We start from the raw sequence: 71480 nt of genomic DNA, 5'->3' as shown, positions 1-71480 counted from the left end.
GTACAAGATGGGACAGGTATGGAGGGCTGTGGTCCCGGTGCAGGTCGAGGGGAGTAGGCAGTTTAAATGGTTTAGCACCGACTAGATGGGCCAAAGGGTCTGTTTCTGTGCTGTACTTTTCTACGGCTCATCCGGGAGAAGCCTGTACGGTAACAGAGAGAACATCCACACAGGCAGAAAGGGCAGCACCGTAGTGTAGCTAGTGGTCTGCATGATTCCATTGCAGCGCCGGTGACCTGGGCTAAATTCCTCCGCTGCCCGTAAGGAGTTGGCACGTTCTCCCTGCAGGCTTCCTCCGGGTGCTCCGGTTCCCTCCCACATCCCAGAAGACAGCCGGAAGAAGGTCGTAGGTCGGACGGGGAGTAACTGGGCGGCGCGGGCTCATTGGGCCGGAGGTGCCCGCGACCACGCTGTCTCTCAAAATAAATAAAAGGCAGCATCCGAGGCTGGAATCGAACCGGCTTCACCTGGGACGTAGTTAACACTGCTAACAGCTGCATGGTAGTGTCAACGGAGTTTCAAAGTAAGAAGTTTACCAAAGGCCTTTTCAGATTCATCCTAACAAGCTGCATCACTGCATGGTACGAAAACCGCACTAAGGCAGACAGGACAGATCTACAGTGAGTAGTCCAAGCTGCCCCAGGACATCACCAGCACCAGCCTATCCACCATCACAGACATATCTTCAGGAAGATATTGGAAAAGGGCCAGGAACACCATGAAAGGTCCCACCCACCCTGCTCATGGACTAATTGTCCCATCCCATCAGTTATGTAGCATCCACCCCAGGACCACCAGACTCAAAGACAGTTCCTTTCCCCAAGCAGTGAGGCTGATCAACGCCTCCCCCACTGACCCACCCCTCCACACTCCCCACCGTCACTACTTTTATCATTTCCTGTCAGAGTCACCTTATGTACAGACCCTCCTGTGCCCAGCGTCACTTTATGGACGTATGATCAAGCTAACTACTTTATGGTTTTAATATTCTGTTTGTTATCTTACTGAGTTTTTCTTTGTGCAGAACATCGGATATTGGGTAACAGTTATTTTGTTCTCCTTTGCACTTCCCTGAGCGGTGTCACAACTCTCAGCAACCTCTCGCTTAACATCAGCAAGAACAAGGAACTGATGATAGACTCCAGGAGGGAGCGACCCAGGGGGCCTCAGTGGGTGATCACGGGCAGAGAGGGTCGGTAACTTTAAATTCCTGGGTGTCGCTGCCTCGGAGGACCCATCGGTTACATGTAGCTCCACCAAAGTGCTTTGCCATTGGCTTCTTCTAGGCAGTGTCTTTACAAGACGGGTGACCCCCCCCCCCCCGCCAATCATTATCAATACTCTCCAGAGATTGACTCCCTGGCGTCAATGGTCGCAGAACCTGGACTTGCGATCTGCACCGGCTGCTCGTACGACTGGCCACCCCTGTTCCCCTGGCTTCCCATGACTCTGATCTGGGGGGCAGGGGGGTTGGTGGCACTAAGCAGGTGCTAGACCTTGCCCAAGGGTGACCTGCAGACTAGCGGAGGGAAGGAGCGCCTTACCCCTCCTTTGGTAGAGACATATCTCTACCATCTCCCTATTTTGAAAATATATGAAGTAAAAATTTAGGCTAACTACTCTATATCGACAATGATGCCAATCTATGCTAGAGAGATCAGCTTTATTCAGAGAAACATAGAAAACCTACAGCACAATTCGGGCCCTTCGGCCCACAAAGTTGTGCTGAACATGTTCCTACCACAGAAATTACCAGGCTTACCTATAGCCCTCTATTTTACTAAGCTCCACGTACCTATCTAAAAGCCTCTTAAAAGACCCTATCGTATCCGCCTCCACCACCATTGCTGGCAGCCCATTCCACACACTCACCACTCTCTGAGTAAAAAACTTACCCCTAACATCTCTTCTGTGCCTACTGCCCAGCACCTTAAACCTCTGTTATCTTGTGGCAACTATTTCAGCCCTGGGAAAAAGCCTCTGACTATCCACACGATCAATGCCTCTCATCATCTTATACACCTCTATCAGGTCACCTCTCATCCTCTGTTGCTCTGAGAAAAGGCCGAGTTCACTCAACCTATTCTCAAAAGGCAGGCTCCCCAATCCAGGCAACATCCTTGTAAATCTCCTCTGCACCCTTTCTATGGGTTCCACATCCTTCCTGTAGTGAGGTGACCAGATCTGAGCACAGTACTCCAAGTGGGTTCTGACCAGGGTCCTACACAGCTGCAACATTACCTCTTGGCTTCTAAATTCAATTCCACGATTGATGAAGGCCAATATACCATACGCCTTCTTAACCACAGAGTCAACCTGCGGAGCTGCTTTGAGTGTCCTATGGACTCGGACCCCAAGATCCCTCTGATCCTCCACACTGCCAAGAGTCTTACCATTAATACTATATTCTGCCATCATATTTGACCTACCAAAATGAACCACTTCACACTTATCTTGCTTGAACTCCATCTGCCACTTCTCAGCCCAGTTTTGCATCCTATCAATGTCCCACTGTAACCTTTGACAGCCCTCCACTCTATCCACAACACCTCCAACCTTTGTGTCATCAGCAAACTTACTAACCCATCCCTCCACTTCCTCATCCAGGTCATTAATTAAAATCACAAAGAGTATGGGTCCCAGAACAGATCCCTGAGGTACACCACTGGTCACCAACCTCCATGCAGAATATGACCCATCTACAACCACTCTTTGCCTTCTATGGGCAAGGTAAGCCTTGCATGGGGTACCTTATCAAATGCCTTGCTGAAATCCATATACACTACATCTACTGCTCTTCCTTCATCAATGTGTTTAGCCACATCCTCAAAAAATTCAATCAGGCTCATAAGGCACGACCTGCCCTTTACAAAGCCATGCTGACTACTCCTAATCATATTATACCTCTCCAAATATTCATAAATTCTGCCTCTCAGGATCTTCTCCATCAACTTACCAACCACTGTAGTAAGACTCACTGGTCTATAATTTCCCAGGCTATGTCTACTCCCTTTCTTGAATAAGGGAACAACATCCTCAATCCTCCAATCCTCCGGAACCTCTCCCATCCTCATTGATGATGCAAAGATCATCGCCAGAGGCTCAGCAATCTTCTCCCTCACCTCCCACAGTAGCCTGGAGTACATCTCATCCAGTCCCAGCAACTTATCCAACTTGATGCTTTCCAAAAGCTCCAGCACATCCTCTCTTAATATCTACATGCTCAAGTTTATCAGTCTGCTGCAAGTCATCACTACAATCACCAAGATCCTTTTCCATAGTGAATACTGAAATAGAATATTCATTAAGTACCTCTGCTATTTCCTCCGGTTCCATACACACTTTCCCACTGTCACACTTGATAGGTCCTATTCTTTCACGTCTTATCCTCTTGCTCTTCACATACTTGTAGAATGCCTTGGGGTTTTCCTTAATTCTGCCCGCCAAGGCCTTCTCATGGCCCCTTCTGGCTCTCCTAATTTCATTCTGAAGCTCCTTCCTACTAGCCTTATCTCAAACATTACCTAGCTCTCTGAACCTTTTGTAAGCTTTTCTTCTTGACTAGATTTATTAGCCTTTGTACACCATGGTTCCTGTACCTTACCATAACTTCCCTGTCTCATTGGAATGTACCTATGCAGAACTTCTACACAAGTATCCCCTGAATATTTGCCACATTTCTTCCGTACTTTTCCCTGAGAACATCCGTTCCCAATTTAAGCCTCCAATTTCCTGCCTGATAGTCTCATAATTCCCCTTACTCCAATTAAACGCTTTTCTAACTTGTCTGTTCCTATCTCTCTCCAATGCCATTGTAAAGGAGATAGAATTATGATCACTATCTCCAAAATGCTCTCCCACTGAGAGATCTGACACCTGACCAGGTTCATTTCCCAATACCAAATCAAGTACAGCCTCTCCACTTGTAGGCTTATCTACACATTGTGTTATGAAACCTTCCTGAACACACCTAACAAACTCCACCCCATCTAAACCCCTTGCTCTAGGGAGATGCCAATTGATATTTGGGAAATTAAAATCTCCCATCATGACGACTCTATTATTCTTACACCTTTCCCTATCTGCTCCTCAATATCCCTGTTACTATTAGGCAGCCTATAAAATACACCCAGTAAAGTTATTGACCCCTTCCTGTTCCTAACCTCCACCCACAGAGACTCCGTAGACAATCCCTCCATGGCGTCCACCTTTTCTGCAGCTGTGACACTATCTCTGATCAACAGTGCCACGCTCCCACCTCTTTTGCCTCCCCCCCTGCCCTTTCTGAAACATCTAAAACCTGGTACTTGAAGTAACCAATCCTATCTCTGAGCCATCTAAATCTCTGTAGTGGCCACCACATCATATCTCCAAGAACGTATCCACGCTGTAAGCTCATCCGCTTTGTTCACAACACTCCTTGCGTTAAAATAGACCCATCTCAAGCCTTCATTATGAGCGCGTCCCTTCTCTATCACCGGCCTATCCTCCCTCTCGCACTGTCTACAAGCTTTCTCTATTTGTGAGCTAACCTCCTCTTCCCCAGTCTCTTCAGTTCAGTTCCCACCCCTCAACAATTCTAGTTTAAACTCTCCCCAGTAGCCTGAGCAGACCTCCCCGCAGACCTGGGTGATATTGGTCCCCCTCAGATTCAAGTGCAGCCTGTCATTTTTGTACAGATCACACCTACCCCAAGAGAGGTCCCAATGATCCAGAAATCTGAACTCCTGTCCCCTGCTCCAATCCCTCAGCCACACATTTATCTCCACCTCATTCTATTCATTTTTCTCACTGTCGCGTGGCAGAGGCAGTAATTTCGAGATTACTATCTTTCTGGTCCTGCTTCCTTCCTAATTCCCTGCAGTCTCTTTCCTGTTCCTATTTATGTCAGTGGTACCAATATGTACCATGACCTCCAGCTGTTCTCCCTCCCACCGCAGGATATCTTGGACGCGATCCGAAACATCCAGGACCCTGGCACCTGGGAGGCAAACTACCATCCGAGTTTCTTTCCTGGGCCCGCAGAACCGCCTGTCTGACCTCCTAACTATAGACTCCCCTATCACTACTGCCTTCCTCTTCCCTTCCCTACAACTTCTGAGCCCCAGGGCCAGACTCTGTGCCGGAGGCATGGCCACTGTTGCTTCCCCCAGGTAGGCTGTTCCCTCCTCCCAACAGTACTCAAACAGGAGTACTTATTGTCAAGGGGTACAGCCACAGGGGTACTCTCTAGTACCTGACTCTTCCCCTTCCCCCTCCTGACTGTAACCCACTTGTCTGTCTCCCGTCACCCCGGTGTGACTACCTGCCTGTAACTCCTCTCTATCACCTCCTCACTCTCCCTGACCAGGCGGAGGTCATCGAGCTGCATCTCCAGTTCGACGCACCTGGTGCAGATATGATCGCACCTGGAGGCTGGGAGACCCCAGGACACCCCACATCTGACACTGAGAAGAAACTGGCCTCACACACATACCTCCTACCTCTCCTCGTCTTGTTGCCGCCTGAGCCCGTTGACCAGAGCCCTGTCACTCTGCTGCCCACTGGATCTGGCTGCCTCCTTTTTAAATCTTTCGCACTCTACTGACTGACGTCACGCGTCTGCACGGTCTCACCTCCCTTTAACCCGCCGCTCCGAGAAACCAGGGGTTCACTCGCAGCCTTCTTGCTCCATCACATGTGCGCTGAAACGTACGGAGAAATGTGTTGTTCGCGTGAACAACCAGCGCAGTCCAAATATATGCTGGGGTGGGGAGGGGCCACACTTCTGGCACCAACATGGCACACCCACAACTTACTAACCCTAATCTGTATATATTTTTGGACAGTGGGAGGAAACCAGAGCACCTGGAGGAAACCTACACGGTCACAGACAGAACGTACAAACTCCTCACAGACAGTGACGGGAATTGAACCCCGGTCGCTGCTAATCCCATTTCCCTACATTAGGCCCATATTCCCACCCCCCACCCATTTCCTGTCCATCAAAATCTTTATCATTATTACCTCATCCATCATCTCGCTCTAGGTAGCCACCAAACTCCACAATTCCACCCCTCCATAGAACCATAGAACACTACAGCACAGTACAGGCCCTTCAGCCCTCCATGTTGTGCTGACCCATATAATCCTTTTTAAAAAAAGTACTAAACCCACGCTACCCCATAACCCTCCAGTTTTCTTTCATCCATGTGCCTGTCCAAGAGGCTCTTAAATACCCCTAATGTTTTAGCCCCCACCACCATCCCTGGCAAGTCATTCCAGGCACTCACAACCCTCTGTGTAAAAAAACTTACCCCTGATGTCTCCCCTAAACTTCCCTCCCTTAATTTTGTACCTATGCCCTCTATTTGCTATTGGTGCCCCGGGAAACAGGTACTGACTATCCACCCTCCCATCTTAAACCAGTACACCCCCAAGGACACTCGCAAGTTTCTACAGATGTACTGTGGAGAGTGTTCTGACAGGCTGCATCACCGTCTGGTATTGGGGAGGGGGGGGGGCCTCCGCGCAGTTTTGAAGAAAGCTACAGAGTGGCAAACTCAGTCAGCTCCATCACGGGCACCGGCCTCCCCAGCATCCAGGGCATCTTCAAGGAGCGATGCCTCAAAAAGGCAGCGTCCTTCATTAGGGACCCCCACTGCCCAGGACGTGCCCTCTTCTCATTGCTACCATCAGGGAGGAGGTACAGGAGCCTGAAGACACACGCTCAGCGATTCAGGAACGGCTTCTTCCCCTCTGCCATCAGGGAGGAGGTACAGGAGCCTGAAGACACACACTCAACGATTCAGGAGCAGCTTCTTCCCCTCTGCCATCAGGGAGGAGGTACAGGAGCCTGAAGACACACACTCAACGATTCAGGAACAGCTTCTTCCCCTCTGCCATCAGGGAGGAGGTACAGGAGCCTGAAGACACACACTCAGCGATTCAGGAACAGCTTCTTCCCCTCTGCCATCAGGGAGGAGGTACAGGAGCCTGAAGGCACACACTCAATGATCAGGAACAGCTTCTTCCCCTCTGCCATCAGGGAGGAGGTACAGGAGCCTGAAGGCACACACTCGGCGATTCAGGAGCAGCTTCTTCCCCTCTGCCATCAGGGAGGAGGTACAGGAGCCTGAAGACACACACTCGGCGATTCAGGAGCAGCTTCTTCCCCTCTGCCATCAGGGAGGAGGTACAGGAGCCTGAAGACACACACTCAATGATTCAGGAACAGCTTCTTCCCCTCTGCCATCAGGGAGGAGGTACAGGAGCCTGAAGACACACACTCAGTGATTCAGGAACAGCTTCTTCCCCTCTGCCGACAGGGAGGAGGTACAGGAGCCTGAAGACACACACTCGGCGATTCAGGAGCAGCTTCTTCCCCTCTGCCATCAGGGAGGAGGTACAGGAGCCTGAAGACACACACTTGGCGATTCAGGAGCAGCTTCTTCCCCTCTGCCATCAGGGAGGAGGTACAGGAGCCTTAAGACACACACTCAATGATTCAGGAACAGCTTCTTCCCCTCTGCCATCAGGGAGGAGGTACAGGAGCCTGAAGGCACACACTCAGCGATTCAGGAACAGCTTCTTCCCCTCTGCCATCAGGGAGGAGGTACAGGAGCCTGAAGGCACACACTCAGCGATTCAGAAACAGCTTCTTCCCCTCTGCAGTCCGACTTCTGAACAAATTTCACGACCTATGCCACCTCTAAGTTTAGCGTCGATCCTGCTGCTGACCTAAGAGCGCAGTTGGAGGTGTGACAGAGAAATGCCAAGCAGGAAACAACATCTTTCTGTAAATCTCATTCAGACTCCTCCACTTGAGAAAATAAAAGACTGTTCTATCTATACCTCTCATGATTTTATAGATGTCTATAAAGTCAGCCCTCAGCCTCCTCCATCTCAGTGAGAATAACCTCTATCATAACCATTAAGGCATTAGTGTGGGAGCAGTAAAAAGTCATCCAGCCCTTTGAGCTTAATTTGCCATTCAGAAAGATCATGACTAAAGTTCTGTCTCAGTAACACACACACAAGACGCTGGAGGAACTCAGCAGGTCAGGCAACATCGATGGAAATGGATAAACAGTCGACACTTTGGATTGAGAAGGAAGCGGGGGGGGGGGTGGAGATGCCAGAATAAAAAAAGGTGGGGTGGGAAAGGTCGCGGGCTGGAGAGGAAGGAATTGGGTTCAAGAGGAGAGTGGACCATAGGGGACAGGGAAGGAGGAAGGAAGTGATAGGCAGGTGAGGAGAGGTAGGAGGCCAGAGTTGGGGATAGAAGAAGTGGGGGGGGGGGAGGGAAAATGTTGTTTTTTTACTGAAAGATATAATCAATATTCATGCCACCGGGTTGGAGGCTATCCAGATGGAATATAAGGTGTTGCTCCTCCACCCTGAGGGTGGCCTCATCTTGGCATAAGAGGAGGCCATGGGCCAACATTTTGGAACTGTAATGGGAATAGATTCCGACTGGGTGACCTCCAACCTGATGTCAAGAGTATCAACTTCTCCCAGTAAAACAAATCTTCCCCCCCCCACCCTTCCGCTATTCCCATCTCTGACTTTTTTACCCCTATTAATTCCCCCTGGGGTGCATTTTCCTCTCCTATCAGATCCCTTCCTCTCCAGCCCTTGACCTTTCCCACCTATCACCTTCCATCCAGCCTCCTCCCCCTCCCCCTGCACCTTTTTACCCTGGCGTCTTCCTTCTTCCTCCTCAGTCCCGAAGAAGGGCAGCGGCCCGAAACGCTGACTGTCTGTTCGTTTCCGCAGGTGCTGCCCGACTTGTTGAGTTCCTCTGGCGTCTCTTGTGTGTGCCTGTTGTTCCAGCATCGGCACCTTTTGGGGTATTAAAATGTTCGGCTGCCGGGGAAGTTCGGTGAATGGCGCAGAAGTGCCCAGCGAAGCGGTCCCCCAACTTATGGCGGGTCCCGCCAACTTAGAGTGTAGCCTCCCTGCACTCTCCTAAGAGCCCCCGAATATCCCAGCTTTTATTGAGCTGCATTATGAATGAACAGAGACTGACATTCCGGAGTAGAGAATTCCCAAGGCTCACCGACCCTCCAGGTTTCAAGCTTCCTCACCCTCAGCCATTAACTCCGACCCCCTAGATTCCTCAGCCAACGGGAACATCTTCCCTCCATCTCGTCTGTTGTGTACATTTCGATGAGTTCTCTCATTCTAACACTTTATCCTCTGCAGTTGTTTTTCCCTTGTGCTACCCCGATGTACTGATGTGATGAAATGAACTGTGTGGACAGTTTGCAAAACAACGCTTTCTACCTGTGACAATAGTAAACCGATCGTACTGGACAACAAATTTCTTCCAAAAAAAAACTTCCTCAGGGTTTCTTTTTGTTGATGTTAGATGGCATGAAGCTAAACAGAAATATAGATTCAGGCTACAGGAATTAGGAGAAGCAAGAAATGAAACTTTTATTGAATACAATGCAATGTGCTGACACTTCCCAATAGTTCAACCAAGGAATCTCCAATGCCTCTGAGTGAAAAATCCTACAAAGGATAGTGGTTTGGGCCCAAGACATCACGGGTCAAGCCCTTCCAACCATTGGGCGCATCTTCATGAAACGCTGTTGTAGGAAAGCAGCGTCCATCGTCAGAGATCCCCACCACCCAGGCCGTGCTCTCTTCTCACTGCTGCCATCAGGTAGAAGGTACAGGAGCCTCAGGTCCCACACCACCAGGTTCAGGAACAGTTACCAGCCCTCAACCATCAGGAAGGAGGTACAGGAGCCTCAGGACCCGCACCACCAGGTTCAGGAACAGTTACTACCCCTCAACCATCAGGAAGGAGGTACAGGACCCTCAGGACCCGCACCACCAGGTTCAGGAACAGTTACCACCCCTCAACCGTCAGGTAGAAGGTACAGGAGCCTCAGGACCCTCACCACCAGGTTCAGGAACAGTTACTACCCCTCAACCATCAGGCTCCTGAACGAAAGGGGATAACCACACTCACTTGCCCGTCCACTGAGATGTTCCCACAACGAATGATCTCACTTTAAGGACTCTCTATCTCATGTTCTCGTTATTTATTGCTATTTATTTATATTTGCACAGTTTGTTTGTCTTCTGCACTCTGGTTGATCTTCCGCTGATCCCGTTTACAGTTACGATTCTATAGATTTGCTGAGGAAACGAATCTCAGGGTTGTACGTGGTGACAAGTGCAGTAAGATAGATAAGGTTCCTAAGGCTGTCATAGCCAGGGTAGTAGTGCGGATAAGCTCCCACTACCTATAAAGTGTGACTCTAACAGCCTCTGACAACCAAGTCCAATTCTTGGCCTTCACGCATGGCTTAGCTACTAAGCCCCGGCGGAACTGTTTCCACTGACAAGAGAAGGGGCAAAGGTGGGCCACTGGTGCCTCGAAACCGGTTGGGGCTCGTCAGCCTTGGATGGCAGTCCGCTTGGGAGAAGGATTTTAAACCCCCGCTGCCTCGCGGCCAGACCCACCCGCGGGAAAGGCTTCGGGAGTAAACCCCGAAGAAGAAATCCGGAGCCAGGGTCCCTGAAGCAGTTCCATGTTGTTTACAACTTTACTCCGGCAACCTCTGCGATGACGCCGGTGCCAAGCTGTATTGGCGCTTGCCCTTTCCTTGGACTACGTCTGGGATGTGGAGAGGGGAGCCCAGTGCATGGGCAACAGTTGATTCTTCAAAACAGTCCACCAGAGGCACAAACCCATGATCCCCAGGGATCAACGTATGCCTGCTATACAGTATGTGCTCTGATAATGAACTTTACTCTCAACTTTAAAGCTAAAAATGTTATGATGATAATTTTCATTTGTCCTCAGTGTCTGAGGCTTCTCACTCTAGGGTCCAACAATAAGCAGCCAGCCTTGATGGATTCCAGTTGCCCTGATACCGTTCCTCCATGACCGTAATGTCCGGGTGAAACCTTTCACCGTGCTCGTCGCTGACAGCGCCAAGATTTGCAGGGAAGGAGTCTAAATGGGAATGCAGGAAATGAGTCTTTAGTGACATGTTGCACTTTGTGGTTTTGTGTGCTTGAAGCATGTTGTCAACCAGCTGCACGCAGTTTGGTGTTCTGTAGTTGCCAAGAAAACTTTCAACAGCGTCTTCAAATGCCTTCCATGTGATTTTTTTTCTGGTCCCACTGGACTTCTTCAAGTCGCCCGTCGTCGATGACCTGTTTGATTTGTGGAACCAACAAGACTGCCTTCCTTAATCTTATCATCAGTTATTCTGACTTGAAAAATAACAAATATAAGCAATCTCAAAAAAAAAGGTGCGTGATCTGGAAGTTTCGTGGTGATTTTCATGATCAGCAGCCCAAAATCCATAAAGGACACACAGAAGTACTCAGGAAGTAAAATCTTTGTTGTCCAGTGTTACCAATTAAATTTGGTCTACTGAAAAAACATAACGTCCCAAAAAAGTAATCTGGCAAAATTCTGCTGTACTCCCTCCATGGTTGATAACATATTGCAAGATGGCGCCGAGCCAGGACCTCCCTTGAGTTTCAGTTGGTTTCTTTTAGGTTCATAAGGATGGTTTTGGGAGTTAGGTGTCAGGTCAGGATTTAGGGACAGGGACGTGGGGGGAATTAGAGTCAAAGTTTCCATTCAGTATTCAGCGCGGTCATGGGACGTCCGCGGTCAGGTATTGGACCGGTAGAGAGTGGACGAGGGCCTTCCTAGGTCAGCAAGTTGTTGGCAGTTTCCAGAGTCACAGTTCCTTGCGGGCAGGAAGTACGCCTTCCCGTAAACAATAGACAATAGGTGCAGAAGTAGACCATTCGGCCCCTCGAGTCTGCACCGCAACCTCCGGAGGTTGCAGGTTGGTGAGACTGGAGATCGAGGGTCCTGCCATCTGCGAGTGCGGAGTTCGAGGCCTAGTGTTGGGTGACTGGCGTGCCCTGCGATCGATGCCGAGGGTGGATTCGGAAGTCAGGAAGTGGAGGCCCGTTGTCCGTATCTGAGCCTGTGAGTCCATTGCAGGCGTCAAAGCCCAGTGTCCGCTGGCCTAAGCCTGGGTCCTTTGGAAGCCTGTCCCGAGCTTGGAGGAGTGTGGATGTGGGTGGGGCAGGAGGCAGGAAGGGGGCTTGTTTTGCTGCTGTTGTTCTGTTATTTGTTGTGTTCTGTGTTGCTCTGCTGAGCACAATAGGCATCATGTCTTGGCGCTGGGATGTTTAGCGACTCCCTGCCAGCACGCACTCGGGTGGGCTACTCGTCAGCACAAACAACACATCCTGCCGTACGTCTCGATCTGCAGCTCGTTACGTGCCATGTCGCATGACGTGGGCGATCGCTCTTGGCAAGTTTTTCTACAGAAGTGCTTTGCCATCGTCTTCTTCTGGGCCAGCGTGTCGTGACAAGACGGGTGAACCCCAGTCGTAATGAGTACTCTTCGGAGATTGTCAGCCTGCTGTCAGTGGTCGCATAACCAGGACTTGTGATGTGCACTGGCTGCTCGTACGACCACCCACCACCTGCCCCCGTGGGTTCACATGACCCTGACTGGGGGTGGGGGGGGGGGCTAAGCAGGGTGACCAAGGGTGACCTGCAGGCTGGCAGAGGGAAGAGGAGCACCTTACACCTCCTTTGGTAGAGACGCATCTCCACCTCGACACGCCGTGACAAATAAACTTGAATCTTGAATCCTTTCCTAAATAAAGACACCAAAACTGCACAGAGTATTCAGGCTCACAGTTGCAATTGGCCTTCCTGGCTCAAATTATCTCCGAATAAAAGTCTATCTTCTCTGAAAATCAAAGACCCCAACTCCGAGCAGGCCAGGGCGGCATCTCAAAATTCAAAGTTCGAAGAAAAATTTATTATCAAAATACATACACGTCACCACATACAACCCTTGAGATGCTTTCTCCTGTAGGCATACTCAGCAAATCTATAGAATAATAACTGTAAACAGGATTACTGAACAACAAACTATGTGATGCACTCTCGGAGACGTGAGGCGAGATATAGGCTTTTATTGGCTGGAAGAAAGAACAAGCAGCAATTGACCACCACACTGCATCCTGGAGACTGCCAGGGCTGTGTCTCCACTCGCCTTTATACCGGGGTCCGTGGGGGGAGCCACAGGAGCAGTCAGCGGGGGTGGGGGGGAGGTGTCCAGACAGGTATATGTAGTTCACCACTCTATGCAAATATAAATAAATAGCGAAAAAGAAATGACAAAATAGAGTCCTTAAAGTGAGACCATCAGTTGTGGGGACACCAGAAACAGAATGAGTGAAGTTATCCCCTTTTGTTCAGGAGCCTGATGGTTGAGGGGTAGTAACTGTTCCTGAACCTGGTGGTGCGAGTCCTGAGGCTCCTGTACCTTCTACCTGATGGTTGAGGGGTAGTAACTGTTCCTGAACCTGGTGGTGCGAGTCCTGAGGCTCCTGTACCTTCTACCTGATGGCAGCAGCGAGGAGAGAGCACGGCCAGGGTGGTGAGGGTCCCAAATAATGGACGCTACTTTCCTGTGACAACGTTTCATGCAGATGTGCTCAATGGTTGGGACTTGACCCGTGATAGACTCAGCTGAACACCCCCCCCCACAACGTTTTTTTAGGATTTTCCATTCAAAGGCGTTGGTGTTTCCGTACCAGGCCAAATAGACAAGGTTTTTTTTTACAAGGCATATGGTGCGTTGGCCTTCAGGGAATTGAATTTGAGAACTGCGAGATAATGATGCAGCTCTATAAAACCCTAGTCAGACTATGCTTGGAGTACTGTGTTCAGTTCTGGTTCCCTCATCAAAGGAAGGATGTGGAAGCTTTAGAGAGGGTGCAGGGGAGATTGACCAGGATTGCTGCCTAGGTTAGAGAGCACATCTTACGAGGATCCTCCAAGAGGACCACAATCTTGTTGTAGTGTTTGGAGGCTTGCGTACCTCAATGACCCGGAGAGCAACGCTGGCTGGAGTCAGGGCTTTATGCTTTGACCCATGCCAAACAGGTCAAAGGGTAAAGGTCAGACTAAGAGTGGTCCACCGGTCCTCCAGGTTCAGGGCCAACAATCCTGACTGGTTGAAAAAACTGTTACGGAAACGGGAACGAAGGATCCTTATACATCCGAGTGTGACGGTATTCCCGAGCCTGCGCCCGGGACTTGCGTGACTGACAGTGGTGAAAACCGAGAGAAAGTTATTGACACGATGAAGCCCTGAACACGCCCAGAGATGGAGGACCTTCATTGCTGCTCCAGACACCAGCGGCGTAGCAAGATGAGGTATAGATCAGGTGGACAGCCAGGGACTTTTTCCCAGGGCAGAAATGGCTAATATGAGGGGGCGTAACTTTAAGGTGATGAAAGGTAGGTTCTTTACACAGAGAATGGAGTGATGGGTGTGTGGAACACCCTGCTAGGGGTGTTGATAGAGGCAGATACATTTAATAGACTCTTAGATGGGCACATGGATGGTAGAAAAATGGAGGGCTCTGTGGGAAGGTAGGGTTAGACTGACATTAGAGTAAATTAAAAGGCTGGCATGGCATTGTGGGCCAAAAGGCCTGTACTGTACTAATACAGTCAGGGACCCTTAGTCAGTATGGGGAAAGAGTGAAAAAAAATATTATCACCAAAGTCCAGCTCTATAAAACCCTGGTCAGACCATACAAGGAATATTATGTTTACTTCTGATTCCCTCATTATAGGAAGGATGTTGAAGCTTTAGAGAGGGTGCAGAGGAGATTTACCGGGGTTGCTGCCTGGGTTAGAGAGCACGTCTTATGAACTATTTGGCTGGCAGAGGGAACAAGGTTACGGGAGTTCCCCCGCTGCGTGAGGGGTAGGACTTGAGGGACCACAGTAACAGTTTGAGCTGATGGGACAGGACTATGTGTGAGCCAGCCTGATTTACAGCTCTGACTTCCAAAGTAGGCCTCCTCCATCATATGACCCAGCGTCCTACAGGCAAGAGTATTGGCCGAGGAACAACGCCCCCTCTAACTCGTGCGCAAAAATCTTGTGCCGTGCAATTCTTTTGCCCAGTGACAACAACATGTGCTCACTGAATTTTTCAGTGGGAGTAAACCTGAAGCTGTTCTCAGGATAATAAACTAGCAGGTCCAGTTTGTTCTTCATCGTTAAAAAAAATTAAATAACTCTCAGGAAGAACATTGATCTCCTCTGCGTTTGATCGTTTTCACGTTCATCTGCACTCTCACAAAACATACGCAGCAGGCCTGTAGCGGGTAACAAAGGAATTTTTCCACTGGAGGCTTGGCACAACGTCCACATGTGATTTGTTTGTTAAGTGACACTTTTAAAAGTCAAGTTTCTAAATATTGCTCCACTTTTCTGGCTTGCAAAATCTCCAGTAACTTTTGCATTGTGACAATATGCACAGGGAACACCAGTTTCTGTATTGTACATAAATGTTTCTCGTAACCGCATGTTCCTGACCTCATGAGCTTTCAGTGTAGCAGTTTCTACCGTTTCATTAAGTCATTCCTCTTTAAATTAACAAGCAGTTCCTTTGCGCTTTGGAATTTGACCGCAGTGGATCAATAATTTCCTCAATGAAAACAGTATAAATAAGCCATTTCTAAAATCTGCAGACGGATCTTCGCAAACTCTACATAGTCAGCACCCTTTGCATCAGAAACCGGAAAAGGAAATGCAACGGTGTAGGATTGTGAAATGTGCTGAACGGGCCGGCAAGGGAGAGGGTGACAACCTTCTGGGTGCAGTTTAAATTCCTCTGTGTACCAGTGGAAAAAGATGACTGCGTGAGCACACGTGCACACTCTCCATCTGGTATCGGGTTATGCTCACGGGTTAAAGTGCCGTGAGTAAGCAGTAACACATTAACTGACTTCATAGTTGTCGCACCTGATAAGGTACAAGCCTGCGATTGTGCCCAATTAACTCTATTGAAAGGGCAGTGCAGATTCAGAGAAGGCTGCAAATAAAGGTGATAAATAAATTCCGTCGCTTCCCCGCCTGCCTATTTCAGGATGAACAATAGCAGAGACTGAATGGAGTGATCCATTTGTGGGTTCTGTGACTCACAGTCCCACCTCTGCAGTCATAATAAAAATAATACATTTTACTCCACCTACTGAGGTGAAAACCTACACGGAAGCGAGGCTACTTAGCCCACCGTATATCTTCAAAGAGCCCTCCAATTAGTTCCCACTCTCCCTGTCTCCCCGCTGGAGCTATTTGTCCAATTCCCAAGGCCCTTCCTAAATTCCAAGGTGAACAACGTAATTGCAGAGAAGATGAAGAATTAGCTCTCTTTAATGGCTTCTGGTTTAAGATGGCACTGGTGAATTCCAGTGCCTTCCGGCCAGAGGCCAAGCCTTTCACGGCTCTGTTGTTTGGTCAATTTAAAGGCCGGCTCAGACATCTGGTCTGATCGAAAAGGTCGGGGTGGGGGGTCACTGCACTGAAGTAAACGTTTGTGGACAAATGCAGTTCAGAACGCTGTTTGCTTGCGGTAATTGTTTGGATGATTTGTTTTTTTTCCCTCTTTTTGCACATTGGGTCTTTTTTAAAATTTGTTTTAAGGGTTTCCTTGTTTCCTGGTTGTATAACATACACGTACTTCGAAGTTTGCGATGAACGGTGAAGTGCGTCATTTGCAGCAGAGGCCAAGGCAGTCCGGGGATCGGGCTGGGGGTGGGGGGCAGCCCGCAAGGGTCACCGCGATTCCGGCGCCAACGTAGCACGCCTGCTTCTCGTTATCCCTTACCCGTACACCTTTGGACTGTGGGAGGAAACTGGAGCACCCAGAGGAAATCCACGGGGTCATGGGGAGAACGCACAAACTCCTTACAGGCAGTGGCGGGAATCGAACCTGGATTGCTGGTGCTCTGCAGAAGCAGGCAAAACCATGGAGAGGTTAGAATTAGTCTCAGAAAGTATCTAAAGACAGATAAGAAATGTTGTTTTAGCTGAGGACAAAGACGTTGGAACCACATCCTATAATTGAATTGAATTGACTTTGTTACTTACACCCTTCATATACATGCGGAATAAAAATCTTTACGTTACGTCTCCGTCTAAACGTGCAATGTGCAATTTATAGTGGTTTATAATAAATAGTATGCAAAACAGGATAGTCAATATAACATGGAAATACAGTTGTGTCAGTGTGAGTTCATCAGTCTGATGGCCTGGTGGGAGAGGCTGTCCCGGAGTCTGTTGGTCCTGGCTTTTATGCTGCGGTACCGCTTCCCGGATGGTAGCAGCTGGAACAGTTTCTGGTTGGGGTGACTCGGGTCCCCCAGTGATCCGCCGGGACCTTTTTACACACCTGTCTTTGTAAATGTCCTGAATGGTGGGAAGTTCACACCTGCAGATGCGCTGGGCTGCCCGCACCACTCTCTGCAGAGTCCTGTGATTGAAGGAGGTACAGTTCCCGTACCAGGCAGTGATGCAGCCAGTCAGGATGCTCTCAACTGTGCCCCTGTAGAAAGTTCTTCGAACTTGGGGGGGCTCATACCAAACTTCCTCAACCGTCTGAGGTGAAAGAGGCGCTGTTGTGCCTTTTTCACCACACAGCTGGTGTGTACAGACCACGTGAGGTAGAAGGAACTTAAAGTGGGTCACCCTCTCAACCCCACATCCATTATAGGGGGTAACCTACCAACCGGTATGGTGGGAACGCACAAACTCCTTACGGGCAGTTACAGGCAGCAACGGGAATCGAACCCAGGTCACCTGCACTGTAAACCGTTATGCTAACCCGCTGCACCACGTGGGTTCCCTCCGGGTGCTCAGGTTTCCTCCCACACAGTCCAGAGACGTATGACCAGGGCTTGTGAGCCACGGGCGTGCCAAGTCGGCATCGCGCGCCGCACTCATGGGCTGTCCTCCAGCACCTCCCAGACGGACTGTGTTGGTCGTTGATGCCAAACGAGGCCTCTCACCGCATGTTTCAACGTCTTGCCGTTGGCCCGTTCGCTGTGACATGGGCGACCGGGGCCTTTTCATGACCGTGATTGTTCTTGACCCATTTTTCTACGCAAGCAACTTGCCATCGCCTCCTTCTGGGCAGTGTATCTGCACAAGACGTGCGACCACCGCCCCCCAGCCATCATCAATACTCTTCCGAGATTGTCTGCCTGGCGTCAGTGGTTGCATAACCAGGACTTGTGATCTGCACCGACTCCTTGTGCCCCCTGTTTCCAGGGCTTCACGTTACCCTGATCGGGGGGCTAAGCAGGAGCCCAAGGGTGACCTGCAGGCTCGTGGAGGGAAGGAGCACCTTACACATCCTTTGGTAGAGATGTATCCCTGTCCTGCTATTTGTCTTGGATGTTTATGTGACAAATAGAGCTCATCTTTATCGAGGTAGACAAGGGAAAAGCAATTATAGAATGCAGAATAAAGTGTTAGAATTACAGGGCGGGCAGACAATAAGATGGAAGGGCCATGATGAAGTCGATCGTGAGGTCAAGGATCTACTTTTAACATGCAATAAATCCATCCCGGAGGCTTTTTACAGCGGCACAGAAGCTGCTCTTGAATCTGGTGGGACGAGCTTTCAGGCTTCTGTATCTTCTGCCCGATGGGAGAGGGAAGGAGAGGGAACGTCCGGGGCGAGTGGGAGTCTTTGATTACGAGTGTAGGCAGAGTCCACCAAGGGGAGGCTGAGTTATGACCAAACGGAAAAATGGCCAGATTTGCTTAACACTGTCAGGCAAAGGTGCTCATTAGGTGCGACAATAATAAAAATTATAATAATTAGCGAAAATAGTGAAAAGAAAACTGCCAATATTTAGATAAATATATTTATTGATTGATTGAGATACAGTGTGAAACAGGCCCTGCCAGCCCCTTCGAGCCCAACAAACCTCGATTTAACCCCGGCCTAATCGCAGGACAATTTACAATGGCCAATTAACCTACCTACCCATAAGTCTTTGGACTGTGGGAGGAAACCGGAGCTGCCGGAGAAACGGGGAGAACGAACAACAGGAAGCGGTGGGAATTGAACCCAGGCCGCCAGTTGCTGTGTAAAGTGTTGTGCTCACCAGTATGCTACTGTGCTGCCCCCTACCAGAAAGCACAGTAACAGCTCCAGCTTCGCCCGGTGTGAACTTCTGGCAGCCCCGATCTCTCTTCCCCTACCGAGAGCGACGAGCCCTGTTTATTAGGCACCAGGAAGCTCCATCTTTAATTACCAACCAAGCTAACTTCAAACTACACATGAATCAGAATATGATGCACCCCACAATGTAGTTAAAATCATATTAGAAAAGAAACAGGATTATCTATTTTAAACACAGTATGCAATCAACATTTACACGTTCCCATCACTAAAGAAATGTAATATTCCACCGTGTGTGGCGGGAAAGGCGACATACAGCCAACACAAACACATCAGCTCAGTTCAGAGCCCATTATTGGGATACACCAGGGGAAGACATTTAAGTGCGCGCACACCCAGCACGATGGCAGCGGAGTGACAAGGCAGCACGTGTAAGGGGAGCGTTTCCCGAGCACGCTCCCTCACGCAGAGTCCACGGAGGGGAGGCTGGCCGCGTCTCCCCTCGGTTTCTTGCGGTCCGGACGTCTCCCGGCAGAATGCATCTGTAAAAACTGGTGAGGGTCAGTAAGGAGAAACTGAATTTGCACAACTCATTCAAAATGGTGGGAGAATCCAGAGCAGGTCGGGCAACGTCTATGGAGGAGAATAGACAGCAGACATCCCACCTCTCCTGGAAGTTCTGGGAGTCCCCCGCAAATTGATAGCGGCTTCCTGACACCCGCAAATTATATACAATATCCCGGAAATCGATTTTTTTGAGAGCGAGCGAGGTGGAGGAGAGAGGGAGAGAGAGAGATATCAAAAATAATGACAGTGTTGCTCGCTGCACTGTTTGCAACAGTGACTTTTCTATTGCCCGTGGTGGGTTAAATCACTGCTGAGGTGAGTTTAACAAGTGTCATTCGTTCATTAGCATAGTTAACTTTATTTTGGCTAGCTGCTAAGGAACTGCTCCACTGCAGAAATCCCACCCCTCCCGGAAGTTCTGGGAGTCTCAACGACTCCGGGAATTGATGGTGCTACCTCCCTGAAATGAGTTTTTTTGCAGGATGGGATGTCCAAAAGAGTGAAATGTTACAGGCCAGGAACCTTCCCAAAATATTGGTTGTTTACTTCCCAGCTGCTGGGCTTGCAAAGATTTAAAGTATATTTATCATCAAAGTTTGGATAAGTTATACAAACTTGAGATTTGGCTGCTGGCAGGCGGCTGCGAAGCAAGAAACCCGAAGGAAGCCGATTTAAAAAAGACCAACCTTCCGAAGGGCAGATGGAGGGTAAAACACCAACCCTGACCCGTAAATCATGCCAACAATAGGAACAGAACAGCACTCTGAACCAAATTGAGCCCCCAGACCTGGATCCCCGGAGCAGCCGGTGTAGGCGCAAAGCCTCGGCCTCAGTTCCACATTTAGTAGGGCAAGTTGCCGCCAAGCTTGCCGACGGGAATCACCGCGGAGAGAGGAGTGAGCGTTGTAGGACAGTGCATTGAATGTGGCCCAACCCTCGCCCCTGACACCCTGCCCTCCCAGCCTATCCGGGCCAGCGTTTAAATTGTCCGACGCGCTCTGGGCCTCGGCCTCTCCAAATCGGCTCGGCGCCTGGGCTGATCCCACCTCGCTCCCGAGTTCTGTGCACACTGCTCCAACGTTCCCAACCTCCGCAGAATCTCCTCAGTATCATGTCATTTGGGCGTCGGCCGCCACCGGGGAGGGAGGCTGCACTCGAGTTTCAGGCTGTTTTTGGACCTGGCCTTCTTCAGAATGACTTGCTTTTTTTCCTCTTCGTTAACCACACACACACAACCCCACCCACACTCCAATCAGTAAAAAGAAAGATTGTAAATACTGTTTATTCCCTTCCCCTACCTTGCCTCATGATATGACCACACCTAAGTTTAAATTGGCCAAGAACAGTGGTAACCTCACAGTCTGAAAATCTGGGCACCAAATTCCCCAGTGTTGCTCTTGGAGCCGAACAGGCCACACAGTTCCATCTGGATCCCAACCCGGTTGGCCTTGAGGAAATGGCCAGGGAATGAGCAAGCTGTCTCCAACAACAGAACAATCTTAAACACAAGAGATTCTGCAGACGCTGGAAATCCAGAGCCACAAACACACACACACACACACACACACACACAACGCTGGTGGAACTCAGCAAGTCAGGCAGCGTCTACGGAGGGGAATAAACAGCCAATGTTTCGGGCCGGGAAGTTTCGGGCCTGGAGAGGAAGGGGGAAGAGGCCAGGGTAAGAAGGTGGGGGAAGTGGGGGAGGGAAGTACGAGATAGAAGGAGATAGGTGTGGGGGAGAAAAATGAAATGAGAAGCTGGGAAGTGATAGGTGGAAAAGGTAAAGGACTGAAGAAGGAGGAATCTGATTGGAGGGGAGAAACGAATCAGAATCAGGTTTATTATCACCGACGTGTGACGTGGAATTTGCAGTTCAATAATCTAGCAGAGAGTGAAAAAAAATAATAATAAATAAAATAAAACATAAGAAATAAACAAGTAAATCAATTACTTATATTGAATAAATTTGGAAAAAGAAGTGCAAAAACAGAAATACTGTGTATTAAAATAAGTGAGGTAGTGTTCATGGGTTCAGTGTCCATTTAGGAATCGGATGGCAGAGGGGAAGAAGCTGTTCCTGAATTGTTGAGTGTGTGTCTTCAGGCTCCTGTACCTCCTCCCTGATGGCAGAGAGGAAGAAGCTGTTCCTGAATCGTTGAGTGTGTGTCTTCAGGCTCCTGTACCTCCTCCCTGATGGCAGAGGGGAAGAAGCTGTTCCTGAATCGTTGAGTGTGTGTCTTCAGGCTCCTGTACCTCCTCCCTGATGGCAGAGGGGAAGAAGCTGTTCCTGAATCGCTGAGTGTGTGCCTTCAGGCTCCTGTACCTCCTCCCTGATGGCAGAGGAGAAGAAGCTGTTCCTGAATCGCTGAGTGTGTGTCTTCAGGCTCCTGTACCTCCTCCCTGATGGCAGAGGGGAAGAAGCTGTTCCTGAATCGCTGAGTGTGTGTCTTCAGGCTCCTGTACCTCCTCCCTGATGGCAGAGGGGAAGAAGCTGTTCCTGAATCGTTGAGTGTGTGTCTTCAGGCCCCTGTACCCCCTCCCTGATGGCAGAGGGGAAGAAGCTGTTCCTGAATCGTTGAGTGTGTGTCTTCAGGCCCCTGTACCTCCTCCCTGATGGTAACAGTGAGAAGAGGACATGTCCTGGGTGCTGGGGGTCCTTAATAATGGATGTTTAAGAACGGGCACCAGAGGGAGGGGGAGGTGAGGAGAAGAGGGAAGCCAGAGTGGGGAATGGAAGAGGATGCAATTGCGAGAGGGAGAAAAAGACAGGAAATGAGAGACATCAATGTTTTCCTGTCACTTCCCGGTTCCCCGTAATACTGCCTATTGTTGATGCAACAACTCCACCAACTGGCCTTGTTATATGCTTTGCCATTCCTGTCTATCTGATGCTAGTAGTCCCGAATGCCTGACATATCGTGAAATGTGTGGCCTTGTGGCAGCAGTACTGTGCGTGACATCAAACGAGCTATCAATTACGGCGAGATGCCCATACACCTAACCCGGGTGCGAGGTGGGATCGCTTGAAGCACCGAGCTGACTTGGAGAGGTTGAGAACGGCTTCGGGCTTGGCAGCAAGGTCTAGGCCCAGAGCATATGACTGCGGCCTAGAGCGAGGCACTACCCGGTGTTTGGAGAGTTTAAACCGAAAAGGCAGGGTGCCGGGACCGGAGGCAAGTGTTGGGCCGATTCTTCTCGCTCTCTTGTGATGTTCACTCTCTCTCCGCAGTGCTGAAGCTGAGAGACTGCACCCCCCGCTGCTGTGCTTGGTGGCGATTTGCCCCACTCTATGATAAACTGAGACCAAGGCTTTGGGCCTACTCCGGGGCCTGCTGTGCTTTGTGTCTGCGAGCTTTGAGGTGATTTGCCCTGCTGTATGAAACCAAACTCAATTTGGTTCAGAATTTGTTTCTGTTATTCCCATGGTTTGTGTTTGTGACAGGATTTCTCTTTCTCTGCGCATTGGCATCGTTCGGGTATTTTGCTTTGTGGCTGCCCGTAAGCAGGTGAACCTCAAGGTTGTATCATTCACACATTCTTTTATAATAAATGTTGTAGCCCATGGAAAAGTACACACTCAGGACAACAGCTGCTTTTTCGTGCTTTAATTCCTTCATTGGCTTCAGATGTTTAAGTGCCAGAAGAGGGTCTTAAAACAAAACAAACGACTTTACAATCAGGACCTGCCATTACAACCTCCGTTTAACCTTCGGTCCTCACACTTGTGTCTTGACCAATTGCATATGCAGTATAAAAATACAAAGAAAATCGCACAAAACTGATATAGTACTAATACGGTAATGGCCATTCTGAAAGAGCACAATACAAACAACATTAGAATCCCCCCAACCCTGTATCTTATACATAGCAGCGAAAAATGTAAGCGAATACATCTCATCCAAGTCAAGTCAAGTCAAGTGACTTTTATTGTCATTTCGACCATAACTGCTGGTACAGTACACAGTAAAAATGAGACAACATTTTTCAGGACCATGGTGCTACATGACACAGTACAAAAACTAGACTGAACTACTTAAAAACAACACAGAGAAAGCTACACTAGACTAAAGACCTACACAGGACTACATAAAGTGCACAAAAACAGTGCAGGCATTACAATAAATAATAAACAGGACAATAGGGCAGTAAGGTGTCAGTCCAGACTCTGGGTATTGAGGAGTCTGATGGCTTGGGGGAAGAAACTGTTACACAGTCTGTTCGTGAGAGCCCGAATGATTCAGTGCCTTTTCCCAGACGGCGGGAGGGAGAAGAGTTTGTATGAGGGGTGCGTGGGGTCCTTCATAATGCTGTTTGCTTTGCGGATGCAGCGTGTGGTGTAAATGTCCGTGATGGCAGGAAGAGAGACCCCGATGATCTTCTCAGCTGACCTCACTATCTGCTGTAGGGCCTTGCGATCCGAGATGGTGCAATTTCCGAACCAGGCAGTGATGCAGCTGCTCAGGATGCTCTCAATACAACCCCCGTAGAATGTGATGAGGATGGGGGGTGGGAAATGGACTTTCCTCAGCCTTTGCAGAAAGTAGAGACGCTGCTGGGCTTTCTTTGCTATGGAGCTGGTGTTGAGGGACCAGGTGAGATTCTCCGCCAGGTGAACACCGAGAAATTTGGTGCTCTTAATGATCTCTGCCGAGGAGCCGTCGATGTTCAGCGGGGAGTGGTCGCTCTTTGCCCTCCTGGTTGCTCATCTGCCTACCCACCCTGACAGTCTGACTGCACGCTATCTTTGCTTTTTTACCATCTGCCCTATCCTGTTCCCAGCCCCCTGCCAAATTAGCTTAAACCCTCCCCAACAGCTCTAACAAACCTGCCCGCAAGAATATTGGTCCCCCTCGGGTACAGGTGCAACCCGTCACTTTTGAACAGGTCATACCCCCCCCCCCCCCAGAAGAGATCCCAGTGATACAAGGACTTGAAGCCCCGCCCCCTGCACCAGCTTCTCAGCCTCGCATTTATCTGCCAAATCATCCTGTTTCTGCCCTCACTGGCACGTGGCACAGGCAGCAATCCAGAAATTACAACCCGGGACGGCTTTCTACCTAGCTCTCTACATTCTCTTTTCAGGACCTCTTTGCTTTTCCTTCCTATGTCATTGGTATCAATACGTACCAAGACACCTGGCTGCTCACCCTCCCTCTCCAGAACGTTGCGGACACGATCCAGATGCGATCTGGGAGTTAACAGACGATTCACGTTCGCAGACTCCCGTCTGTTCCCCTGGCTATTGAGTCCCCTATCACTACTGCTCCCCTCTTCTCCCTTCTGCACAACGGACCTGTGCTCGGTGCCAGTAACCCGGTCCGTGCCAATCCCCTGGGAGGTCATTTCCCCCACAGCGGTATCCAAAACAAATAGGTTTTTGGGCCGTGCAGCTCAATGGGCTGGAAGGGCCTGTTCTGCATGGATGGATGGATAGATAGAATTTGAAATAGAACCATAGAACACTACAGGCCCTTCAGCCCTCCATGTTGTGCCAACCCATATAATCCTTAAAAAAAGTACTAAACCCACACTACCCCATTACCCTCCATTTTTCTTTCATCCATGTGCCTGTCCAAGAGGTTCTTAAATACCCCTAATGTTTTAGCCTCCACCACCATCCCTGGCAAGTCATTCCAGGCACTCACAACCCTCTGTGTAAAAAAACTTACCCCGATGTCTCCCCTAAACTTCCCTCCCTTAATTTTGTACCCATGCCCTCTTGTGTTTGCTATTGGTTCCCTGGGAAACAGGTACTGACTATCCACCCTATCTATGCCTCTCATAATCTTGTAGACCTCTATCAAGTCCCCTCTCATTCTTCTACGCTCCAAAGAGAAAAGTCCCAGCTCTGCTAACCTTGCTTCATGTGACTTGTTCTCCAAACCAGGCAACATCCTGGTAAATCTCCTCTGCACCCTCTCTATAGCTTCCACATCCTTCCTTTAATGAGGGGACCAGAATTGAACACGATACTCGTGCGGTCTCACCAGAGATTTGTAGAGTCGCAGCATAACCTCTCTACTCTTGAACTCAGTCCCCCTGTTAATGAAGCCTAGCATCCCATAGGCCTTCTTAACTACCCTATCAACCTGAGCAGCGACTTTGAGGGATGAATGCATTTGAACCCCAAGGTCCCTTTGTTCATCCACACTCTTAAGTAACTGACCATTAATCCTGTACTCAGTCTTCTGGTTTGTCCTTCCAAATGAATGAATTTACTACTAGTCCAAATGGGTAGTCAATAGTTGCTAGATCAACACACCTGTTTCCTGCTGTACTTACAGATCATTCTACAAAAATTGCAGGAAAGAGTTCGAATCTGTTTTAAATTGTTGAGAAACAGGGGAGGGGGAGGAACACACATCGATCTGATTGAATATCTGACTGTACATTGATCTAATTGTGTATCTGACTGTACATTGATCTAATTGTGTATCTGACTGTACATCAATCTGATTGAGTATCTGACTGTACATTGATCTAGTTGTGTATCTGACTGTACATCAATCTGATTGAGTATCTGACTGTACATTGATTTAATTGTGTATCTGACTGTACATTGATTTAATTGTGTATCTGACTGTACATCGATCTGATTGAATATCTGACTGTACATTGATCTAATTGTGTATCTGACTGTACATCAATCTGATTGAATATCTGACTGTACATTGATCTAATTGTGTATTTGACTGTACATCAATCTGATTGAATATCTGACTGTACATTGATCTAATTTTGCATCCGACTGTGCAATTATGTTTACAACTTTAGCGTTTGGGCACTATCCTCCACCCTTCCCATCTTTATTGCTTGTAAATAGCGACGGAGGCGCAACATAAAGATTTTTGCTCCCTTGGATGTAAGGACTGAAATAAACACAAATGCAAATAACAAACAAACAAGCAACAGTATGTAAGACAAGTTTTTTGCTGTTTCCTAGTACATGTGCCAGCCAAATATAAGGTGATTATATTTTTTTTAATCTGCCGGGAGCAAAGGATGGTGGGAATGACAAGTGTGGAGACGACGGGAGGGGTGTGGGACCGATGACAGGGAAGAGTGCCAGGGGTCATGTGGGTGTGCAGACACACCCAGACCTGAGACACCAGGCAAGGAAGGCCATTTGATTCCAAACAATTGGTTTATTGATCATTACAGAATGTCTCTCTGATGCCTCTTTCCCTTTCCCCTTCCCACTCTCAATCAACAATAGTCTTCCATAAATGTGTTTAGCTATATACAATACCCATTATTATGTGGCTAGGCATAGCCCAAATGCCATTTATGGCGATTCAACCATTGTTGGCAGAATCTCAGATGCAGGAGTGAGATATACCAGCTGGTGGGGTGGGTGTCGCAGCAACAACCTGGTGCTCAACGTCAATAAGACCAAAGAGCTGATTGTGGACTTCAGGAAGGGTAAGACGAGGGAACACACACCAATCCTCACAGAGGGATCAGAGGTGGAGAGAGTGAGCAGTTTCAAGTTCCTGGGTGTCAAGATCTCTGAAGATCTAACCTGGTCCCAACATGTTGATGCAGCTACAAAGAAGGCAAGACAGCGGCTATATTTCATCCGGAGTTTGACAAGATTTGGTCTGTCAACTAAAACACACTACAAAGTTCTGCCAATGTACCATAAGAGAGCATTCTGATTGGCTGGAGCGCTGGTACGGTGGGAGGGGCTTTGCACTGCTGATTTTAACTATTTAAGACACCTAAACAATTACTGCAACAATTTTCCCTTTCTACATTTATCACGTATTGCATTCTACTGCTGCCGGCGATATTAAAGCCAAAATCAGATCCCTTAACACAAAGGGCGCCGCGTGTGCGCGCCAAAAATAAACAAGTAACCGGAAGTGATCGCCTTCTGAAGATTTTAAAAATCGCCCTCAAAGATTTTTCGGGGTGGTGGTGGTGGTGGTGGTGGGGGGGGGAAAGGAGTATTAATCGTTTGCGAAATAAGTTTATAAAGGTGCGCTATTTAAAGAAGAGATGCATCCACCCCTCCCCCCTGCGCGGGAAGGGCGGTTACCCGGAATGCACCGCGGCGGGGCTATAAAAGGCCCGGCCGGCGGCCGCGCGGCCATTTTGTTGCGGTCGGTGGAGGTGAGTGGAGGTCGGGGCCTAGAGGGGGCAATCCGCCGCCATCCGCCCCTCTCGGGCGATCTGCCCCCGGACGGCCTGCTGCCCTGTGCCCTCCGATGGGTTTTAAATCCCCTCCTCTCTCTCTCTCCATGATGAGCTTTTTCACAGACCTGTACTGATGTCCGTGATTACGATCTTAACGGTTCTGAGACGAGAGTTTTAAAAGTCGGGGGGGGTAAAGTTTTACTTGCTTTTTTGGGGGAGGGGTGGTGGTTGGAAAGCTATTTAAAGTGGAAACTGCCCCTGAGGGTGGCTTGACTTGCACCCACTTAAAAGTCTTAATTTTGCAGTTAAAGCTCAGTTGGCACTTTTTTCTTTAAAAAGTCCCGAGAAATTGGTGCCGAGACACGTGACTAAAACTTTCTCCTGCTCTGACAAATTGCCTATAATCCTGGAAAAGACTTGAAAATCGTTTTTCTTCCTTATGTATAATGTGTACTTTTATTTTTGTTTGGATATCATCCCTGCAGTATGAATTGACTTCTGATTTGTTTTCAATTTTAGGTGCGGCCTGAGAGGGGAATGTTGAAGCAGGTAAGACCTTTTACCAAGTAATCCAAGGTTACTTGGATAATCGAATTAAAATTCCAGTGGGAGGTTATTGGGTTGATATGGGTATCCCCACTCTCTGTCAGGCTATGGAGCATTAAATAAAACCATAGCTCTTAATATACGCCTCAAATGCTAATTACATTTCGCTAAGAGGACAGGAGGGTCTCGGCCCAAAACATCGACAGTGCTTCTCCTTACAGATGCTGTCTGGCCTGCTCTGTTCCACCAGCATTTTGTGTGTGTGTGTTGTTTGGTCTGATGGGGGTGGGCAGACTCCTCTCCTGGTATTTAATAGGGGGCTCTCATCGGTTCTGCCATGAGCTTATGCCCCTACAGTAAGTTTATCCCTGCACCCCAGGGTGGGGAGTCCCTACTCCTGTACGTTCATCTGCACGTCAAACTGGTGATTGGATTTAGTGGGGTACAGGGCATGGAGAAGTTGGGACTTCATAAATCATTAACTATTGATGACAGGAGTTACATTGGAGTGCTGTGGGTGCAGGGCTGGCCATCTGCAGGAAAAGTATACTGTGGAATTGTATGTTTTCAACCTTTAGAGAAATTTGGACCATTATGTGGAAGTGATGAGGACTATGCAGTAAGGGACCAGACCTACCCTGTGGTCACTGACCCCTCGGTTAAACGATAGAGGTCTGTGGCGTTAAAAAAAACCCTGGACTAGTAAATAGTCTGGAGTAGACTGGATACAAGTTCCAGTACACAAGGCTCACGATTGGGGGGAGGCAGGAACGGGGTACTGATTGTGGATGATCACAGTGAATGGCGATGTTTGCTCAAAGGGCTGAATGGCCGACTCCTGCATGTATGGTCTATTGAAATTGGTTTGATACAGCAGCTGTACAGTACACAAGGCTACTCTGGATTTGAGAAAGCACAAAAATGCACAACAGGATGAACACATTTATACAGACATTACTTTTATTAGTACTTCAATGCGGTGACAAGATACTCTATGAATAATTTGATTTATTTCCCCCCCAGCCCCAGTCTCCTGCCTTCTCCCTGTATCCTTTCCTGCCTTGGTCAAGGATCAAAGTGCAGAAACAGACCCTTTGGCCCATCCAATTTGTGCTAAAACATATTGACCACCTGGACCATCAACAAACCTATCCGAACTTGAAATCGAGTCTGTATGCACCACTTGCACTGAAGCTCGTTCCACACTCCCACCTCCTGTGAAGAAATCCCCCCCTCCCGTGTTCTCCTTAAACTTCTCACCTCTCACCTTTAACCCGTGACCTCGCAACCCACGTCCCACGCAACCTAAATGGAAAAAGCCTGCTTGCATTTGCCCATATTAGTTTATATATCTCCCAAACTTCCCCGTAATCTTCCATATACCAAGGAATAAATTCATAACCTAATCAATTATTCCTTATAACTCAGGTGCTCCACAGCCGGCAGCATCCTTGTAAATTTCAACCTTACTTGCACCTTTCCTTTAGGTAGGTAACCAACACCGAATTAGGCCTCAACAACGTCTTGTAGAATTCCAACATAACGTTCCTCAGTTTGTAGTTATTAATGTGGGAATAGGGACTGTATTCAGCTGACCAGTGCTACAAAGATGACCAGCATGAATTCTCTCTTGCTGCAACACTTGCAGAAACCTTCTTACTGAGTAGCACTAAATGAGGAAAGTTAACAGGAGAAAAACAGTGCCTGCTCTTTATTTTTCCCAATGGTGTTGAGCATTATTTTATTTATTTACAGGTCTGTTTGCTCCATTCCTGTTTTGTAGAGGTGAGTACTGTCTAGTAAATTCCAAAACAGTGTCTTAATTTGAACTAATTCTTCTCTGCCTTATGAATCTGCTCACCCCTGCCCTTGTGAGGGGAAGGGACATGTGGGCCCCTTGGGTTCTGGCCTCTTGTCCTTGTGCTTTGCTGCACTGGTCTCCCTGCTCGCTGTTCACATGATGATCAAACATAGACAAGCATAAGTCTGAATCGATTTGATTGATAACCGGTGCTGAGAACAGCAGTGGACTCTGGGTTTTGCAGTTTGATTGCTGGCCGCCTCGGGCTTTAACGCTTCCATTTCTCCCCCGTCAGGTTCTGTACCCAGACGTGGCCTCTATGCTCCAATTCTTACAAGGTAGGATATTGTCAAAGATGGGTGGGGTTAAATGCTATTTTGCGATACGATCTTTGCTAGAAATCCGTGTAGGAGTGGAGAGCATCACTATAAGGCCACAGGTCTGAAAGACCGGAAGGGCTATTCTGTGTGGCAGTTGCACAGTGGTGCCTGGCTTGGCTCTGCAAAGCAACCCAGTGCATCCCTATGCAGAAAGACAACATCGTGAAGGATCCCACCCACCGTTCATGGACTGTTTGTCCCATTCCCATCAGGGAGGAGGCTGTAGCAACCACAACAGCACCACCAGATTCAACAACACAAGCAGCAACGCCTTCACCCACTCAACCCACAACCTCCACCCTGTGTGCAGACACTCCTATGCCTTGTGTCTCTTTACGGACACGCATTCAGTCACCGTATATAATTGTCAGTAACAAATGAAGATTTTAGACTAGCACTAATTACTTGAGTCAACCAAATCTCCCCCGCCCCATTCTAACATAACACTGAGCGTCATAGGAAGTTGTTCCTACCTGTGGCCATCAAACTTTACAACTCCCTCGGAGTGTCAGACACCCTGTGCCAATAGGCTGGTCCCAGACTTATTTCCACTTGGCATGATTAACTCATTATTAATTATGGTTTTATATTGCTATATTTCTTCACTATTCTTGGTTGGTGAGGCTGTAATGAAACCCAATTTCCCTCGGGATAAATGAAGTGTCTGTCTGTAATAACTGCAACCACTCGAATACACACACTGAGCAATTAGGTGTAGTTATGTAAAGACAAGCATTTCAAATTACATTATGTCCCGGTGCTTAGTACTGAAGTGCTCTTTATTGCCTCAGATGATTCCGGAATAGTCTAGTTTGTACGACTGCCGGTGCTGAAGAAATCAGGATGTTTGTTACGGAGCTACTAATTGACCTTCAAATGCTCTTGTACGCTCATTCACTTGGTACTAAGTGTCTTATCTTATGTAGGGTGCCTTGCCTGCAGGAGCTCGTGATGAAGCTGGAAATACCAGTGAGTAAACACCTCATTTTCTGCCTGTCTTCAGAATTGTAGAATAACTCTTGGGGGGCGGGGCCACTGTAAAATTGTTTTGAGATTTTTAGTGAATACAATGTCCATTTGGCCACTTGCTCTTCACTACTCTCAAAAGCAATCCGCGCCATTTGTTTCAAGGGAGTACCTTGAGCTGAGGGAGTGGGTCAGAATAAACCCGGTTGTTTTATTGTCGAATGAATGCTGAATCAGAGCCAGCGGTGTAAGTCTGCCGCCACGATGAGGCCACTCTCAGGTTGAAGGAACAGCACCTCACATTCCGTCTGGCTTGCCTCCACTTTGATGGGCATGAGCGTCACTTTCTCTCCACCTTCCCTCCCTCTGCTCTTCTAGTACCTCAAGTTGCCCTCTTACCGTTTCTCATATGGCTATCGCCTCCCCTTCTTGGTGCCGTTCTTCTTTCCCTTTCTCAGCTCTACTATCACATTCCTTTTTCAGCCCCTTCACCTTTTCCACCCAATGCCTTCGCTCCCCCCTCCCCACCTTGCTTTCCCCATCACCTGACTTGCACTCCTCTCCTACCTGCACCTCAGTCTGGCTTCTACCCATTCATTGAAGGGCATCGTCCTCAAAGGTCAACTCCCCGTCCTTCCAGCGTTTTGTGTGTCTGTGATGCGACTACTCCAGCTGACCAGCACTTGTTCCCTTTCGCTATGATTGTGCCTGAACCGTGCTGGTCTCAGTCCCAAACCACCCAGCTCCTTGTGCCCTTAATCACTTGGTACTAGAGTGAATCCCCATTGTAAACCCAATTTTCTAGCCTCCAGCATTCTCACTCTGAATTGGAGAGATTACTAATTAGAAGGAATTTCTACGTGGCTTGGCTGGGCCTCCCTTGTCCTCAAGTTGCCTGGCAGAAAGCCATCCCAATGAACAAAATGCTGGAGGAACTCGCAGCCCCTTCATCGTGTTCTGGCCAAAAAATTGTCAACTCTTTATTCCCCTTGGCCACCTGACCTGAGTTCCTCCAGGATTTTGTGTGCGGCTATGAATCTGCAGCATTAGCACAATCTTTCTTAGGGATTCTTTCTTCCCTTCCTCGATCAAGAATTTCTTGCTGCTATTTTAGTGGCCAAATCTGGAGATCTATTATTCCCACCGCTGCCTGTAAAGAGTTTGCACGTTCTCCATGTTTCCTCCAGGCGCTCCAGTCTCTGACCGTCCAAACACATGCCAGCCAGCACGGGTTAATTGGACATTGTAAATTGTATTGGGCTTGGGTTAAATTGGGTACCTGCTGGGCTCATTGTGTGCATAATAAATAATCTGGGTTTGGGAGATAATTGTTAACTTGTCCGCTCTGCCTCTATGGTTTGAAAGGATGACAATTAATCAGCAGACGACAGCTCTGTCGGGTGAAGCTGTTTGTTACCAAAGCCCTGATCAAACCAGCTGCCCTGGAGCGCCTAGGTTGGTGACGCTACCTTTCCAGAACTCAATGTAATATCTCCTCTTTTCAGATCCTATTTGATATGCAGGACAGTTGCCTTGACGGTGAGTAGACCTGCTCCCCGACCACCACAAACAATAGGCCCCTTCGTTCTCCATTGGCTTGCTTTGACAGGCTTGAGGGACTAGCCTCAGTATCGTAGGTAGTGCCTCGAGAAGAAAGGCCCCTCCACTACCACCTCTGGGAGCCTGAAATCTCCCTCTCAAATGTTCCGATCTATCAGATTTCTGAACAGTCCATGAACAATGCCTCTACTTCGCACTTACAGTAATCTTTATTGTACTGCCACAGAACACATTTCACGACATGTCAGTGATAATATTTTGGGTTCTGGCACGTTTGCACAACTTGGTTTGATCCGAGTTGTGTGGTACTTTGGAAGGAAACTGCTCTCGGTGTGATGCTGTTGCCCCATTCCCAACCACTCCAGTGGTTCTTTTCCCTCTTAATTTTGGATAGGCCATGGCCAATCACATTAAATTCTCAAGTCCATGTCAAAAAAGACTAATCCATGGGTGCAACCTGTTTCACTTACCTGCTGGCTGGTTTGGACAGCAGAGATGATAATTAACCAAGTCTTCTGTGTTCTTTTTAGGTAATGAAACTGATGCATTCCTGACGTGAGAGATGGGTAAGTATCTTTTAAAACTTGGGGGCTGCATTGTTTGTTGGAAGCATATTACTTTTATTTCTCCTTCCTGATTTCAATCCTCTCAACTTCGACGAGCAATATACCCCAGGGCACTAAGGATAAGGAAATCTGGAAAATTAATCCTTGAATGAAGGTTAGCTTCACAGTCAAGTCCAAGGGTTTGTGCTCACGGGTGTCGTCTCATTTCTGGCGCTGGTACAGCATGCTCACAAATCGGTGACCCTAACCCGTATGTCTTTGGAATACGGGAGGGGATGGGAGCACCAGTGGAAAGTACAACCTCATTGCCAACTAAAACCCTCAGAGATCGCCAGTGCTGTAAAGTGAATGCCTATTGCGCCACTTCACTTCCGTATGTCTTTCAGTGTGACAAAATACTAGGTAGGTTGGCCTGAATCAAGGGGTTGCTTCAAGCTGGATGCTTCCATCATTGTTCAATCGCCCTTAGTAACGTCTCTGCTCTAGATAGTTGAGCTGCCCTTAATGTGCCGTTGGGATGGTTGGTATGATCTCTGTACGGGTTCTTGCGGCTGGTGTTGACGGGTCTGGTCTCCGCAGTGACACCACTCGCTTTCCAAAATGCTGGAGTCTTGGTGATGATCAACCTTAGCTCACTTTGACCCCGTGTGAAAAGATTGAACACCCTGAACGACTCTCGGCTTTGCTGCGGGCTTTCACAACCCCCAGTAGATCAAGTTGATGACCTCTTTTCCTCCTTTTTATTTGAGAGGATGCCCAGGAGTCTAGAAGCTGCAGCGGATCTGCCTTGGATGTGGTGAGTGGGACGTTAATCTCCGTCTTTGCCTCTGCCGTAGACCGGGTGTGGGAGTGGAGTTGAGCTCATTGTGGAAACCTACATGGGGTAGTGAGGGACAGTGGTTAACGTGCATGAGTATAGCTGCTTTGCATTGTATATAGATCACCTCTTATAAGAACGTTAAACACTGCAGCAGCGTGGGCCCTGTAGTCCAGTGTTTTGCTGACCTTTTTGGTATTCAGTCTAACCCTTGCTTGGTACATAACCCTCAATTTTTCTACCATACCAAATGCTTCTCCAGTCACCCTGACAATGTTACATAAACACACCATTCTCTGGAAAACTAAAGTTCCACTACTATCCTTCATCCACTGTACAAATTATTCACTCATTGGCCTGGGGAGAAGTGTCTGCCTTACCCAGTTTATCCTCATAAGACATGTCTGTTCATGTAAATCTACACCCTCTAAAATTAGTCTAAAGCTTCCTCATCCTCCTCGTAATGAGGTGACCAGAACTGGACACATACTGGAATGTGGTCTAACCGGAGGCCTATAGAGTTGCTCTTGAACCAAGTCCGCTAACACATCCCATGCCACCTTCACCACCCTGCCAACTCTTGATCTCCACTTCGCTTCCCAGGTTTGAATGTAATACTCCTCTCTAGAAGCTGTACTGCAGGGGCCTCTGGTTAATGACATAAAAAGGGTTGGGAGCCCCTGGGATATTTCAAAGTTAGAGTGGAATTACATCTGGGATTGTTCAATGTCTATAGATATAGAGCCAGGGAAAGTGAGATGCTAAAGGTGGTAAATAATTATCCATCCCGGCTGCTCTAACATGATGATTTCTACTAATGGGATCTCGTTCGGCTGAATATCCTGATGTGTAATAAAAATCTGATGCAGCACAAACTGAGTGCTTCTCCAGGGGAGTTTAAAGCTGCCTGCTGACTGCTTGCTGTCTATTGACAGGTGTGACTGATGCTGGCATCTTCTGGGTCGATCAGGTAGGTGCAGTACCTGTTGTAGACATTTTATGTGGGAGGTCGGGTATAGAATAGTGGCTGCTATTTAGTGTTCGCGAGCCATTTGCTTCAGTTATTTCTTCCACGTTTAACCTTGCTACCAGTCCCAATGGCTGTCAGAATAAGGACTTAAGTCTGAAATGCTGGCGAGCTTATGCTTTCATGTATTTTACGCCACAAAAGAACATTTCATGGAAATTTGTAGATAGACAATGAGCAAAGAGCAGATGGCCGTTGGAATCACTGAACAACTGCAAATACACAATGTAACCACTAGGGGGCACTGAACAGCTGTATATATAGATTTCAATACCTAACTTAAAAAATTGTGTGTGTATATATAGAGAATTATATAAAACTAAAGCGAGCTTTCAAGTTAGAAAGTAAAAAAACAATTCAACATACAAGGAAAGATCTATATATCCTATGATGTTTTGAAACAATATATCTTAGTGCTTAAAGACTTGAGGAAATCTGGGTGTAAATAAATGAAAGCTTTGGTGTATAAACCTTACATATTGTAATCATGTTACAATTACAGCACGGAAACAGGCCATCGCGGCCCTTCTAATCCATGCCGAACGTTTACTCACCTAGTCACACCGACCTGCACTCAGCCCATAATCCACCATTCCTTTCCTGTCCATATCCCTATCCAATTTTTTAAAAATGACAATACCGAACCTGCCTCTACCACTTCTACCGGAAGCTCTCAACTCATGTCCTCTTGTTTGAATCTTCCCTACTCTCAATGGAAAAAGCCTATCCACGTCAACTCTATCTATCCCCCTCATAATTTTAAATATCTCTATCAAGTCCCCCCTCAACCTTCTACACTCCAAAGAATAAAGACCTAACTTGTTCAACCTTTCTCTGTAACTTAGGTGCTGAAACCCAGCTAACATTCTAGTAAATTTCCTCTGTACTCGCTCTATTTTGTTGACATGTTTCCTATAATTGGGTATACCTTGATCAAATCTGTGTAATGCTAGTTGTCTTATTTAGGTAATGTTTAATTTAGAGAAACAGGCCCCAAAGAACCTTTGAGATGGTGTTCGGTCATCTTAATGGCTGGTTTCAGTGTGTTGAACTGTGCCAGTTCACCATAGGTGTCGCTTTGCTTTGAAGATAGTTTGTTGCTGGGTAAAGCAATCACTGGTCTTGTTTGCCTTCAACTTGCTTGGAAATGCAGCGTCAACTGACTGTTCTTGCAGGGAGAGGTGGACGGCCAGTGAGAGGATCTGCAACGCTGGGCTGGTGGCCCCTGGGCCAGGCAGGCAGGCTGTGTGTTTATTGTACATTGGTGTGAAAACCAGTGACGCATTGTCACTGCTGTGAAGGGAAGGGAGGGAGAAGCAAAGCTGGCAGAGTGCCTTTAAACCCAATGATAAACATCACATTCAAGTTTATAGTTGGTCAACCAATCAGATAACCCCATTAAAATAAAGGTGGTTAACCGAAACATCAAAATCCAAAATATTTTTTAAGCACCGACCTGACATCACAAATGGGAAATTACACAAGGTTCTCTGGCGATGGAGTTGAAAGACACAGGCATAAAGTGAAAAACTGATCTGAATCGTCTATTGGAAGAATGGTTAGAGGAAACAGTTTACTTAGTGTTAAGCAGTTTCCAGGATTAGAGGCACTAAAAATCACAGCAGTTGTTTATGTAGAAGTATTTTTGACACGAGCAATTAATTGTTGAGCTGCAGAAGTGAGAAAGTTGAAATTGAACGGTTGGATGCAACAGCGTTATAAAATGGCATTCCATGAAATCAGTGAGGTGAAGTCTGCTAGGCTTCAGACTCAGCGTGTGTTTGGGGAGGGTTGTGGCATACTGGAACACCTGGAGGGGAGATTACATAAGGAAGACGCTATCAAGTGCAGAGCAGCGTAGCAAACACCAGAGGGTTCAAGGGTCTCGGCACAAAGTTGTGCCCACAGGATTCCTCTAACCCCTTAGTAACAAAGGCCCCTAATGCGGGTCAGGGTTCCAGTTGAGGAATAGCGAGGGCCTGTGACTGGCTCAGTCCGGATGATGAAACGCTGTCTCCGATGTGCTGCACGGAGCCAGAGCCTGCAAAGGCGAACCCACTGGTGACTGCAGTATTGGCAAGAGGAGAGAGAGTTCGTGTCGAACTGTCTGATGGGACCGAGCCAGGCGAGGTAGCATGGGCTCTCCCAGTTGCTCCAGTGTGGTGACCCGCTTTTGCTTTCTCATTCTCCGCAGGGACTTATGCGCTGGGATGGCAAACTGGAGTAGGTGAGTTGGTTCTAAAGATTACCTTTAAACATCAAGTCCCCACACTTCCAGAACAACACAGAGTTGTTGTCCACAACTCACTGGCCCAAACCTGGATTCCTGTAAAGTGGGAGGGAACCGGAGCACCCCGAGCAAACCAGGATAATGTAGTCTGTGGTGGGAATTCAGCCTGGATCTTGAGGACCAGCCTATGTCGAAGACTGCCTTTTTATCTGTAGCTTACTCACAGAGGCAGGAATTGGACCCTGGTTACTTTGAGCTCTGTGCCTCACCCCCATGCACATAACGTCCTGTGTCCTTTAACTTTCCCTGTTTGTCTCTGACCGTGGGTTTGGCTTGACAACTGCCTGGGGAGCAGGACGTGGGGAGCTGACTCCCCTCTCAGAGCAGCTACTGAACTCAGACTGCAGACTCCGATACCAGTGGTGTCACAGGAGTTGACAGTCACCACTGAAGTCAACCTGGGGCCCCAGCCAGCGCCATTCCCCTCGGCATTTACTCCCGATGTCTTCCCAATGAGGGCAGAGGGTGGAGATGAGCTGCGACTGGTTTTAAGGTGCTAATAACCTGCAACCTGCCTTTCCCTTCAGTCAGTAGAAGCGGTTCTGCCAGCTTTAGTACACGAAGGACAGGAGCTAACCCTAACCCTTGGTTAAAACCACCTTGAATGTTTATAATTTGGTGATGAGAACTGGAAAAGCTGGCGTTACGTATCAGCACCTCTGGTCAAACGGCTTCAAGTCAAAGACGCCTCAGTGAAATCGTTTCTGTGGAATCTGCCCAACCCTGCTGTGAGCTTTTAGTGCTGTAGTTTTTCTACTTACTTGCCCCCTCGTTCTGCAGCATGGAAGTGCGTATTAAAGAGGTGAACAAGGTGTCTGCATGTGATGACATACATACCGCCCCAGTCTGATTACTGATGGATTGGTATTGCTGATGCACTCCCTTCACCCACTGCTTCCTTCCCGTTCATGCAATGGAAACTACTGAGCTGGCCAATTAAACTTTTGTCATCCAACATCAAACATTACAAGCCCTTCACCTCAAACGTCGTGCAGTTGGATAAAGGGTATTAGGGTTGGCGTACACCTCAGCATTTTACGTTATTGAGGCCACCCGAATACCACGTGATCAATTAGCCTAGTATGGTTGAAAGCTTGAGATTTATCTGTTACCAAGACACAGGAGAAAGTTCAGGCTCTTTCTCATTGCCTCTTGCTTCTCTCTGGGTTGTAGGATCCTTGGCCATGAGTGACTTCGTGCTGAGTGATGGAGTTCCTACCTGAGAAACGGTGCTGAGGCAGGTGAGTGACGCCATTTGAAATGTACCCAATGTTCGTGGCACTAAAGTAACATCAGGCGCGGCCACATTTCCCGCTGTCTCGAGCAAACTGCGGCCCAGATCCTGAAAGGTGAGCGCTTACGGCGGGTGCCCAGTGGCGAGCAGCCCACGTTGGTGACGCACTGAAGGTAGCTGGTGGGGAGCGGAGGATGTTGGCACAAAGGGGATGGGCGGGGGGAGATAGCAGTTGATCTGCAGTACAGATTTTATTTTGACTTGTCCTCAATGGTGTACCCACCACTCTGGTAAACGCAGGATTCTACAAATGTAACAATAAAATGCTGGATAGAGTCCGGGCAGCATCCACAGAGAGGAATAGTGAACGTCCCAGGGGTCACAATGAGGGGTTTTGTTTTCGGAACATTGACTAGTTATTTCCTCGTGAAGGTGCTGAGTTCCCTGAGTAATTTCTTTGGGCCACTTGCCAGCCTGCTGTCACTGGGACAGGTTCTGGGTGCCAAGTTGCTGAGCCACCGGGTTTAGTGCCAAGTGGCTGACAGCCTGGTGAGTCTGTGCCATCCTACGCCTGACGTGTTGCCGTGCGGTGGTCCTGAGGATGAAAGACCGTGTCCGATGTGCTGAAAGGTGCCAGAACCTGCAAAGGGTGAACCCTCTGGTTCCTTCAGCATGACAGGAGGAGAGGGAGTTCGTGTAGAACCGTCTGATGGGACTGCGGTGGGCAGCGGCTTGTCCCGGTGGTGGCCCTTTTCAGCCGTAGTAATGTGTTCTTGTACCTTGCAGGGTTCTCCAGGCCAGAATGAAGATGGGTGACTTTCAGGTGAGCTGGTTCTCCCTAATGCACTGTATTGTGTGTGAGTGTTGAACTGATAGCCCACCCTCCCCCCAGTATGGCTGCCTTCTTGGGTCATTGGCGTTTGGACTGGTGAAAGGCCTGATGGGAAATGATGAGCCTACCGCCCCAGACTGATTTAGTGCTGATTGGTATTTCTGATTCTCAACCTTCACCTCCACTGCAAAAGAAAACGCCTGATACGATGTGCTAGATACACAGTGGTGTGTGTTCTTTTGTCCTCAGTGTTGAGCTGTCCTCATTCAATGCCAGCGTCATTCTGACCCTTGTCGGGACTCGACATTCTCAGTCTATGTAGAGAGACATTTGCTGCTTCACAATTGTTAGTTGTTAGGAAAATGAAATTGGAAATGGACAGTAACCAGAATGGAAAAAGCTTAGAGATAATTGATGGTTTCAGTACGGAGCAGTTGCTATAGCGTGTAGATAATTCACAGGTCTCAGCCGATGAGAAAGCCCCTGTTCGAATAATGTAGCACAAAGACAAACTGACTGTTTCCCAGACTGAGGCTGTGGGAGTAAACCAGAGCACCTGACTGTATCACATACAGACTTCCTCAGTGCGCTCCAGCATCCCAGGCCAGTTCTCGCCCCGAACACTGTCCTCTCAGAAAACACCTTAAAGCATTCAGCTGAACAGTATAATCAGTGTTTATAGTTCAAACTGTTCACACCTCTTCTGACTTAACTATTTCGTGCTAATGTTAGTGTCCCAGGCGAGCAGCCCTTTTGAATGGAGGTTTGCTTCTGAACAAATGCCTGTGCCTTTGACCATTTTGCAGTTGCTAAATGATTAAATAGTACTTTCTTTCTCCAACAGGCACAAATTTCAATTTTCCATCCTTGTTGGACTCCTGCTTCAAAATACTGTACCCTGTTTCTGCAGGTTGTTCCTGCAGTGAAGTGTATTTGGCTTCTGTTAAAGTGTTTAAACTGAAATAAATTTGACTTCATTTTCAAAACATTGGGCCCTGTATTGTCTTCATTGAAACTGAATAACTGGGCAGTGGATTTCGGTCATGGCCTGAGCTGCTGATCTGAAGGGGGAGAGGAGGCTGAAGTTTCAACAACACGTTTGGGTTTAGGGCAAACACAGCCTTCAGCCCCTGATAAAATGCTCCCCTTTTGACCTTCAAGATCAACCTAACACTTCCGTTCTGTTTTGGCCCCATTTCGTTTAATTGGTGTATACGAAAGTTTTGTGTGCCAAGTCACAGGGAGGTGTCAAAAGTGGAGCAGAACAGGCTAGAGGCGAGGGAGTCGCCTCTTCTGGAATCTTCTGGATTCCAGGAATCCAGCAGTGCAAAACTCAGGATTACTTAATGCATTGTGTCATAATATGTTATTCCTGTTGAACATCATGCCTGAACCACAGCTTGTTGGCAGAAGATAACAGCACTCGTTTGTTGGTGGGGAGAATGGGGGGAGATTTTCCGATTACAGTACAGTACATGCCTATGGGCTGTCATTCCACTGACTGACTTAACCTTTCCCTCTTGACAAAACCCTCCCACTTTCCTATGCATATGGGAAGGGTTTCAGCTTGAAATATCAGCTACTCTACCATGGATGCTTTTCCTCCTGCATTCCATATGTGCGGTCTGATATATTGGTATGAATTGTTCCTTATTGGCAGCCTATTAAACCGTACTCAACAGGAGGAAATCTACAGATGCTGGAAATCCAAACACACAAAAAATGCTGGTGGAACACAGCAGGCCAAGGCAGCATCTAAGGAGAAGCACTGTTGACGATTCAGGCCAAGACCCTTCACCAGGACTTAATCATACTGACTTGATTCTGAGGGATTCGAGAGGTGTGCTTGGGGAAAAGGGAATTGGGTGCCAATGGTCAGTTCAGCCTCTGAAGGGCCTGAGCTGTGTGGCTAATTGGGGAAAGGTTTGGTGTGTTGACTTGGATCATAACTCCTTTGCCAGCCAGTTGCAGACTGACTCAGCTACGGTGGGCAGGAGGCATGAGGGCTAGTTGGAAGGAGATGTCAATAGAGTTTGGAGCTCATGGTCCTGGGGTCAATAGTGGTGAAGCAGAAAATTGGGCCAGGTGGCAGAGCCTCAAGCTGTATCTACTGGGAAAGTTGGGACCAATGTTTGCAAGTCCAGTGGAGGCTGGTGGTGTCTGTTTTGAAAATGGTTTGCATTGCTAATGTGGGTCTAGATTGATTTAGGATTAATGCCTTTCCAGCCTTGAAACCACAACCCCAATTAACTAACTTAATAACAGGACAATTTACAATGAGCAGTTAAACTCCCCGGCAGGTCTTTCATCTGCGGGAGGAAATGTGTATTCCACTGAGAAGATGTGCGTTCATTACCAAAAGTACGTATATGGAACACAACCTTGAGATTAGGCTTACTGGCACCCACAAAACAAGATGCACCCTAGAACCCTCCAAAGGAGAAATCCCACACAAGACCATGGGGAGAAAAAACTGCCAAAAGAAAAATAATGGAAAAATGGGGCTGGAATTCAACACCACATACCGTCTGGGTAGTCTTGGTATGAACATCGAATTCTCCAAATTCCAGTAATTCCCTCCCTCCCCCCATCCCACTTTCACTGCAGATGCTGTAAATTGCACATGCCAATTCAGGCAGGATCCTTACATCCCAGTCCTACACTCGTTCCGTGGCCTGCTCTGCTTCCCCCAGCGAGGTTAACGCTTCATAATACATCTGGTGGAATGAACAATGATTTCTCTTCCCCCAACCTGCCCCATCTCTCGTTTCCATTCCCCTCTAGTGCCCCTCCTCCTGCCCTTTCCCCTCTATCAGCTTCCTCCTCCTTCAGCCCTTTACCTCTTCCGCCTATCACTTCGCAGCTTCTTACTTCACCCCACCCTTCCACCTTTCTCGATGGAGGGCCTCGGCCTGAGACTCTCGGTTTATTCCCCTCCAGAAATGCTACCCATCAAATCAGGAGCTTAATTCTATTTTCCTGAAACCTCTGCATTATAGCCCTAAATGTTTACTTTTCACAGACCAGGGGCAGATGATCAAATATCCTGTTTATGGTGTTGGATTAGATAAGTGAGATCTCTGTAGTTTTAATGTCAGCTTCTATGTTATGTAACTACACGTGAGTACAGGGTGTCAAGGGAGGGCTAAGTACCTACAGTGGCCACACCACTTCGACAGGTGGGCTAAACCGGGTGAGGGTAGTTGGCAGCCTTGTACCCCGATGAGATGGGGACATGCCTGCCCTAGCATAGGTGGGGGGGGGGGTCAGTCAGCTCTGGAGGAATCTACACTGGCCAACAGGAATAAACTCTTTAGTGCGGGAGGGAAAACAAACCCCTACAAAGTGATTTGAATTATTTACAAATATAAAACACAACTTCGAGGTCTGACACACTACAAAATAAGAACAGATACATAACACAGATGAAATCCTGCCCGATGACGTGTTTATCCGTTTTCGTAATTCCAGTGTTCCACATAGTTTGTAACCAAAACAATACTGGCAAGCCCGAGGAAATTTCTAGTCTTACAGAACAAATATTGACAGCTTGAAATTCAGAGAGCTAGACACACATGTTGAGACTGATAGAATCTGCTTTTCCCCTTGGCAGCAGTTTGCAAGTTTGGCGTATGCTTAGCCGGTGTGATGTTTTAACCGGGACTACTGTGTTCCCTTTGATTTGTCCCACGGCAGATTAGTTCTCACTGGAAATGCAGACCAGTCCCCAGATTTACAGTGACGGACCAGTATCTCAGTGTTATACAGTGTCAGACCCGTTCCCAGCGGTCCCGTACCCCGGTGTTATACCATGAAAGACCCATCCCCACCGGTACCGTACTCCAGTGTTATACAGTGACGGACCTGTCCCCACTAGTACTGTACCCCAGTGTCACAGTGACGGACCTGTCCCCACCAGTACCGTACCCCGGTGTCACACAGTGACGGACCCATCCCCACCGGTACCGTACTCCAGTGTTATACAGTGACAGACCCAACCCCACCGGTACCGTACCCCAGTGTCACAGTGACGGACCTGTCCCCACTAGTACTGTACCCCGGTGTTAAACAGCGACGGACCCATCCCCACCGGTACTGTACCCCAATTCTCAATTGGATTGAGGTCGGGACTCAGAATTGGCCACTCCAGGACATTAACTTAGTTGTTGTTTAGCCATTCCTGTGTAACTTTGGCTTTACGCTTGGGGGTCATTGTATTGCTGGAAAATAAATCTTTCAAGTCCCAGTTCTCTTGTAGACTGCATCAGGTTTTCTTCCCGGATCTCCCTGTATTTTCCGGCATTCATTTTACCCTCTACCTTCACAAACCTTCCAGGGCCTGCTACACTGTGATGCAGCCGCCACCGTGCTTCACGGTAGGGATGGTGTGTTTTTGGTGATGTGTGGAGTTTGGCTTACGCCAAACTCAGCATTTAGTCCGATAGCCAAAAAGCTCAGCTATGGTTTCTTCAGACCGTAGAACCTTTCAGTTGACTTCAGAGTCTCCCACATGCCTTCTGGCAAACTCTCGCTGAGATATCATGTGAGTTTTTTCCAACAGTGGCTTTCTCTTTGCCACCCTCCCATAGAGCTGTGACTGTTGAAGCACCCGGGCAGCAGTTGTTGTATGCGCAGAGTCTCCCATCTCAGCCACTGAGGCTTGTAACTCTCTCTAGAGTTGTCATAGGTCTCTCGGTGGCCTCCTTCACTCATCCCCTTCTTGCACGATCACTCAGTTTTTGAGGGCATCCTGCTCTCGGCAGATTTACAGCTGTGCCATATTCTTTCCATTTCTCAATGATTGACTTAACTGTTCTCCAAGGGATATTCAGTGACTTGGAAACGTTCTTGTATCAATCTCCTATCTTGTGCTTTTCAATAACCTTTTCACAAAGTTGCTTGGAGTTGTCTTTTGTCTTCATGGTGTAGTTTTTCCCAGGATACTGACTCACAAGCAGTTGGACCTTCCAGGTACGGGTGTACTTTTACTATAATCAATTGAAACACATCAACTGCACACAGGTCCCCAAAAACAGATCTCTATTTAACTAATGTGATGTGAATTCTAAAACCAATTGGTTACACGAGCAACGATTTGGTGTGTCATATTGGGGGGGGGGGGGGTGAATACTTATGCGATCAATTATTTGTGTTTTATATCTGAAATTAATTTAGAACACTTTGTAGAGATCTGCTTTCACTTTGACACGAAAGAGTAATTTCTCCTGATCAGTGCCAAGCCAAATTAAATCTATTGCGATTCAATAAAACATGAAAACTTTCAATAGGGATGAATACTTTTTATAGGCACAATATACATGTAACTGTTTGGTATGTTTCCTAGCATTATTTGAATAATGGCTATCCGATTGGCTGACTCTTATTTACAAATTGGCCTGCCATGGTATGTTTCCTAGCATTATTTGAATAATGGCTATCCGATTGGCTGACTCTTATCTACAAATTGGCCTGCCATCTTTAGTCTTTGCTGCTTCTTTCCCTACCATTCCTCTGCTTCTCCGTTTCCAATTCTTTGTTCTATTAGTGTTTATTAAAACATGCCCTAACACAAGCTTTATGTTTCTTGACTTCCGAAACAATCTTGAATTAAAAACACTGGAATCCATCCTGCGTCACGTGCTAGCTCTGATGAAGGGTCCAGATCTGATTTGTTAGCGTTTTTGTATGGTCGCTACACAACCTGAGATTTTAGAACTTTGTCGGACTTCTGACATCTGCAGTTCGTTCCAATCCCATCTTAATTACATGGCTGGTCCTGTAATTGAGGACGAATTCAGTGCTGGCGCAGTAGTGTAGCAGTTAGCGTAACGATTTACAGTACGAGTGACCCAGGTTCAATTCCCGCCACTGCCTGGAAGGAGTTTTTGTATGTTCTCCCTGTGACTGCGTGGGTTTCCTCCGGGTGCTCTGGTTTCCGCAGGTTGTGTTGGTCGTTGAATCAATCAGCACATTGCATGTTACTGGTGACAAATTGTTTGAGCCCCGACACCATTTCATATCTCCTCCGGATAGTTACAAACTCACCGTATACAAGTTCACTTAGGACACCACTGTTGTGGGCCGAATCAAAAAAGTGGGAGGAGGGGGTGTGGAATGATTTATCAACAAACAGGAGGAAGATTGGAAATCTGGCTGAGAGATGTCATAACAACCGTCTTCTCACTCAACGTCAGCAAGAGCAAGGAGCTGACTGTGGACGTCAGGAGAGGGAAACCAGAGGTCCTCGAGCCAGTCCTCATTGGAGGATCAGAGGTGGAGAGGGTCAGTGACTTTAAGTTCCTGGGTGTCGCTATCTCAGAGGACCTGTCCTGGACCCAGAGTCAGCTCTATTTTCTCAGGAGTTTGCAGAGATTCGGCATATCATCAGAAAGTTTGAAAAACCCCTATAGATGTGTAGTGGAGAATATATTGACTGGTTGCATCATGGCCTGGTAGGGCTTTGAACAGAAAATCCTACACAAAATAGTGTATTCTGCCCAGTATATCATGGGTAAAGCCCTCCCAACAATTGAGCACATCTACATGAAACGCTGTCGCAGGAAAACAGCGTCCATCATCAGGGACCCCCACCACCCAGGCCGTGCTCTCTTCTCACTGCGGCCATCAGGTAGAAGGTACAGGAGCCTCAGGACTCGCACCACCAGGTTCAAGAAAAGTTTCTACCCCTCTGAAAATAAAATTTACTTTGAAGTTTGATCACATGAGAGAACATGCCAGCCAGCTCATAGCAAAAGGCCACAGTATTCTTGGGAGAGAGCTCAAATTTACTTGTAAACAAACCTCGGCCCCAGGTTAATCCATAAATTAATTTATTGCATTGATGTCTGACACACTACAAAATAAGAACAGATACATAATACAGATGAAATCCTGCCCGGCGACAGCAGGTTTAGTGTCAACGAAACGTGTTTATCCGGTTTCATAATTCCAGTGTTCCACTTAGTTCGTAACTAAAACAATACTGGCAAGCCCGAGGAAATTTCCAGTCTTACAGAACAAATACTGACAGCTTGAAATTCAGAGAGCTAGACACACATGTTGAGACTGATAGAACCTGCTTTTCCCCTGGGCAGCAGTTTGCAAGTTTGGCGTATGCTTAGCCGGTGTGATGTTTTAACCGGGACTACTGTGTTCCCTTTGATTTGTCCCACGGCAGATTAGTTCTCATTGGAAATGCAGACCAGTCCCCAGATTTACAGTGACGGACCAGTATCTCAGTGTTATACAGTGTCAGACCCGTTCCCAGCGGTCCCGTACCCCGGTGTTATACCATGAAAGACCCATCCCCACCGGTACCGTACCCCAGTGTTACACAGCAACAGACCCGTCCCCACCAGTACCGTACCCCGGTGTTACACAGTGACAGACCCGTCCCCACCGGTACCATACCCCAGTGTCACACAGTGACAGACCCATCCCCACTGGTCCCGTACCCCGGTGTTATACCATGAAAGACCCATCCCCACCGGTACCGTACTCCAGTGTTATACAGTGACGGACCCATCCCCACTGGTACCGTACTCCAGTGTTATACAGTGACAGACCCATCTCCACCGGTACCGTACCCCGGTGTCACACAGTGATGGACCCGTCCCCACCAGTACTGTACCCCGGTGTTATACAGTGACGGACATGTCCCCACCGGTACCATACCCTGGTGTTACACAGTGACAGACCTGACCCCACCGGTACCATACCCCAGTGTTGCACAGTGACAGACCTGTCCCCACCGGTACTGTATCCGATGGACACAAGATCCCTGGGACAGGAGTTTCGATCCCCTGCCGATACAAGTTTAATGCCCCCGAAAAGCCTCAAGGTCTCTTTCTCCTATGGCAGGCCACTCCCGACTCTGCCGAGTCTCGGGAGTGAGCCTGTCTATCAGCCGCTGAGGAAGTGCACGGTGGGCGGGGGTCGATCAGCACCGGCGTGGCGACTCGGGGTACTTCTGCTTCAGCTCCTGCTTGAACTGGCGGAAGAGGACGCGGTTGTGGCGGTTCTCGTTGTCCTTCTGGGGGTGGAATTCTCCGGCGACCTTGAAGCCTTTGTGGATGAGGAAGGCGTTGTCGAGGACCGCGAAGGAGTAACCGGCCACGTGGAGCTCACAGGCCTGCGCAGGAGAATGATGGTTTGGAAATTAACAAAACTCACGGTAAATTATCAACGTACTTTATGAGTTAGACCTGCTCGTTAAGGCAAATATCTAATCGGCGACTCAGTGCATAAAAGCATGTCGACATGGGCAAGAGGCTCAGGACCAAACACTGGAATGGGGAAGAAATGCATTTCTTTGGAAGAATCAGGGGGTGACCTAACTGAAACCTATCGAATGGTGAAAGGCCTCGGTAGAGTGGAAGTTTCCTACAGTGGGGGAGTCTAAGGCCAGAGGACACAGATAGAGTGGATGTGGAGAGGATGTTTCCTGTAGTGGGGGAGTCTAGGACCAGAGGACACAGATAGAGTGGATGTGGACAGGATGTTTCCTACAGTGGGGGAGTCTAGGACCAGAGGACACAGATAGAGTGGATGTGGAGAGGATGTTTCCTATAGTGGGGGAGTCTAGGACCAGAGGACACAGATAGAGTGGATGTGGAGAGGATGTTTCCTATAGTGGGAGAGTCTAGGACCAGAGGGAACAGATAGAGTGGATGTGGAGAGGATGTTTCCTATAGTGGGGGGAATCTAGGACCAGAGGATACAGATAGAGTGGATGTGGACAGGATGTTTCCTATAGTGGGGGAGTCTAGGACCAGAGGACACAGATAGAGTGGATGTGGAGAGGATGTTTCCTATAGTGGGGGAGTCTAGGACCAGAGGACACAGATAGAGTGGATGTGGACAGGATGTTTCCTACAGTGGGGGAGTCTAGGACCAGAGGACACAGACAGAGTGGATGTGGAGAGGATGTTTCCCGTAGTGGGGGAATCTAGGACCAGAGGATACAGATAGAGTGGATGTGGAGAGGATGTTTCCTACAGTGGGGGAGTCTAGGAACAGAGGACACAGCCTCAGGGCATCCTTTTAGAATGGAGATGAGAAGGAACTCGTTGCCACAGGCAGATGTGGCAGTCAAGTGTTTGTGAATATTTGGACCATGAGACATAGGAGAGTAATCAGGCCATTTGGCCCATCGAGTCTGCTCCACCATTCATTCAGGTCTGATTCTCCCCCCACTCAGCCCCAACTCCCAGCCTTCTCCTCTTTACCTTTGATGGCATGTCCAATCAATCCCTGCCTTAAATAAGCCCAACAACCTGGCCTCTACTGCTGCCTGTGGTAACAAATCCCTCAAATTCACCACCCACTGGCTAAAGGAATTTCTCTGCATCTCTGTTTTAAATGGATGCCTCTCTATCCTGAGGCTGTGCCCTCTTGTCCTAAATTCCCCCACCATGGGAGACATCCTTTCCACATTGCTCTTCTAGGCCTTTCAACATTTGAAAGGTTTCAATGAGATCCCTCTTTGTCCTTCTAAGTCCTAGCGAGTACAGACCCAGAGCCATCGAATGTTCCTCGTATGATAACCCTTTCATTCCCGGAATCATCCTGTGAACCCTCTCTAAACCCTCTCCAACGCCAGCACGTTTTTTCTTAGATAAGGGGCACAAAACTGTTCACAATACTCAGGGCGAGGCCTAACCGGTGCCTTATAAAGCCTCAGCATCACATCCTTGCTCTTGTTGCATTTCCCTCCTCATCAATTACTCTACCTGCAAGTTAACCGTCAGGATGTGCTGCACAAGGACTCCCACGACAGAGGATGACAGATACTAGATTAGTCATGTTACCGTATAACAATTACAGCACGGAAACAGGCCATCTCAGCCCTCCTAGTCCGTGCCGAATGCTTACTCTCACCTAGTCCCACTGACCCATATAACCATGTAACGATTACAGCACGGAAACAGGCCATCTCGGCCCTTCTAGTCCGTGCCGAACATTTACTCTCACCTAGTCCCACCGACCTGCACTCAGCCCATAACCCTCCATTCCTTTCCTGTTCATATACCTATTCATTTTTTTTTAAATGACAATATCAAACCTGCCTCTACCAGTTCTACTGGAAGCTCATTCCACACAGCTACCACTCTCTGAGTAGAGAAGTTCCCCCTCGTGTTACCCCTAAACTTTTGCCCCCTAACTCTCAACTCATGTCCTCTTTTTTGAATCTCCCCTACTCACAATGGAAAAAGCCTATCCACATCAACTCTATCTATCCCCCTCATAATCATAAATACCTCTATCAAGTCCCCCCTCAACCTTCTACGCGCCAAAGAATAAAGACACAACTTGTTCAATCTTTCCCTGTAACTTAGGTGCTGAAACCCAGGGAACATTGTAGTAAATCTTCTCTCTACTTTCTCTATTTTGTTGACATTTTTCCTATAATTCGGTGACCAGAACTGTACACAATACTCCAAGTTTGACCTCACCAATGCCTTGTACAATTTTAACATTACGTCCCAACTCCTATACTCAATGCTCTGATCTATAAAGGCCAGCGTACCAAAAGCTTTCTTCACCACCATATCCACAAGAGATTCCACCTTGGGAATTATGCACCATTATTCCTAGTCGGGGCATGGAGAGATACGGGAAGAGGGAAATTAAATCAGCCATGATGTTGTAGACTTGACGGGCCTAATTCTCCTCCTATATCTTATAGTTTAGGTCTAAGTGACTTTGACCGTGGAACGATTGCTGGTGCTAGGTCACACCGAAACTCCTGATCCCCTGGGATTTTCACACACAACCGTCTCCAGAGTGTGACACACGCCAGCAGAACGCTACAGGAACTCGGCAGGTCAGGCAGCATCCACGGAAATGAATGAGGCCAGGCTGGTGGGAACGGTCAGCGGCTGGAGAAGAAGGAATCTGATAGGAGAGGAGAGTGGACCACAGGAGGAAGGGACGGGTGAGGTGAGAGGCGGCAAGAGTGGGGAATAGAAGGCGGGAGGGGTTTTATTTTTAACCGGAAGGAGAGATCGATGTTCGTGTCATCAGGCCACCCGGACGGAATAGAAGGCACTCCTAAACCCTGAGATCCTCTGGGTTTTACCGAATTCCTTACAGAGGAGCCTGAAGACACATACTCCATGTCTGAGGAACTGTTTCTTCCCTCCAACACCCTCCCCCCTCAATGAACCCATGAAAGACTAACCCCGAGGTTTCTTCTCAGCACAGCCTATTTACTCTTAAATTGGTAGCAATTCTTTCATATCTTGGCATTGTACTGGTGCCACACAACAACAAATTGACATAAACCCGGTTCTGACAGAGACCCTCTGGTCTGAACCGTTGACCGACTCTTCCCCCCAGAGGCTTTTGAGTGTCTCCAACATTTTACACCTGTCGAGGAGAGGCAGTTCATCCATCCTGACCAGATTGCCTACTTGAGCAATGGAGCCACAAGCGCTCGGGTCCAGAATGAACCTCCACAGATGCCTCCTGGCCCACCAGTTATCTGCCCCTGTGGCTCCCAACTCCCTGTTCTTGTGCTCCGCGCTCCCGATTGATTAAGGCACAAGACAGAGGAGCAGAATTAGGCCGTTTGGCCCATCGAGTCTGCTCCAACACCTAACCATTGCCGATCCTTTTCCCTCTCAGCCCCAGTCTCCTGCCCCCCCCTCCTCGTAACCTTGGGGCATGGGAGTTCAGAGTTCAATTCCAGTGTCCAGAAAACAGGTTTGTACACCCCTTCCCATGTGCGCACGTGGGAAGCCCCAGCTCCCTCCCACGGACAGTAGGTTAATTGGTCATTGTGAATTGTCCAGTGATTAGGCCAGGGTGGGGGGGCGTGTTCTGCCTCTAAATGTACAACATACTCTCAGGGTTTGGGGGTGACATCAGAGCTCTTGAACTCAATCCCCCAGACTGACAAAGGCCAATGCACCAGCCATCAACTTCAGAACCCAATTCAATTAGGTAATACACTAGGTGACCATGTGGAATTGTCACCCATGCCCCAGTCGGCGTCGTACAGGATAGGAAAAGGCCCTTCGGCCCAACTCAGCAATGCCAGCCATCCAAGCTCGTCCCTTACCCTCATTTGACACGTTTCCTATCCAGGTAACAGTTCAAGTGATGTTTTTTAATAAGTTATTACCGAGCCCGACTACCACATTCTCTGAGGTTTCATCTCAGACTGACCACACTCAGGGTGAAGAATTTGCCCCTCAGCTCCTTTAAAACTCTTTTGTTGCCTTCAGAGGTGCTTGGTCCACAGTGAGCCCAGAGTGGCCAGCCCTACACCCTCTAAACAGCCCTCTCCTCACCCATCCCACCCACCCTCTCCTCACCCATCCCACCCACACACCCACCAAACAGCCCTCTCCTCACCCCGATTCCCTTCACACACAACCCATCCCACCCTTCCTCCCAGCGAAAAGCCCAAATCCTCCTCACCCCCACCACACCTACACCTCTCCAGCACTCCCTCCTACAGGCACACCCTCAGCCCCCACCCTCTACCAAGGGCACCCTCACCTCCCTCCCAGAGGGGCAGCCTCACCTCCCACCATCCCTCAGGTGCACCCTCACCTCCACCCCACCCTCTGACAGGGACACACTGACCTCTCTCCCACAGGGGCACCCTCAACTGCTTTGCATCCTCTTTCAGGGGCACCCTCAGCCCCCACCACCCTCTACCAGGGGCACCCTCACCTCCCTCCCTCAGGGGCACCCTCAGCCCCCACCCTCTACCAGGGGCACCCTCACCTCCCTCCCAGAGGGGCAGCCTCACCTCCCACCATCCCTCAGGTGCACCCTCACCTCCACCCCACCCTCTGACAGGGACACACTGACCTCTCTCCCACAAGGGCACCCTCAACTGCTTTGCATCCTCTTTCAGGGGCACCCTCAGCCCCCACTACCCTCTACCAGGGGCACCCTCACCTCCCTCCCTCAGGGGCACCCTCAGCTCCCACCCTCTACCAGGGGCACCCTCACCTCCCTCCCAGAGGGGCAGCCTCACCTCCCACCATCCCTCAGGTGCACCCTCACCTCCACCCCACCCTCTGACAGGGACACACTGACCTCTCTCCCACAAGGGCACTCTCAACTGCTTTGCATCCTCTTTCAGGGGGACCCTCAGCCCCCACCACCCTCTACCAGGGGCACCCTCAGCCCCCACCACCCTCTACCAGGGGCACCCTCACCTCCCTCCCTCAGGGGCACCCTCAGCTCCCACCCTCTACCAGGGGCACCCTCACCTCCCTCCCAGAGGGGCAGCCTCACCTCCCACCATCCCTCAGGTGCACCCTCACCTCCACCCCACCCTCTGACAGGGACACACTGACCTCTCTCCCACAAGGGCACTCTCAACTGCTTTGCATCCTCTTTCAGGGGGACCCTCAGCCCCCACCACCCTCTACCAGGGGCACCCTCAGCCCCCACCACCCTCTACCAGGGGCACCCTCACCTCCCTCCCTCAGGGGCACCCTCAGCTCCCACCCTCTACCAGGGGCACCCTCACCTCCCTCCCAGAGGGGCAGCCTCACCTCCCACCATCCCTCAGGTGCACCCTCACCTCCACCCCACCCTCTGACAGGGACACACTGACCTCTCTCCCACAAGGGCACTCTCAACTGCTTTGCATCCTCTTTCAGGGGCACCCTCAGCCCCCACTACCCTCTACCAGGGGCACCCTCACCTCCCTCCCTCAGGGGCACCCTCAGCTCCCACCCTCTACCAGGGGCACCCTCACCTCCCTCCCAGAGGGGCAGCCTCACCTCCCACCATCCCTCAGGTGCACCCTCACCTCCACCCCACCCTCTGACAGGGACACACTGACCTCTCTCCCACAAGGGCACTCTCAACTGCTTTGCATCCTCTTTCAGGGGGACCCTCAGCCCCCACCACCCTCTACCAGGGGCACCCTCAGCCCCCACCACCCTCTACCAGGGGCACCCTCACCTCCCTCCCTCAGGGGCACCCTCAGCTCCCACCCTCTACCAGGGGCACCCTCACCTCCCTCCCAGAGGGGCAGCCTCACCTCCCACCATCCCTCAGGTGCACCCTCACCTCCACCCCACCCTCTGACAGGGACACACTGACCTCTCTCCCACAAGGGCACTCTCAACTGCTTTGCATCCTCTTTCAGGGGGACCCTCAGCCCCCACTACCCTCTACCAGGGGCACCCTCACCTCCCTCACCCAGCGGCCCACTGACCTGGCTGATGCGGTTGAAGCCGTACTGCTCGAACCGCTCGTCGTAGGGCGGCACCGAGCGGGGCCCCAGGTAGAAGGGCTCCCAGGGGTCGCTCCAGGCCAGCGTGTAGGCGACGCCGAGGCCGGGCCCGGCCGCCAGGTTGATCCAGCGGCTGTAGTTGGTCGGGGCGTGGCAGCGCGGGCAGAGCTCGCCGTAGAAGGGCCGCACCTCGCCCACCTGGTACAGGCGCTGCAGCTCGGCCTTGTCGGCCGGGACCCGGCGGCTGCGGCGCATCTCCAGGGCGGGCAGCACGTAGACGGTGGGCCCGGGCCCGGGGCCTGCGGCCGACAGCAGCTCCAGCAGCCGGCGGTGGAGGCCGCCGCTCGGCAGCATGTCCACGTCGATCACGGCCACGTAGCGGGAGGGCAGGGCCCGGCGGGCGGCGTTGCGCAGCAGGTTGCCCGGGTACGAGGCGTTGGCCAGCCCGTAGTTGGCGAAGCGGCGCCGCAGCCGCAGCACCGGGCGCAGGGCCCGCCGGCACGGCGGCGGCAGCTCGGGCTCCAGGTCCGACTCGAGGTCGGGGTCCCAGGCCTGCGCCTCCTCCGGCTCCGCCTCCCCCGGGGGGAAGGCGGCCGGCACCCGGGCCGGGGTGACCAGGGTGAAGGCCACCAGCTCCCGCACCCCCGGGCAGTGCAGGCCGAGGAGGTGGAGGGCCCGCAGGGCCTCGGGCAGGTCGGCGGCCGTGGCGAACAGGGCCAGCGAGAGCGGCGCCCGCCAGCGGCGCACCAGGCCGGGCAGGTGGTGCAGGTTGTTGGCCGAGCAGTGGGTGGCGAGCCCGAGGACGTGGCCGGGCCTGGGCCGCCGGCTGAGCACCGGCGCCCGGCTGACGTCCGGGTACAGGCGGTAGCGGCCCGACGGGTCGGGCTGGCCGCCGCCCTCCAGCGCCCGGCTCAGCTCCCGGCGCCGCCGCTCCGGCTCCGGGTCGGGCAGGCCGTGCGAGGGGGAGCCGCCGCCGCCGCCGCCGCCGCCGCCTCGCCGCCTCCCCCGGCCCTGCAGCCCCGGCAGCAGCGACAGGTAGAGCAGCTGCAGCCCGGCCACCAGCAGCAGGCCGCCCAGCACGGCCCGGAAGGGCGAGCAGCGCAGCGGGCGAGCCGGCCGCATCGCCACCACCTTCAACCGAGGCTCCGTCTGCTCACGGGACGGGGCTTCGCCATCCCGCATCCAGCACTCACACCAAACGGCACAAAAAACGCCAGGATCCTGTCTCAAAATATCAATGCAAAAGCTGCAAACTTACTCAGGGGGCTCCAGACCCCCTCCCTCAGTATCCAGGGCATCTTCAAGGACGGGTGCCCCCGCTCTTCATAAACCTTCCTCTGAACCCCCTCCCGCTCGTCCTCTCTGAGATAAGGGTGGGAGGGGGGTCCCCCAAATGTGGTGCTTGGCATAAAGTCTAGGCGTCCTCTTCCAGACTGGAATATTATAACATTGCATCCTTTGCTGTTAATGTTCCAGCCCTCTGTAAAATGAATTCATTCCCCCCCAAATCATCCAGGACTCATCACCAACATCAGGTGCGGGAGCTCTTATCAAATTACGGTATTGCTTTGCACTGTTGTAACTGAATGTTATAATTATGTGGTTTTTGTCAGTTAGTCTTGGTCTGTCTTGTGTTTCTGTGATATGGTACTGGAGGAACATTGTATCATTTCTTAATGCATGCATTACTAAATGACAATAAACGAGGACTGAGTGTCCTCACAATCTAATGTCCATCTAATCTAATCTCTAGCAATGAAGGCCAACATTCCATTTGCTTTCTTAATAACCTGTTGTACCTGTAAGGCAACTTTTTGCGATTAATGAACAAGTCCCTCTGCACAACAGCATGCGGCAATCTTTCGCCATTTAAATAATAATCTGCTCTTCTATTCCTTCCAAAGCGGATGATCTCGCATTTACCAACGTTGTACTCCATCTGCCAGACCTTGGCCCACTCACTTAACCCATCTATATCCCTCTGCAGACGCTCCACATCCTCTGTACAATTTGCTTTTCCACTCAGTTTAGTGTCATCAGCAAATGTTGCTACACTACACTCAGTCCCCTCTTCCAGATCATCAATGTAAATGGTGAACAGCTGCAGGCCCAGCACCGACCCCTGCAGCACCCCACTCACCACTGACTGTCGACCAGAGAAACACCCATTTATACCAACTCTCTGCCTTCTCTTGGTTAACCAATCCACCATCCATGCCAATACACTTCCTTGGACTCCATACATCTGTATCTTATTTATAATAAGTCTCTTGTGCGGCATCTTATCAAACACCTTCTGGAAATCCAAGTATGCGACATCCACCTGTTCCCCTCGATCCACTGCACTCATTATGTCCTCAGAGAACTCCAGTAAGTTTGTCAAACTGGACCTGCCCTTTCTGAAAACATGCTGCATCTGACTAATGGAACCACTCCTTTCTAAATGTTTCACTGTTTCTTCCTTAATGACAGCTTCAGGCATTTTCCTGACTACAGATGTTAAGCTAACTGGCCTGTAGTTCCCCGTCTTTTGCCTACATCCTTTTTAAAAAAGTGGCGTGACATTTGCTGTCTTCCAATCCGCCGGGACCTGCCCAGAGTCTGGTAAATGACTACAAACGCGTCTACTATAACCTCCGCCAATTCCCTCAGCACCCTGGGATGCATCCCATATATTCTTAGGCTGTGTCCTCTGGTCTTAGACTCTCCCACCACAGAGAACATCCTCTCCACATCCACTTAATCGAGGCCTTCCACCATTTGAGAAATTTCAATGAGGTCACCTCTCATTCTTCTGAATTCCAGTGAGGACAGGCCCAGAGCCATCGACAAGCCATTCAATCCTGGAATCGTTTTCACGGACCTCCTTTGAGCCTCTCCAGCTTCAGCACATCCTTTCTTAAATAAGGGGGCCAAAACTGTTCACGATACTCCCAGTGAGGTCTCACCAGTGCTTTATAAAGTCTCAACATTACAGACTTGCTTTTATATTCCAGTCCTCTCGAAATGAAGGTGGGTTGGGTGTGACTCTTCGTGCTGTTAATGGCACTTTTCCAGCACCTTTCTGTACGTCTGGCCTTTCCGGCTCTGGTGATGCACTGGGCAGGCCTGACCACCCATTGTAGACCCTTCCTGTCCGTTCCACTGGGCAGGCCTGACCATCCATTGTAGACCCTTCCTGTCCGTTCCACTGGGCAGTCTTGACCACCCATTGTAGACCCTTCCTGTCCATTCCACTGGGCAGGCCTGACTGTCCATTGTAGACCCTTCCTGTCCGTTCCACTGGGCAGGCCTGACCACCCATTGTAGACCCTTCCTGTCCGTTCCACTGGGCAGGCCTGACCACCCATTGTAGACCCTTCCTGTCCGTTCCACTGGGCAGGCCTGACTGTCCATTGTAGACCCTTCCTGTCCATTCCACTGGGCAGTCTCGACCACCCATTGTAGACCCTTCCTGTCCGTTCCACTGGGCAGTCTTGACCACCCATTGTAGACCCTTCCTGTCCATTCCACTGGGCAGTCTTGACCACCCATTGTAGACCCTTCCTGTCCGTTCCACTGGGCAGTCTTGACCACCCATTGTAGACCCTTCCTGTCCGTTCCACTGGACAGGCCTGACTGTCCATTGTAGACCCTTCCTGTCCATTCCACTGGGCAGTCTTGACCACCCATTGTAGACCCTTCCTGTCCGTTCCACTGGGCAGGCCTGACTGTCCATTGTAGACCCTTCCTGTCCGTTCCACTGGGCAGGCCTGACTGTCCATTGTAGACCCTTCCTGTCCGTTCCACTGGGCAGGCCTGACTGTCCATTGTAGACCCTTCCTGTCCGTTCCACTGGGCAGGCCTGACTGTCCATTGTAGACCCTTCCTGTCCGTTCCACGGGGCAGTCTTGACCACCCATTGTAGACCCTTCCTGTCCGTTCCACTGGGCAGTCTTGACCACCCATTGTAGACCCTTCCTGTCCGTTCCACTGGGCAGTCTTGACCACCCATTGTAGACCCTTCCTGTCCGTTCCACTGGGCAGTCTTGACCACCCATTGTAGACCCTTCCTGTCCGTTCCACTGGGCAGTCTTGACCACCCATTGTAGACCCTTCCTGTCCGTTCCACTGGGCAGTCTTGACCACCCATTGTAGACCCTTCCTGTCCGTTCCACTGGGCAGGCCTGACCACCCGTTGTAGACCCTTCCTGTCCGTTCCACTGGGCAGTCTTGACCACCCATTGTAGACCCTTCCTGTCCGTTCCACTGGGCAGTCTTGACTACCCATTGTAGACCCTTCCTGTCCATTTCACAGGGCAGTCTTGACTACCCATTGTAAACCCTTCCTGTCCACTCCACTGGGCAGTTTCCGTACCAGGCAGAGACGCAGCTTGTTAGGACGCTCTCTGCTGCGCATTTCTAGAAGGACGTTAGTGTAGATTTACGGCGTCCGTCTCTCTTAGAAAGTAGAGGCGTCAGTGAGCTTTTCCGGCTGTGTTGTGGGACCAATCGGCAGCCCTTCCTCACCCCAACCACCTTGACCTCGCACCTCATTATCGATGACCTTACATCTTTGTATTTACCTCTTAAATCTCTCTGTAGCTGTTGCACTTTTTTTTTACAATTTTTTTAAATTCGTTTTTCAAAACATTTTGCAAATTAAAAACCCCAAATCCCAATGAGGAACATTAAAACAGTGCAAAATTAAGCATACAATAACAATATGCTACAAAGGAAGAGAATTTAGCAAAAAAAAAGCACCTGAATTAAAGACAAGTAAGCTTAGTGTCCTCCCCAAGCCCCACAACACAAGAAAAAACAACAGCAACTCCAGACCAACCACAACACAATATAGAGAGTATAAGTCAGGACAGCCAAGCCCCCAGACTGTGAATACACTCAGCAACAGAGGGTAATAATGCCTTCTACCAGAGAAAAAAAACAGGAGCTGAAAGCAAGGGACCGAAAAGAAAAAAAAACCCTAGTCAAGAGGAAGGTTATGAAAGTACTCAATAAAAGGTCCCCAGACCTTATGGAACTTTAGATCTGAATTGAGAACTGAATAATGAATTTTTTCGAGGTCCAAACAGGCCATGATGTCGTTAAGCCATTGAGCATGAGTGGGCGGGGCAACATCTCTCCATCTGAGGAGGATCAAGCGTCTAGTCAGGAGAGAGGCAAAGGATAATATTCGGCATTTGGTCGGACCCAGACGTAAATCTGTCTCGCCCCAAAAACCGAACAAAGCAATTTAGGGGGTTTGGTTCTAGGTGCTGATTCAGAATACACGATAATGTAGTGAAGACGTCTTTCCAGAATTTCTCCAAGCTAGGACAGAACCAGTACATATGGATGAGAGAGAGCTGTTGCATTTTACTCTGCAGTCGGTCATTTTTCTCTGTTGTACTAGTGATGATTTTATCTGCATGAACAGCATTGCAAGAGAAGTTCTAAACTACGTGACAATAAGCCAACTCCAGAACCAAATTCTTACCCCTCAGCCATCAGGCTCCCAAACCAGAGGCGATAACTTCATTCACCCTGGCACTGAAATATTCCCACTACCAGTGGGAGCAATGAGTGGTGGATGGTCTATGAGCAGCCGGTGCACGTCACAAGTCCTGACTGACCCTAGAGTATCGATGATGGCTGGGGTCACTCGTCTTGTGAACGCACCGCCCAGAAGCCGGTGATGGCAAACCGCTACCAGAGAAAAACCTGTCAAGAACAATCGGCCATGGAAAGACCGTGGTCGCCCACGTCATGCGGCACGGCACAATGATGATGTCATACAACGCGGCACATGATGATGATGAAATATTTCTTTCTGTATTTGTACATTTGTTGCCTTCTCCACTCTGGTTGTTTGTCTGACTTGTCCTGTGTGTTTTCTTCATTGAATCTATCATCTTTCTTTGTACCTACTGTGAATGCCCACAAGAAAATGAATCTCGGGGCAGCATATGGTGACATCTTTTGTACTCTGGCAGTAATTTTACTTTGAACATTGACTTTTCACAAGTAGAACATAAACACTATTTTTTTTATAATGGCTAACACGAGAGGGCACAGGTTTAAGGTGCTGGGAGGTAGGTACAGAGGAGATGTCAGGGGTAAGTTTTTTACTCAGAGAGTGGTGAGTGTGTGGAATGGGCTGCCGGTGACGGTGGTGGAGGCGGACACGATAGGGTCTTTTAAGAGGCTTTTGGATAGGTACATGGAGCTTAGAAAAATAGAGGGCAATGGGTAATTTCTAAAGTAGGGACATGTTCGGCACAGCTTCGTGGGCCGAGGGACCTGTAAGTTTTCTATGCTTCTATAACATAATTAGAACACACACAAAATGCTGGCAGGTTTGAGACCAAATGAAGGGTCTCGGGCAAAAACATCGACTGTTTATTCCCCTCCTTAAATGTTGCCTGATCTGCTGAGTTCAGGGTTAGGGCTATGAGGCAGGCTGCAATGAAAGTGGTCACGGCGTTACTAAACTGTAGTGATTAGGATCAGCGCGATTGGATTGCTGAAGGACTGGTGTGTGTTACCTCAACTTCCTGTTGTATAATGAAATCTGAGAAATAGTGCTTGTATGTGAGAGAGAGAGAGAAGAGAGGGAGAGGACGGGGGTGGGGTGAGAGGTACAGAGAGGAGAGCGAGGAAGTGTGCAATATGTAATCATAGTCATTTATAGTAATTTTTAATAAATAGAACAGTCAATGTAACATAGAAATAGACTCAGATCAGGGTGAGTTAATCAGTCTGATGGCCTGGTGGAAGAAGCTGTCCCGGAGCCTGTCGGTCCTGGCTTTTATGCTGTGGTACCGTTTCCCGGATGGTAGCAGCTGCAACAGTTTGTGATTGGGGTGACTCAGGTCCCCAGTGATCCTCCGGGCCCTTTTTACACACCTGTCTTTGTAAATGTCCTGAATAGTGGGAAGTTCACAACTACAGATACACTGGGCTGTCCGCACCACTCCTGTGATTGAAGGAGGTACAGTTCCCGTACCGGGCGGTGATGCGGCCAGTCAGGATGCTCTCAAATGTGCCCCTGTAGAAAGTTCTTACAATTTGGGGGCCTGTACCAAACTTCCTCAACTGTCTGAGATGAAAGAGGTACTGTTGTGCCTTCTTCACCACACAGCCGGTGTGTACTAGCCACGTGAGATCCTCGGTCACTCTCTCAACCCCAGATCCACTGATGTCAATAGGGGTTAGCCCGTCTCCATTCCTCCTGTCATCCACAATCAGCTCCTTTGTTTTTGTGACATTGAGGTTGTTTTCTTGGCACCGCTGTGTCAGGGTGTTGCATTCGTCCCTGTAGGCCACCTCGTTATCGTTTGAGATAAGGCCAGTCAACGTAGCGTAGCCAAAGTTACAGCACCTCAAACACGAGTGTGGCAGGGCCGGAGGTTATCATCCCTAGACTTAGACAGCTGAGGGAACCAGGGGGTTTCATGGATAAGTTGTAATTATCGAATTGTCCTGTTGTTCCCTTTGTGGTGGAAAGTGTATCGACTGGCTGCATTACATTCTGGTATCGGAGCACCAATGCCTTAGAACGGAAAGTCCCACAAAACGTAGAGGGTTCAGCCCTCCCCGCCATTGAGCACATCTACGTGAAACGCTGTCGTAGGAAAGCAGCCTCCATCATCAGTAATGAATCCACTCCTCATCGTTCTTTCTCCAGTCCTGCCAAAAGGTCTCGGCCTGAAACGTTGACTGCTTACTCTTTTCCACGGATGCTACCCAGCCAGCATTTTGTGTGTGTTGCTCTGGATTTCCAGCGTCTGCAGATCTTCTCTTGTTTGTGATCCATCATCAGAGATCCCCACCACCCAGGCCAGGCTCTCTTCTCGCTGCTGCCATCAGGTAGAAGGTACAGGAGCCTCAGGACTCGCACCACCAGATTCAGGAACAGTTATTACCCCTTAACCATCAGGAAGGAGGTACAGGAGCCTCAGGACTCGCACCACCAGATTCAGGAACAGTTATTACCCCTCAACCATCAGGAAGGAGGTACAGGAGTCTCAGGACCAATACCATCAGGGTCAGGAGCAGTTATTACCCGCTAAGCATCAGGAAGGAGATACAGGAACCTCAGGACCCACACCACCAGGTTCAGGAACAGTTACCACCCTTCAACCATCAGGCAGGAGGTACAGGAGAGGACTCTCACCACCAGGTTCAGGAACAGTTATTAGCTATCAACCATCAGGAAGGAGGTACAGGAGCCTCAGGACCCACACCACCAGGTTCAGGAATAGTTATTACCCCTTAAACATCAGGAAGGAGGTATAGGAGCCTCAGGACTCACACCACCAGGTTCAGGAATAGTTATTACCCCTTAAACATCAGGAAGGAGGTACAGGAGCCTCAGGTCCCACACCACCAGGATCAGGAACAGTTACCACCCCTCAACCATCAGGAAGGAGGTACAGGAGCCTCAGGACCTGCACCACCAGGTTCAGGAACAGTTACTACCCCTCAACCATCAGGCTCCTGAACAAAAGGGGATAACTTCACTCATCCATTGAGATGTTCCCACAACGAATGATATCACTTTAAGGACTCTTTATCTCACGTTCTCGTTATTTATTTAAATTTATTTATATTTGCACTTGCCGAGTTTGTTGTCTTCTGCACTGTGGTTGATCTTTCATCGATCCTGTTTACAGTGACGATTCTATAGATTTTCGGAGGATGCCCGCAGGGAAATGAATCTCGGGGCTGTCCATGGTGAACTTTGACCTTTAGTGTGTAAAACTGTCATGTAATATTGGGTGGAGCGTGATTCCCGCTTGTGATGCTGAGTGAAGAGTTCTGTATCACCAGCTTCAGTGTCAGTCACCACAGGCCCTATTCCCAGTAACAATGAGTCAGAATACAGGAAGGCGGCCGGGAGCTGAGTAACATGGGATGGATGGGACGGCCTTTTTCCCTTCAGGAAACGGGGAGGGGAGAGGGAGCGAGCACATTGCTGTCCACATCACTGGTGTTCAGGCCAAGACATTCACGTCCCCTAGGAATGCAAGTCGCCAACAGCCCGTCCTGGTCCAAGCGGGGCCAAAGTACCTCCGCAATGACTCTACGTCCTCCTGAGGCTAGAATAGTCCCGCGCGTCCCCCTGTCGACCCTCGCCAATTTTTATCGACCACCACAGAGGCAAGGTCGCTGGGCATATTTAAAGCAGAGGTCAATAGATCCTTGGTTGGCCAAGGGCATGAAGGGAGACGGGGAGAAGGCAGGAGAGGGAAATTAGATCAGCTGTGATGAAATGGAGGAGCAGACTCTCGAAGGGCCGAAGAGCCTCATTCCGCTCCAACAGCTTAAAAGCATTTTGTCTGGAGGCGTCCCGACTTGGTATGGCAATAAATAACGAGAATGAAATAACGGGATAAAAGAGTCATTAAATGTGTGTAGTTACCCCCTTTCGTTCAGGAGCCTGATGGTTGAGGGGTAGTAACTGTTGCTGAACCTGGTGGACCTGAGGCTCCTGTACCTTCTTCCCAATAGTTGAAGGGTAATAACCGTTTCTGACCCTAGTGGTGCGAGTCCTGAGGCTCCTGTACCTCCTTCCTGATGGTTGAGGGGTAATAACTCTTCCTGACCCTGGTGGTGTGAGTCCTGAGGCTCCTGTACCTCCTTCCTGATGGTTGAGGGGTAATAACTGTTCCTGACCCTGGTGGTGTGAGTCCTGAGGCTCCTGTACCTCCTTCCTGATGGTTGAGGGGTGATAACTGTTCCTGAACCCGGTGGTGTGAGTCCTGAGGCTCCTGTACCTCCTTCCTGATGGTTGAGGGGTGATAACTGTTCCTGAACCCGGTGGTGTGAGTCCTGAGGCTCCTGTACCTCCTTCCTGATGGTTGAGGGGTGATAACTGTTCCTGAACCCGGTGGTGTGAGTCCTGAGGCTCCTGTACCTCCTTCCTGATGGTTGAGGGGTGATAACTGTTCCTGAACCCGGTGGTGTGAGTCCTGAGGCTCCTGTACCTCCTTCCTGATGGTTGAGGGGTGATAACTGTTCCTGAACCTGGTGGTGTGAGTCCTGAGGCTCCTGTACCTTCTTCCCAATAGTTGAAGGGTAATTGTGGTGAACTATGTGCCTGTCTGGACACGCCCCCTGCTGACTGCTCCTGTGGCTCCTCCCACAGGCCCCTGTATAAAGGCGATCTGAGGCCTGACGCTCGGCCTCAGTCTCCAGGTCATAGTATGATGGACACTCACTCCTGGTTCCTTCTTCCAGTCAATAAAAGCCGATATCTCGCCTTACGTCTCAGTGTGAGTTATTGATGGTGCATCAGTAATAACCATTTCTGACCCTAGTGGTGCGTGTCCTGAGGCTCCTGTACCTCCTTCCTGATGGCCGCAGCGAGAAGAGAGCTGGGCCTGGGTGGTGGGGGTCCCTGATGATGGAGGCTGCTTTCCTACGACAGTGTTTCATGTAGATGTGCTCAATGGTGGGGGGGAGGGAACTGGGCCAAATCCAGTTTTCATGGAAAGTACTTTTGGTGGGATTTTCCACTCACAGGCACTGGTGTTCCCAAAGCAGGATGTGATGCAGCCGGTCAACACGCTTTCCACCTCACATCTGTGGAAGTTTGCTGAGGTCCTAACACACCCAACGTTTCCCTACAGACACACATGGATAGAAATGCGTACGGTCATAAATAGATAGATACATAGATAAAGAGATAGGAGATAGGTAAATAGAAGGTAGACACATAGAAGGTATATACTAGATAGGTAGAACATACATAGAGAGAAGTTAGATACTTAGAGAGAGAAGTCTATGATAGAAATAAAAGCCGTTTCCCCTCGGGTCCCATTCACATTTTTCTCCCTCACTTTAAATCCATGTTCTCTAGTTTCTTTCCGGGGGAGGGGGGCGATGGCAGGGTGGGTGGAGGGATGACAACATTCACCCTGTCTGTGCGAATATCCCTCATATTGGATACCCCTTTATTACATCACCCACCACCCCCCCTCTCCCCACCCCCCAGCTCCACTCCAGAGGCACCGACGAGAGGGACCTACCGACGAGGTGCCGCTAGGTTAAAATAAAATCAGAATCGGGTTTAAACTTCTTGTCTCGCGGCTGCGGAAACAGGTGGAGAACGAGGCCATTTGGCCCGTCGAGTCTACCCCAGCATTTTCGTCATGGCTAATCCATTTTCCCTCTCAGCCCCCGATCTCCCCGCATCCCTTCGCGCCTATCTATCGGCCTCTGCCTTAAGTATAGATAGACTTGTTCTTCACAGCCACCTGCGGCTAATGAGTTTCACAGAAACTCCTCCTCGTCTCCATTCCAAAGGGACTACCCTCTAGTCTTATTGTAACTTGAGGGCGGAGGGTCTCTTCACTGAGGTCGGGTGGGACGGCAACCAGGGTCATGGGTTCAGGGGCGATGTGACAGCGGTGTACAACATTATGGGGGGATTATTGCAAAATCGGGCTTCCCCCCCCCCCCAGACCGGGTAGAACTGGCATTAAAGGTCATAGATTGAGGGTGAAAGGTGAAATATTTAGGGGTGGGGGGAGTACCGTCACTCAGGGGCTGGTGAGAGTGCGGTTTGAGTGCACCATTCAGAGGGAGTTTGCCAGACTACAGCGACAGGAGGTCTAGGGAATGCTAGGGTCCGGCGGGACGGCGGTCCGAAACGGGCCGGATGGGCCGAAGGGCGGAACATGTAAGGGGAGGGGGTAACCGTCACTCAGGGGCTGGTGAGAGTGCGGTTTGAGTGCACCATTCAGAGGGAGTTTGCCAGACTACAGCGACAGGAGGTCTACGGAATGCTAGGGTCCGGCTGGTACGGCGGTCCGAGATGGGCCGAAGGGCGGAATATGTAAGGGGGGGGGGGTAACCGTCACTCAGGGGCTGGTGAGACTGCGGTTTGAGTGCACCATTCAGAGGGAGTTTGCCAGACTACAGCGACAGGAGGTCTAGGGAATGCTAGGGTCCGGCGGGGACGGCGGTCCGAGATGGGCCGAAGGGCGGAATATGTAAGGGGGGGGTAACCGTCACTCAGGGGCTGGTGAGAGTGCGGTTTGAGTGCACCATTCAGAGGGAGTTTGCCAGACTACAGAGACAGGAGGTCTAGGGAATGCTAGGGGACGGCGGTCCGAGATGGGCCGAAGGGCGGAATATGTAAGGGGGGGGGGTAACCGTCACTCAGGGGCTGGTGAGAGTGCGGTTTGAGTGCACCATTCAGAGGGAGTTTGCCAGACTACAGAGACAGGAGGTCTAGGGAATGCTAGGGTCCGGCGGGGACGGCGGTCCGAGATGGGCCGAAGGGCGGAATATGTAAGGGGGGGGTAACCGTCACTCAGGGGCTGGTGAGAGTGCGGTTTGAGTGCACCATTCAGAGGGAGTTTGCCAGACTACAGAGACAGGAGGTCTAGGGAATGCTAGGGTCCGGCGGGGACGGCGGTCCGAGATGGGCCGAAGGGCGGAATATGTAAGGGGGGGGGTAACCGTCACTCAGGGGCTGGTGAGAGTGCGGTTTGAGTGCACCATTCAGAGGGAGTTTGCCAGACTACAGAGACAGGAGGTCTAGGGAATGCTAGGGTCCGGCGGGGACGGCGGTCCGAGATGGGCCGAAGGGCGGAATATGTAAGGGGGGGGTAACCGTCACTCAGGGGCTGGTGAGAGTGCGGTTTGAGTGCACCATTCAGAGGGAGTTTGCCAGACTACAGCGACAGGAGGTCTAGGGAATGCTAGGGTCCGGCGGGACGGCGGTCCGAAACGGACCGGATGGGCCGAAGGGCGGAACATGTAAGGGGAGGGGGTAACCGTCACTCAGGGGCTGGTGAGAGTGCGGTTTGAGTGCACCATTCAGAGGGAGTTTGCCAGACTACAGCGACAGGAGGTCTACGGAATGCTAGGGTCCGGCTGGTACGGCGGTCCGAGATGGGCCGAAGGGCGGAATATGTAAGGGGGGGGGGGTAACCGTCACTCAGGGGCTGGTGAGACTGCGGTTTGAGTGCACCATTCAGAGGGAGTTTGCCAGACTACAGCGACAGGAGGTCTAGGGAATGCTAGGGTCCGGCGGGGACGGCGGTCCGAGATGGGCCGAAGGGCGGAATATGTAAGGGGGGGGTAACCGTCACTCAGGGGCTGGTGAGAGTGCGGTTTGAGTGCACCATTCAGAGGGAGTTTGCCAGACTACAGAGACAGGAGGTCTAGGGAATGCTAGGGGACGGCGGTCCGAGATGGGCCGAAGGGCGGAATATGTAAGGGGGGGGGGTAACCGTCACTCAGGGGCTGGTGAGAGTGCGGTTTGAGTGCACCATTCAGAGGGAGTTTGCCAGACTACAGAGACAGGAGGTCTAGGGAATGCTAGGGTCCGGCGGGGACGGCGGTCCGAGATGGGCCGAAGGGCGGAATATGTAAGGGGGGGGTAACCGTCACTCAGGGGCTGGTGAGAGTGCGGTTTGAGTGCACCATTCAGAGGGAGTTTGCCAGACTACAGAGACAGGAGGTCTAGGGAATGCTAGGGTCCGGCGGGGACGGCGGTCCGAGATGGGCCGAAGGGCGGAATATGTAAGGGGGGGGTAACCGTCACTCAGGGGCTGGTGAGAGTGCGGTTTGAGTGCACCATTCAGAGGGAGTTTGCCAGACTACAGAGACAGGAGGTCTAGGGAATGCTAGGGTCCGGCGGGGACGGCGGTCCGAGATGGGCCGAAGGGCGGAATATGTAAGGGGGGGGTAACCGTCACTCAGGGGCTGGTGAGAGTGCGGTTTGAGTGCACCATTCAGAGGGAGTTTGCCAGACTACAGCGACAGGAGGTCTAGGGAATGCTAGGGTCCGGCGGGACGGCGGTCCGAAACGGACCGGATGGGCCGAAGGGCGGAACATGTAAGGGGGGTGGGTAACCGTCACTCAGGGGCTGGTGAGAGTGCGGTTTGAGTGCACCATTCAGAGGGAGTTTGCCAGACTACAGCGACAGGAGGTCTAGGGAATGCTAGGGTCCGGCGGGGACGGCGGTCCGAGATGGGCCGAAGGGCGGAATATGTAAGGGGGGGGTAACCGTCACTCAGGGGCTGGTGAGAGTGCGGTTTGAGTGCACCATTCAGAGGGAGTTTGCCAGACTACAGAGACAGGAGGTCTAGGGAATGCTAGGGTCCGGCGGGACGGCGGTCCGAAACGGACCGGATGGGCCGAAGGGCGGAACATGTAAGGGGGGGTAACCGTCACTCAGGGGCTGGTGAGAGTGTGGTTTGAGTGCACCATTCAGAGGGAGTTTGCCAGACTACAGCGACAGGAGGTCTAGGGAATGCTAGGGTCCGGCGGGACGGCGGTCCGAAACGGACCGGATGGGCCGAAGGGCGGAACATGTAAGGGGGGGGTAACCGTCACTCAGGGGCTGGTGAGACTGCGGTTTGAGTGCACCATTCAGAGGGAGTTTGCCAGACTACAGCGACAGGAGGTCTAGGGAATGCTAGGGTCCGGCGGGGACGGCGGTCCGAGATGGGCCGAAGGGCGGAACATGTAAGGGGGGGGGGGGTAACCGTCACTCAGGGGCTGGTGAGAGTGCGGTTTGAGTGCACCATTCAGAGGGAGTTTGCCAGACTACAGCGACAGGAGGTCTAGGGAATGCTAGGGTCCGGCGGGGACGGCGGTCCGAAACGGGCCGAAGGGCCAGCCACGGGCTCGACGAGGGGGCGGAGCGTCGCGACGGCAACGGGCTGACAGCAGGTGACGTGGGCGGGTGACGGCGCTCACGTTCATGGAACGCGGAGCCGAGGAGACGGTGCGTGTGCGACGAGGTGGCCGAGTGGTTAAGGCGATGGACTGCTAATCCATTGTGCTCTGCACGCGTGGGTTCGAATCCCATCCTCGTCGGCGGCGGCTTTATTATTACCCCCCGCTCCGTTCAGACCTTTTTTTCACCCCCCCCCGCCCCCCGCTTGACAACGATACCTAAATTAAACGCGGTTGCATTAAATTAAACCGCAATTCAGTAAATCTAATTCTAAATTGACAGGGGAAGGCTCCGCTTTGCGCACGGTTTATGCAGTCTAGTCTGTAGTCCAGTGTCGTTTTACGTAGTTCAGTGTAGTTTTTATAACCATATAACAATCACAGCATGGAAACAGGCCATCTCGGCCCTCCTAGTCCGTGCCGAACTCCTAATCTCACCTAGTCCCACCGACCCGCACTCAGCCCATAACCCTCCACTCCTTTCCTGTCCATATACCTATCCAATTTTACCCTAAATGACACAACTGAACTGGCCTCTACTACTTCCACAGGAAGCTCATTCCACACAGCTATCACTCTCCGAGTAAAGAAATACCCCCTCGTGTTTCCCTTAAACTTCTGCCCCCTAACTCTCAAATCATGTCCTCTCGTTTGAATCTCCCCTACTCTCAATGGAAACAGCCTATTCACGTCAATTCTATCTATCCCTCTCAAAATTTTAAATACCTCGATCAAATGCCCCCCCCCCAACCTTCTACGCTCCAATGAATAGAGACCTAACTTGTTCAACCTTTCTCTGTAACTTAAGTGCTGTCTTATTTCATGTTAGAACCATGGTCCTGAACTCGTTTTTTTACTGTGTTCTGTACCAGCGGTCGAAACGACATTAAAAAGTGACTCGACTTCTAAAACTCTAAGATAAACATTTAACTTTTCAAACTACAACATGTTTGCCGGCGGACATCGAAGCTGATTCGGAATAATAATTAACAGCAGCCACCACCACCTTTCTTTGTGACCGGAGGAGCGGGTTTGCTAACTTCAGGAGGAGTTTCGTGAGCCTTTTTGAGAAATTTGCTGGAGGCCCAGCGTATGATTGACGTTATAAATGAGGCAGGGCAGAAGTTTCCTCTGCTGCGGCATGTTGTCTAGAACTTTGACAAAAAAAGGTATGTAGCCTGGTAAGGAAACACTAATGCCCTTGAATCCGGTTAAGCATTTCATAAAGTAAGGAGGCATGGGATCCAAGGGGACATTGCTTTGTGGATCCAGAACTGGCTTGCACACAGAAGGCAAAGAGTGGTTGTGGACCAGTCATATTCTGCATGGAGATCCCATAACTAGAGCTATTCTGCAGGGATCTATTCCGGGACCCCTACTCTTCCTGATTTTTTTATGAATGACCTGGATGAGGAAGTGGAGGGATGGGTTAGTAAATTTGCTGATGACACAGAGGTTGAAGTTGTGGAGGGTGTCGTGGTTTCTCGTGCCTCACAAATGACCAGGAGACACAGAAGATTCTTCAAGAAGGGTTAAACTTTAATTTGCAAATCAAAGCTGAGACAGGCAATGAGCTAGTCGCTGATTCCCCACCGATCCGTGGACATAGCATTTTTTATAGTAATCTCCTGGTTTAGTTGCATTAGCATATCCAATCGGTCTATAGGTGCGTTTCACAAGTACATCCGCCACTATTGTTTCTACCCATTGACTTAATCCTGTTCTAATCTACATCTCTTAGCTACCTCTCATTAACACACCATTGTCTTCTACATCTCCTAGCTAGCCTCTCATTAACACCTCATTGTCTTCTACATTCTTAAGATTTCATTCTCCTGCTAAATTGGGTACATGCATAGCAAATAGCAAGTTCAAACTACATAATCTACATCAAGGCTGACTGCATAGTTTTGGTTACACAGCAAGTAATACAAGTTTTATACTCCATAATATTTTTATTCTCCAACAAGGGCTGCCAGAGGTTACAGTGGGACATTGATAGGATGCAAAATGGGGCTGAGAAGTGGCAGATGGAGTTCAACCCAGAGAAGTGTGAAGTGGTTCATATTGGTAGGTCAAATATGATGGCAGAATATAGTATTAATGGCAAGAGTCTTGGGAGTGTGGAGGATCAGAGGGATCTTGGGGCCCGAGTTCATAGGACACTCAAAGTTGCTATGCAGGTTGACTCTGTGGTTAGGAAGGCGTACGGTGTATTGGCCTTCATCAATCATGGGATTGAGTTCAAGAGCCGAGAGGTAATGTTGCAGCTATATAAGATTTTAATTGGACCCCACTTGGAGTACTGTGCTCAATTCTGGTCACCTCACTGCAGGAAGGACGTGGATGCTATGGAGAGAGTGCAGGGGAGATTTACAAGGCTGTTGCCTGGATTGGGGAGCATGCCTTATGAGAATAGGTTGAGTGAACTCGGCCTTTTCTCCTCGGAGCGACGGAGGATGAGAGGTGACCTGATAGAGGTGTACAAGATGATGAGAGACATTGATCGTGTGGATAGTCAGAGGCTTTTTCCCAGGGCTGAAATTGTTGCCACAAGAGGACACAGGTTTAAGGTGCTGGGGGGTAGGTACAGAGGAGATGTCAGGGGTAAGTTTTTCACAGAGTGGTGAGTGCGTGGAATGGGCTGCCAGCAACGGTGGTGGAGACGGATAAGATAGGGTCTTTTAAGAGACTTTTGGATAGGTACATGGAGCTTAGTAAAATAGAGGCCTATGGACTAGGGAAATTCTAAGCAGTCACTAGAGATGTTTGGAGAAGCATCCGATCTTGAGGCTGCTGTGTGCTGTTAATGGCCCAAGAGCTAATGGAAAACAAAGGTGCGATTGTTGACTTAGCGAAGTTTGCTTTCAAGTTCGA

General features: G+C 49.8%; 1 protein-coding gene, 1 long non-coding RNA gene and 4 other non-coding genes across 6 annotated transcripts; 5 read left to right on the top strand and 1 right to left on the bottom strand.

The window, feature by feature from the left end:
- The first annotated feature begins 28126 nt into the window (after positions 1-28126).
- Positions 28127-40700, top strand: LOC132384050 (uncharacterized). The gene is made up of 12 exons (XR_009508835.1): positions 28127-28244; positions 29997-30026; positions 30338-30380; positions 31349-31391; positions 32894-32927; positions 33479-33514; positions 34264-34310; positions 35267-35301; positions 37553-37585; positions 38822-38889; positions 39669-39705; positions 40559-40700. It is a non-coding gene; the product is annotated as an uncharacterized LOC132384050 (long non-coding RNA).
- On the top strand, positions 37353-37474 carry LOC132384114 (small nucleolar RNA SNORD22). The gene has a single exon (XR_009508856.1). It is a non-coding gene; the product is annotated as a small nucleolar RNA SNORD22 (small nucleolar RNA).
- LOC132384120 (small nucleolar RNA SNORD31) lies at positions 38463-38528 on the top strand. The gene has a single exon (XR_009508862.1). It is a non-coding gene; the product is annotated as a small nucleolar RNA SNORD31 (small nucleolar RNA).
- Positions 39823-39885, top strand: LOC132384113 (small nucleolar RNA SNORD31). Its single transcript, XR_009508855.1, has one exon. It is a non-coding gene; the product is annotated as a small nucleolar RNA SNORD31 (small nucleolar RNA).
- A 5827-nt stretch (positions 40701-46527) lies between the features above and the next one.
- b4gat1 (beta-1,4-glucuronyltransferase 1) lies at positions 46528-55170 on the bottom strand. Its single transcript, XM_059955342.1, has 2 exons — positions 53906-55170; positions 46528-47845 (listed from the first exon to the last, which is right to left on the bottom strand). The coding sequence occupies exons 1-2, from the start codon at positions 55103-55105 to the stop codon at positions 47654-47656; spliced, it is 1392 nt and encodes a 463-aa protein (XP_059811325.1). The 5' UTR covers positions 55106-55170; the 3' UTR covers positions 46528-47653.
- Positions 55171-68662: 13492 nt separating this feature from the next.
- trnas-gcu (transfer RNA serine (anticodon GCU)) lies at positions 68663-68744 on the top strand. The gene has a single exon. It is a non-coding gene; the product is annotated as a tRNA-Ser (tRNA).
- Positions 68745-71480: the final 2736 nt, after the last annotated feature.

Source organism: Hypanus sabinus, chromosome 31 (genome assembly GCF_030144855.1).
Source record: "Hypanus sabinus isolate sHypSab1 chromosome 31, sHypSab1.hap1, whole genome shotgun sequence".
Classification (NCBI taxonomy): domain Eukaryota; kingdom Metazoa; phylum Chordata; class Chondrichthyes; order Myliobatiformes; family Dasyatidae; genus Hypanus; species Hypanus sabinus.
Note: the sequence above shows the minus strand (reverse complement) of the source record. Positions and strands in the feature narration are given on the sequence as shown.

Bases quoted from the DNA above. Each gene is read 5' to 3' on its own strand.
- b4gat1 (XM_059955342.1), bottom strand. From the start codon at position 55,105: ATGCGGGATGGCGAAGCCCCGTCCCGTGAGCAGACGGAGCCTCGGTTG. The intron at 47,846-53,905 runs GTCAGTGGGCCG...TCTCCTGCGCAG, and splicing joins GCTTCAACCGCATCAGCCAG to GCCTGTGAGCTCCACGTGGC.